This window comes from Impatiens glandulifera, chromosome 6 (genome assembly GCF_907164915.1).
Source record: "Impatiens glandulifera chromosome 6, dImpGla2.1, whole genome shotgun sequence".
NCBI classification, from domain to species: Eukaryota; Viridiplantae; Streptophyta; class Magnoliopsida; order Ericales; family Balsaminaceae; genus Impatiens; species Impatiens glandulifera.
Genome location: NC_061867.1, coordinates 21,552,028 through 21,624,116, shown reverse-complemented (window position 1 = coordinate 21,624,116; position 72,089 = coordinate 21,552,028). Strand labels below are relative to the sequence as shown.

Here is a 72,089-nt window from a genome sequence, read left to right as displayed (position 1 = left end):
TTTTGCAAAATATTACCAATAGGTTCTGTAAAATCTTTTGCAATTAATATATATTTTTTTACCTCCAATTTCAGTTCCAACGTATATAATTTGTAATTTATACCAAAAAAAAATATTTATAAACTTTACTTGTGATTTAATCGATAAGTTAACCATGAACATTTTATGTTAAAATCATTTTTGTTATGCCTAAGAATAAAAGAGATGGTTAGATATAACTCTCTTATTTTACTAATGTTTAATTTGTATCACAGATGATTTAATTTTAAAACCCATATATTTATAAATATGAATCTTGATCAAAAACATCATTCATTCAAGAATGGTTAGTGAATTTATTAGATTGAATGTTTATATGAAAATTTGGATATGTTGGAATATATAGTTTGTTATTTTCTTGATGAATTAAATAAATAATGAATAATATATATTTATTTTATCATTATTTTTTTATTGTTATGAATTCCTAGTGTAGGTTGACAATTCATATTAAGGAGATTTCTTCAATCATGATCTCATGAATCTTTTTGAGATGGTTAGATTATCTTTAACTTACAAACTCATTCTCAAATCTCAAATTCAAAATGTAGGGAGTGATCTATCAAACAATATTTAATCTCTAACTTAAAAACTATTTTTCAAACTTAAAAGAATATTTTTAAAATATTCCTTTTTACACAAAAATTTTCAATATTACTTATATATAATTATCAACTTTACAAATTAAACTCCAATATTTTTAGAACTCACACTCATTAGATAAAATTAATTATAAATCAATCATTTATACACATATTTGTAAATTACAATTTGATTTTTTTAGAAATCCATTTATTTAAATTAATTAAACATAATCAATTTAAAAGATAATTTATTTTAAAAAAGAGTCGTCAATTGATTTTTGAAAATCAATAAAAATAGACATACGTATACAAACGTATTCAATATAGTTTTGTTTTAATTCGTAGTTTAATAATACCCGGGAAAGGTCTTTGCGCTTATCTCCGTACCCATTTTTAAAAAACGGTCTCTACTTATAAAGTTAACTTTGTAAAATCGGTTGTATAAGATTTGTGTTTTAACCAAATATTCTTCTAGTCCTAAGAATGCGTAAGGTTTGTGCATTATTCAAAATATTAAAATAACAATATTTGAATGCTGGTACATGTTATTGATGATTGCTTATGGAGTAAATATTTAAAGAATATCAGTCATTTGAAAGTAATTAGTGTTTAGAAATAAACACCTAAACGAGCTTTGGTCAAAATATTTTATGGAAATATCTAAACAATATTTTAAATGCATTTTCTAATTTTTCAAAAATTTTAGAAAATGATTTAGAGTTTTAAAAGTATAAAAATAATTATGGATTTTGAGAAGGGAACCAAAAGGACCTTAGGACCGGATTCCTAAGCCTCAGCTTCGTTTTTATCGGTCGAGGTCAACAAATCTGGGTCGAGGAGCCTCTCGGTCAAGGCTCAGGATTTTCGGTTTAAGTAGCTAAGTCCCTCGGTCTTTGTGCTAAGGACTCTCAGTCCTTAGCTGATCTTACCAGTCTAGGTGTATAAACCTATTGATCTTGGGTTAGTATAGAGCTATGTTTCTCGGTCGAGATATATAAACTTCTTGGTCTTGGGCTAACTCTATGCTAAATCCCTCGGTCCTGGGCTCGGGAGCTCTCGGTCCCACGATCAGACCTTTCGGTCCTAGAGTTTGGGATTCTCGATCCTAGGGTTAGACCTCTCGTTCCAAAGGTTCAGGAGTCTTGGTCTCGGGTTTGGAATCCTCGGTCCTAGGTCGGACCTCTTTATCCTAGATCGGACCTCTCAGTCCTAAGTGAAAATCCTCGGTTAGATTTTTCGGTCCTAGCTTAAGAACATTGGTCGAATATGTCGGTCCTAGCTCAAGAATATTGGTCATATGTCTTGGTCCTAGGTACGAATTTTTCGGTCCTAGGTTTCGGTCCGGATTGAGGATCCTAGGTGGGATCTCTCGATCCTAGGCTAAAAAGACTCGGTTCTCAAGAACATCAAAGGTTCATTTTTTTATTCTTTTTTAGCTCAGATTCTTTGATCCAAGGATTTGAGTAGCTTCACAAAGCTCACAGGAATATGATGATCAATTTGTTCAAAACAGATTGTGATAAAAAAATCGGGTTTTTGATTTTAAAACTATTTGAAGTATAAGGAGCTATCAAATGGCTTCCTTATACAATATATACTTGATTATTACCAAAACAAGAACACTAACTATTCATTTTGACCAATTCAAAAACTCAAAATTTTCAATTATTTTTGAAAATTTTGATTTTGATAAAAAATGATCGAGATAAATCAAACATGATCCAAACAATTGCCCAACATCATTACAATCATGTTGGGAAGTTTTTTTGGGTGTGAATCAACAAAATTAACTCAAGAAAAAAACAAACCCATTTTTTTTATTTTGAAAATTCAAATTTGGGTTTTTGTTATTTAGATCGATTGATCGGTTCTATCCTATCCAGATAGTTTCTAAATGATCCTAATATAAATATCCAACCAAAAAACACCATAAACAAGCGTACAAGGTTATACAATTTGAAATATAAAAATTAAAATTCAAACTATAAATATGAATTATAGTGTGATTGGAACCTTACCAATGATTGGAGAATACTCTTTTATCCTTAAGGAAGCTTTTGGGATATTCAAATCCAAGCTTTAAGGTTTCAAACGGATTTTTGAATAATTTAGAAGCCTCGAGCTTCAATGGAAGATTTTTGGTAAATCGTTATTTGATAGTGGAGATTCGATTCTCTAGTTTGTGAACGACTCACGGGGTCTATTTATAACTTTCCACCGTCAGTGGAAGCTTCTAGTAACCTAAATTGGCCAAAAGCCATTAATGGCTTGTGGCAGTTCTTGGCTTAACTCACAGGAATATGGGTGAATCATCCGTATTTTGATATGGATAAATAATCAACATCGTAGGGTGATCATTTCAGGTTTTTAAATGAGCCAAAATGATTGACTAACGTGGGAGTTCCAAAAAGGAGAAATCGAAGACGGATCTTTGTCCTTATCCCTTCGGTGTCGCGTTGGAGATGAATGTGGCGCTCAAAATGACATCGTTTTGACATGTTTGAGCGTTCTGTTGGCGTTTCGTCCAGGCCCCATTGAATATGGGCGTTCCGTTAGCGTTTTGGCTAACGTGCGTTGGTCAATTTGCTGCCTCGAATGTGCACTTTTCCTCGGTTACAACCAGCTACGTAGAACGCTCTAGTGCGTTGGATAAGATCTAGCGTCCATCTGATGGACGCGACTCCTACTGTAATATTTTCTTTTGTTTTCGGCTACACCCGATTACAGATTTAATATTATTTTAAAACCTTTAGAGTTTGTTTGAAATTTTTTTTTTACCCTTTTGGCTTTATTTTGATCTCTTTTAAATACATAAAATATTAAATATGTCAAATATTTTTCCAATTAGGGTTAAATAAATAATTGTTTTACATAAAATGGATACAACAATTCATTTTAAATTATTTATCTTTTTCCTTATTTTTTTCTAAAATTATTTAGAAATAAATGAGTATAACATTTATCTCAAATCATCTTATTTTTATTATTTTGACATTTTTTAATTAATTAGAATTTTATTATTACAATAATTAGCCTAATTAATTATTTTAATTGATTTTGGTCATGAGGTTAATTATTTTATGTTTATTAATTACTTAAAAAATAAATCAAAATAATTATTTTAATATTATAAATTAGAGTGTAGATTTTTAGTGCTTACCATATAAATAAATTATATAAAATATAGAATATGTTGAGTATTTGAAAAGTGTATACGCAAAATTGTGTTTTTATGTGAGAAAATGAGAATAAATTCATTTTGGGTTTGGTTTAGGTGTGAATTGGAGGACAAAAACCCATTTTGGGGTCATGTTGCGGGCGGGTTGGATATCGTCTTATAAATTCATTTTTCTAATCAACAATTCATGCTAATGATATTTCTTTTATTATGTGTATGAATTGTAGAACAGGGTGTTTCAATTTATTTGGTTGGCACCTTTTGATTTTGTTGATGCCTTGCTATGTATGATGTGAATAATTAGACACAATCTAAAACATTTATGTAACATATTGTGGTTATCGAGTCTTCGAATTAATTTCGGTTAGAGCTGAGTAATGGGATTAGATCAACACGAACCGATACGAATCAACACGGTCAAAGAAGTTCTTAATACGAAACGAAACAATACGATATTATCTAACTCAGGTCGTGAGTTGGACACGACACAAGAACGATACAACATGATTATGAGTTTATACAATCGTAACACGGTCACTGATAGGATCAGCTTTATCAATAGAGACGGGGTCTGACGATTAATGAAGGCTTATGAAAAATGGCTTGAAAGAAATCTTGTTAGGGATTTAATTCATTTTCTATTCTACGCAAACCCTTGTAAACATTTGAAACAGAATCAAGTGCGGAAATGTTTACTTAGGTTTGAAGCTTAAGATGAAAAATGAGAAGATGACAGAAAAGAACAACATAGCAGTTTGTTTATGGATGTTCGGAGCAAACTCTCCTACGTCACCCCTTCTTCCAACCACCGGAAGAATTCAATATAATATGATTCGAATCAAATACAGTTTGCACACACTTAGCTCACTGTTGAACAAAACACACTCTTTTCAACTTATAAGATGAAGAATATCACTCAACTAACGGATGCTTTGATTCTAACTCTCTCTTGATTAACACACAATACAATCAGGAAAGCAACTCACAGTATGAATATTCAAATGCTTGATTTCTCATTAATTTCTATAAGCAAGATGATCAACTGAATTCACTCTCTACAAATCCATCCGGCCTCTTATCTGTTGTCCTTTAGAATCTTTAAATATGCACAGGTACCAACGGTCGAATCTTCAGAATGATACGTGGCACTCTTCCATTGGAACGCCTCCATAATACACAATAGATTCTGAATATAAGGATCGTGGCAGTACACAACAGGTAGTGCGCCGAATATTCCTCAGAGATTTACCTGCAAAACAAGTAGTGGGAAGGATATTCGCTTACGTGTCATTTGTTGATTGGTTGCATCGGGTTGTCGTACTGATCTTCACTAGAAAGTGGAGCAGGAGTAGCATACAGCTGTAGCACGTGGGTAGGCGGGTGCTAACTTCAAGCAACTTCTTAAGCAAGCTATTAGACGTATTTCAGTCAGACAACCTCGTCTAATGAAATCAAACGTCTCCGTCTAATAACAGAATCCATTAGAGCACCTGGTGTAATGGGATTAGACTTACGTATAATTACAATCACTTCAGACTAATCTGAAGGAGTTAGACTGCACGTCTAACTTTCACTTTCTATTAGACTACACGTCTAACTCCGCTGAGTTAGACTACACGTCTAATTCCGTTCCACTTCAGACTTGTCTGAAGGAGTTAGACTGCACGTCTAACTTTCACAATTCATTAGACTGCAAGTCTAACTCTGCTTAGTTAGATTGCACGTCTAATTCGAAATCCATTAGACTGCACGTCTAATTCTAAATCTATTAGACTGCACGTCTAACTCCGCTGAGTTAGACTGCACGTCTAATTCTGAATCTATTAGACTACACGTTTAACTCCGCTGATTTAGATTGCATGTCTAATTCTGAATCTATTCGACTGCACGTCTAACTCCGCTGAGTTAGACTGCACGTCTAATTCTGAATCCATTAGACTACACGTCTAACTCCACTGAGTTAGACTGCACGTCTAATTCCAAATCTATTAGACTACACGTCTAACTCCACTGAGTTAGACTACACGTCTAACTCTGAATCTATTAGACTGCACGTCTAACTCCGCTGAGTTAGACTGCACGTCTAATTCTAAATCCATTAGACTGCACGTCTAACTCCGCTGAGTTAGAATGCACGTCTAATTCTGAATCCATTAGACTGCACGTCTAACTCCGCTGAGTTAGACTGCATGTCTAATTACGGATTCATTAGACAGCACGTCTAACTCTACGTCTAATTACGGAGTCTATTAGATTGTACTTCTAACTCCACGAGTTAGACTGCACGTCTAATTCCTCCAGTTAAACTACACGTCTAACACCGCTTAGTTAGACTACACATCTAACTTTGCTAGTTAGACTGCACGTCTAACTTTGTGCATCTAATGCCAAATCGGTCTAATGAACCTCATTAGAACCAAGTCTTATGAAATCTAACTTCGATACACCTACATCAAAGACAGTTAGACGCATAAATAATCCATTCATCATTTCATTATCAAAATTCCAATAGTCAAACTATTTCAACACTTAGTCAAAATAATTTGACCCAACAATTTCCCCCTTTTTGATGATGATATTAAAATCCTGCACAGTTAACAAGTTAAGCATATTCATCATATAAATGCAAACAACCCCTGTTTACATGTAAAGATTTTTTTTTAAACACACAACATTCAGAATATATCATTCATAAGCACATAAATATGAGTATTTTCAGAAAAAACATATAGACATTGTTCCAAAAGTAACCAAAATAAGTTCATAACAAAACATTATCAAAAGATCTTCAAAAACTTCATCTTAAATAAAAATAAATTATATTCTAATCTTCTTCTTCTTCCTAATCATTTCTCTAGAAAGGATAGTCTTCAACCTAAGAAATCTCTAAGACTGCGGTTAGAGGAGGGTTGGAGACATCTCTTTTCCTTTTCTTGGACTTGAGCCTCTTCACCCTAAAAACATATTCAACAACCTTCTGATTGTTCAGAGTTTTGGAGGGAAGGTGAAAGCTTTTACCGGGTTCATCCAGAAGGAAGCAAATAAAAGCGCTAAGAGGACCGTCAAAACCAAAGATTGTCTTCCGGGCATAGACCATTCTAACAAGATTCCGAAGAGGAAACTTGTCTAGTTGACGGGCACACCCCTTGTGATAGCCACCATCATCTCGAAGACCTTAGTAAAATACTTGTAAGAAGATTCTTTAGAGAAGAGATTTTGAGATGATCTCGCTTAGAAGAGCAAACTCATCTTTTAGGATGTTTTTCTTTCCGTGAATATTCATTAGGGAGAATCAGATAAGACTTTCATCATTGTAAACATGATTTCAAGAGGAGAAGGTGAAAACTCATGAATACCTACGGTGGGAAGTTTGAAAAACATACCAAATGAATCTTCAGTGATACAAATCATTTGACCCATAACAATTCCAGCAATGATTCTGTCCTGATAGAAACTGGCTGTTTTGAAGAACTCACGAACCAACTGTTCGTGATAGAGATGATGAGGGGTGAGGAACTTTCGAAGCCCGGTGGCTTTCAATGACTCAAACATCTTGTGCATACCATGTGATTTCAACGTGGATACGGATTTGGAGTACACTTGAATAGATTTTGGAGAGAAGGAAGACATTTCGACTAGGTGAACAAGAACTAGACGATTCAAATTCTAGATAGAGAGAGACTCAGATTTGGAAATTCTCAACCATTTGAGCAATCCCACTTATTAAATATTAAAAACCTAGCGTGTAGTTAATATGCAATGATCATTCCTACTGTCAAAAAGATCAAATATCTATTTCCAAGAGACGCAGCATTTAATATTAATCATGAAAATGCACAGTTAATATTAAACGTACAGATTAAAGTTATCAGAAATATTAGTAATTTTTCATGTATTGATAGACACGTGTCTTCAATCCGTTTGAGAAATGACTGATTTTATTTTTGGCGGGAATAAGTACATGAACGGATACATAATTGACTGACAGTTGTCCAAATAGCCAGAAGATGAAAGGTTCAATTTACATACGTAGTTAGACGTTTATTCTCTTTTTCACATTTTTAACTTCTATTTGGAAATCCGTCTATTAGACGTATACGTCTAATTATGCAAGAACGCCACGTGCAGCACGCGTGCCTGGTTAGACGTGAGCATCCTCTTGCTCATGACGTAAAACCGTCTAACGTCTATTAGACGTATGCGTCTAACCGTGCAGGTTAAATAACCAAGACAAATATTCCAAAGGAAGATTAAACTGCTAGAGTAGACGTACGTCTAAGTAGCTGTGTTTCTCAAACCCTTAATCCTTAGGACGTATTAAGACCTCTGTCTTTCATGTCTGTTCAGTTACGTTTTGAACAATACGTTCCCCTTCAATTTATGCATGTAATCACATCAATGAAGATCAACAAGACCCAAAATATTTCTAAAATGAGAAAACTTAGCTTTAGGAAAAGGCTTTGTGAAGATATCTTCCGTTTGTTGATCTGTGGGAACATATTCAAGGTGAATTTGCTTTTGATTGACGTGTTCTCGAATGAAATGATGCCTGATTTTGATGTGTTTTGTCCGAGAGTGCAGAACTGGGTTATAGGTGATTGCGATAACACTAATGTTGTCGCAGAAAATTGGAGATTCTTCAGCCTCAATCTCATAGTCCCTGAGCTGTTGTTGAATCCACAAGAGCTGAGAGCAACAACTACTAGTTGCAAGATACTCTGCTTCAACTGTAGACGTGGCAACTGATGTCTGCTTCTTGCTTAACAATGAGATTAGACTGTCTCCAAGGAACTGGCAAGTTCCACTCGTGTTTTTTCTATCAATTTTGCACCCTGCATAATCTGCATTGAAATCTGCCACAACCTCCAATGGCAAACTAAATGTCTGTCCTGCTAGCAGTCACATATAGCAAGGATCCAATGAGTCCTCTATATGTTGTTACATCGACACTTTTACCACCTTCATCTTTATTCAGTTTACTAGATGAGCTCATTGGAATAGCTACAGCAGAGCTGTTCTCCATTCCAAACTTCTTTAGAAATTCTTTGTTGTATTTTTCCTAATTGATGAGGGTCCCATTTTCTAACTGACGGACTTGAAGCCCAAGGAAGAATGTCAATTCTCCTATCATGCTCATTTCAAATCTGTCTTGCATCAGCTTAGAAAACTTCTCACACAATTTGGGATTAGTTGAACCAAAAATAATGTTATCAACATATATTTGAACAAGTATAATGTGATAATCTTTAATGAATCTGAACGAGGTTTTATCCACAGTTCCAACAATAAAATCATGATCAAACAAAAATTCAGTTAAAGTGTTGTACCAAGCTCTAGAAGCTTGTTTCAGACCATACAATGCTTTATCAAGCTTATAAACATGATTAGGTAACACATGATCTACAAATCCAGAAGGTTGCTCAACATATACTTCTTCACTCAATTTCCCATTTAAAAATGCACTTTTCACATCCATTTGAAAAACCTTAAAGTTCTTAAATGATGCATATGCTAGGAAGATTCTAATTGCCTCAAGTCTTGCTACAGGTGCAAAAGACTAATTAAAGTCGATACCTTCCTCTTGTTTGTATCCTTGAGCAAATAAACGAGCTTTGTTTCTAATGACTAAACCATCTTTACTAAGCTTGTTTCTGAAGAACCATCTTGTTTCAATAACTGACTTATCAGTTGGTCTAGGAGTAATATGCCACACCTTATTTCTCACAAATTGGTTTAACTCCTCCTGCATAGCATTGATCCAATCTGGATCAACTACAACTTCACCAATTTTCTTGGGTTCAATCTGAGAAATAAATACAGAATTGGCCATTTCATCCAATAATTGACGTCTTGTCCTTCGAGGAGAGAAGGGATTTCCGATGATCAATTCTAGTGTGATTTCTGTTCTATCTAAAGTTGGATCCAAGAGGGTTGGTCATATGAACGGGTGACTCCACGACGTTTAAACTCTCAACATCTTGTTGAACAGGAGTTTGTACGTCTGGTTGAACCTCAACCGGATTAGCCAATGGATCAGACAAAGCAATCCTCTTGTCCAGAGTTTCTTCTTCACTCATAGACTCAAGACTTGTCGCTTTTAGTCTGTCAGCAAGATCAATGTGTTCAATGGATTTGCTCTCAACAGGCTCATCAAAAACTACATAGAGGGATTCCTCAATTGTCTGTGTTCTTTTATTGTATACTCTGTAAGCCTTGCTTACTAATGAATACTCCAACATGAATCTCTCATCTGCTTTAGCATCAAAAGCAGTCAGATAAATCTTTCCATTGTTATGCATAAAACATTTACACCCAAATATCTTAAAATAAGAAACTGTGAGAATTCTCCCATAATACAGTTCTTAGGGAGTTTTATCAAAACATTTGTTGATTATTGACCGATTTTGTGTATAGCAAGTAGTGCTTATGGCTTCCGCCCAGAACCTCTGAGATACGTCTGATTCAGCTAGCATAGATCTCGCTGCTTCCTTCAGAGTTCTCACTATTCTCTCAGCAATGCCGTTTTGCTGTGGAATTCTGGCGCTAAACAACTCGTGCCTAATTCCAGTCTCCTCGAGATAAGATGATAGATATCTGTTAGTGAACTCAGTTCCCTAATCACTTCTAATGCATGCAATATTCAAAGAATTCTGATTCTGAATTCCTTTAAATATTCTAATCAAGTTTTCAGCAGTTTTATCTTTTGATGGTAAAAATGCAACCCATGTAAATCGAGAGAAATCATCAATAACAATTAGGGCAAATCTCATTCCTCCTATATTTTTTACAGGAATTGGACCAAACAGATCCATACGTAAAAGTTCTAGGCAACGACTGGATTGTGATTTCCCTTTACTTTTGAACGATGATATGTCATGTTTACCTAACTGGCAAGCAGTGCATATCTTGTCCTTTGAAAACTGAAGTTTGGGCAAACCGATAACTAAATTGTTTGAACAAATGTTGTTGATGGTTTTAAATATAAATGGTTAAATCGTTTATGCCATAACCATTTCTGGTCATTCTTGGCAATCATGCACGTAGGATCAGAAGATTATTTTTGCCAATTCATTTTGTATGAGTTTCCTACTCTACTACCAGTTAATAAAGTATTCTCATCTTGGTCCTTAACTAGACATGCGTACGTGAGTTTGAAAATCAACTGACAAACCATTATCACATAACTGACTAATACTAATCAAGTTATAGCATAGATTGTCTACACGTAGTACATCTTTAATGATTAGGTTACCATGGATAATCTTACCCTTAACCATGGTCTTACCCTTCTTGTTGTCACTAAACGTAATCTTGGGTCTAGAGCAATCTGATATATCAATAAGAAGCCGTCTGTTTCCTGTCATATGCCTGGAACATCCGCTATCAAGATACCATACAGATTCCTCCAGCCCATCGTTTATTTGTACCTATACAAAACAGTATTTACAATCTTTTGGTATCCACATTCAATTGGGTCCTCGGTCAATCAGTCTCTTAGGAATCCATATTTGACATATTCTAATGGATTTCCCATTTTGTGTTGTGATTAATGCGTATGTTTTTGACTTAGCAGACGACTTTCTGCTAGCCACTGATCCCTTAGCTTTTGAAGACGACTTTCTTTTAAAACTCCTTGACTTTGAGTCAGGTTTTAGATTGCCAGACTTGCTAGCTGCTTCGAACTTATTTTTCATCCAGCTGACAGTCGGCGGAACATAAGTTATTTCATTTTTAAAAGCTACTTCTTCATGAATAGGATCAGATTCACTGTCAGTCAAACTTCCTTTAACAAAGCTTATTGGCTTAAGCTTGTCGTTAGCTGAGTTTGACGTTTTGCAGGACAAGTTAGGGTCATTGCTGTCAAATCGTAGACCGGATCTAGATCCAGTAGGTTTTAACATACTGATCTGATGTTTGACAGCATCTCCGGACCTTGTCCATGCCCTAACAACATAGTTTAACCTTTTGTTTTCAGATGAAAGAATTTGAATCTGTTCTTTGAGCATCTCATTCTCAGATGAGATCTCTACTAGGTTTTCATCAAAAGTATTTGATTCAGATTCTTTGTTAGAAGAAAAACAGTTAATTCATACTTTATTTTCATTTCATAAAAGGAGTCAGTTAACTTTTTATACTCAATGGTCATTTCATTGAGTGCATTGATTAACTCCTCGTTTGTAAATTATGGGGTAGAGACATCATTTACCTTGGATTGGTCATCTGCCATCAAGCATGTAACATCTTCAGTCTCTCTTTCAGCAGTGGACTCCTCTGAGTCGCTATCAGCCCATTTCGATTTGTTTTCAACACACATGAAAACTTTTTGATCCTTCTTTGCTTGAGCGTTTCTACCATAGATCTGAGTAAGCTTATCCCATATCTCTTTAGCAGAGGAACATGACTTGATTTCATAGAACACGTTCATGTTGATCGACTGATACAGAATGTTCCTAGCAACATTATCTAGGTTGTTGGTCATCTTGTCTTCAGTAATCCACTCACTTCTTAGCTTCGAAATCTTTATGGGGCCATCAGTAATAACGCTCCACATATCACAGTCAAGGGCAGCCAAGTGAACTTGCATTCTCATCATCTAGTATTCACAGTTGTCTCTTGACAGAATAGGAATTGCATTGATGATAGACATGATTCAGGATCTTTACGCTTGAGAATAGAATCAGAGCTCTGATACCAATTGATAGGATCGACTTTATCAATAGAGAAGGGGGTTTGGCGATTGATGAAGGCTTATGAAAAACTGTTTGAAAGAAATCTTGTTAGGGATTTAATTCACTTTCTATTCTATGCAAACCCTCGTAAACACTTGAAACAGAATCAAGCGCGGAAATGTTTACTTAGGTTTGAAGCTTATGATGAAAAATGAGAAGATGACCGAAAGGAACAACAAATCAGTTTGTTTATGGATGATCGGAGCAAACTCTCATACGTCACCCCTTCTTCCAACCACCGGAAGGATTCAGTATAATATGATTCGAATCAAATACAGTTTGCACACACTTAGCTCACTATTGAACAGAACACACTTTGTTCAACTTACAAGATGAAGAATATCACTCAGCTAACGGATTCTTTGATTTTAACTCTCTCTTGATTCACACACAGTACAATCAGGAAAGCAGCTCACAGTATGAATATTCAAACGCTTGATTTCTCAGTAATTTCTGTAAACAAGATGATCGACTGAATTCACTCTCTACAAATCCGTCCGGCCTCTTATCCGTTGTCCTTTAGAATCTTTAAATATGCACAGGTACCAACGGTCGAATCTTCAGAATGATATGTGGCACTCTTCCATTGGAACGCCTCCATAATACACAGCAGACTCTGAATATAAGGATCGTGGCCGTACACAACAGGTAGTGTGCCGAATATTCCTCAGAGATTTACCTGCAAAACAAGTAGTGGGAAGGATATTCGCTTACGTGTCATTTATTGATTGATTGCATCGGGTTGTCGTACTGATCTTCACTAGAAAGTGGAGCAGGAGTAGCGTACAGCTGTAGCACGTGGGTAGGCGGGTGTTAGCTTCAAGCAACTACTTAAGCAAGCTATTAGACGTATTTCAGTTAGACGACCTCGTCTAATAAAATCTAACGTCCCTGTCTAATAACAGAATCCATTACACCACCTGGTCTAATGGGATTAGACTTACGTCTAATTACAATCACTTCAGACTAATCTGAAGGAGTTAGACTGCACGTCTAACTCCGCTGAGTTAGACTGCACGTCTAATTCCGTTCCACGAGTTAGACTGCACGTCTAACTTTCACAATTCATTAGACTGTACGTCTAACTCCGCTGAGTTAGACTGCACGTCTAATTCTGAATCCATTAGACTGCACGTCTAATTCCGAATCTATTAGACTGCACGTCTAACTCCGTTGAGTTAGACTACACGTCTAATTCTGAATCTATTAGACTGCTCGTCTAATTCTGAATCCATTTGACTTCACGTCTAATTCCGAATCTATTAGAATGCATGTCTAACTCCGCTGAGTTAGACTGCACGTCTAATTCTGAATCTGTTAGACTGCACGTCTAAATCTGAATCCATTAGACTTCACGTCTAATTCCGCTGAGTTAGACTGCACGTCTAATTCTGAATCCATTAGACTGCACGTGTAATTCCGCTGAGTTAGACTGCACGCTAATTACGGATTAATTAGACTGCACGTCTAACTCTACTAGTTATAATGCATGTCTAATTACGGAGTCTATTAGATTGCACGTCTAATTCCACGAGTTAAACTGCACGTTTAATTCGTCCAGTTAAACTGCACGTCTAACACCGCTTAGTTAGACTACATGTTTAACTTCGCTAGTTAGACTGCACGTCTAACTCTGTGCATCTAATACCAAATCAGTCTAATGAACCTCATTAGAACCAAGTCTTATGAAATATGACTTCGATACACCTGCATCAAAGACAGTTAAACGCATAAATAATTCATTCATCATTTCATCATCAAAATTCCAATAGTCAAACTATTTTAACACTTAGTCAAAATAATTTGACCCAACAGTCACGATTTAATATGGAGACATACACGAGTATACACACGAAACGACATTAATAGAATTAGTTACCTGACCTAAGTTACTCAACTTTTATGAAAATTTATTTAAATTCTTATTCAATTAATAAATTATTTAATTTTATGAATGTAATACGTATAATTAAAACTAAACATACTAAAATAAAATATTAAAATAAAATATTAATTAATATAAAATAAATTAAAATATAATAAAATATAATAAAAATAAATAAATTATATGAATAAGAATGTGAGCCTTCTAATAATTCTCTCCGCTATTAATTTTATTTTTCTTTAATTTAAAATTATTTTTTAATTTTAATTATTATTAATACATTAAATACAAAAATATATAATAATAATAATAATTTAATTTTTATAATATAATAATATATATTTATAATTTATATCACATTTCCATTTGATTATAATATATTAATAATATTTATAAATATGTCAACTACAGTGTATTTTAATTTCTACCCACCTTTCATATTTTTCTCTAAAATTATTCGTCTTTCTCATTTTTTTTCTGAAACTACTCACCTTACATTAATCTTTTTAAATATATTTAAATTGTCATTTAATTAATAAATTATTATCAAATTTTATAAATTATTTTCTAATTTTCTTTTGATAATTATTTAAAAAATTTTAATAATTAATATTCAAATTATTATTTATAAAACTATATATTAAAATTTATATATACACATCTTAATCATATTAATTAGTTTTTTTAAATAACAATTTTCACACATTTAACTTATTAAATTAATTTAAATATCTATCAATTTTTTCTAATTTAGTTTTGAATTAAAAAAAAAATGAAAAAAAAAATTGAATCCAGTTCTCAAATTCTTATTCTTATCTTGGAACTACAGCCACACGAGATTTTGGAATAGATAACTAATAAAATGGAGAAAATTTGTCCAGCTAAATAAAGTAAATCATTCTATAAATGAAATTATGTCCATATTAAAAAACCATTTCCATCAATTAATAAATATTAAAGAATAAATTCAAATTAACCATATATTTTAAAGGTCCATATCAGAAATAATATTAGCAAAATATGATCAAATTAGAAATAGATAATAACTCTCAACATCATTCTGTATACAAGGAATCAAAACAAATTTCTTGATGTAAGTTAAAAGATCAGATTTTTTTTTTTTGTTTAGTTTGGGACCATTAATTTTTTTTTTTTGAATACTTTTCAGCTAACTATTTTGTATATACTTTTATTATTATTATTTTATTTTGATCTTCTTTTTATGTTATGTTTTTCTCGTTTTGTTTAAACAATTTTTATTCCAATTTTATTGATTAGTTTGAAAAGAAAAAATATTTATTCTATGACTTTTAAGATATATATATATATATGTAAGAAATTTAAAATAAATGTTCTTCTCTCTATTTATACATGAGTAACCTAATAAGTTCTCTATTTATACATGAGCAACCTAATAATTTCTAAAGTACAAATTAAGCAAGAGACTCCATCTTTGTGTTGAGTGCAAAATGAATATCATATCTTCACTGGATTCCCTTTTCTCTCCCAACAAATTTTATCATACTGAGAAGTCGCGGATCGGCTGCAATCAACAATTGCGGAGTATGCCAGTTGGTTTCTTCGTTGGCCACCAACTATCATGGCAAACCAAAGTTTCAAAGAACAGACATTGTTGGAACAAGCAGCTGACCAACTGCAGCATGAGTACCATATTGAACGAACTCAATGATGATCAAACCATAGTTAGACGAAGTGCTAACTATGCTCCAACCATTTGGAAATATGAATACATACAATCACTTAACAGCAATTATGTTGTAATATACATATATATTATATTAATCTATAAATGTATTTTATTTATATGAGTTATATAGTAATATAATATTATTCATGTTATAGGGAGAAGACTATGTGAAGAAAGCAGCAAAGCTGAAAGAAGAGGTGAAAATAATGATGCTAGAGAAGATGGAAACCCCATTCGAGAAATTGGAATTCATTGACACAATCGAGAGACTTGGAGTATCTTATCACTTTGATAAAGAGATAGAGAGTTGTTTGGATGCAATATACAATGAAACAAATTGGTCAAATGAAGTAGTTGATTTAAATGAAACATCTCTCAGATTCAGACTCTTCAGACAACATGGTTATAATGTTTCCCCCGGTTAGTAATTTATATAAATATATTTACAGCCTTCAAAGAAATGTCCAAAAAATGGTGGTCCTTAATATTATTTTAAAATATTTTAAGTTAAACTAAAATACATTTGATTTATCAAACTAAATACCTCTCAAGAAAGAGGTCAAATAAATAACTAAAAATATTATTCATCTGTACTAATTACCTATAAAAGATCAAATTGGTTCGACAATAAAATGTTAAAAATGACAGTAAAAGGTTTAAAGAATGTGTGGACTAATTACCTGGTTATATTTGCAGAGGATTTCAACTTATTTAAAGACAAAGATGAGAATTTCAAGGAGTCCTTGCACGAGGATACTAAGGGATTGTTGTCCTTGTATGAGGCCTCATTTCATGGCTTTGAGGAAGAGAGTATATTGGATGAGGCCGAAAAGTTTGCGAAGAAACATTTGTGTGAAAATCTAAACAAATTACAGAATCCATATTTGGCTATGCTGGTGAATCACGCTCTTGAGCTTCCCCTCCATTGGACAATGGAAAGATTCGAGGCGAGATGGTTCATTGATGCTTACGGAAAGAGAGAAGATTTCAATAAAGTCCTCCTTAATTTTGCTAAGTTGGATTTTAACATGGTGCAAGCTATACACCAAGAAGACCTTAAACATGTATCAAGGTGGTTAAGATCAACCCTTATTAGGGATAGTTCAGTCTTATAGATGCCTTATTATTGAAGATGATTAACCCCAAAATAAAAAGTAGCATATTATAATTTCTCATTTTCAATTACAATTTATCTCACATAGAATCATAAGTTTTTTCCTTCAAAAAATGTTAAAATATTTTAATTACTTAAATTTATAATGCAGATGGTGGGAGAACTTTGGATGGAGCAAGAAATTGCCTTTTGCGAGAGACAGAATTGTTGAATGTTACTTATGGTCCTTAGCAGAGGTGTACGATCCACGACCTGAGTTTCAATACTATAGAAGGATGGCCACAAGAGTCAACCAAGTAGCCACATGCCTTGATGATATTTATGATGTCTTTGGCACATTGGAAGAACTCGAGCTTCTAAATGATGCATTTCTCGGGTGAGATTTCATGTATCCTGTACATTTTAATAAACAAATACCATTAGAGCTAGCATAAGAAGTCATTTTTATAAACAAATATCAGAGTGGTTTAGTGGAAAGAGTCGACCTAAGTGACCAAAATATCACATATTCGATTCCCACTGGATCGCTTTGAATTAAAGCGGATGATCATTCTTGTGGGGTGTCATTATGACTCTCTATACTTCAAAAAAAAAACAAAGAAGTCAATTGTTGCAAAGACTATATTTGTATAACACATTAAGAGAATACTTTATCTATGTGTACACTCATACGACTTAATAGGTGGTTAACTGATAATATCTCTCGATATTTTGGTTAAACTAACTCTATGTGGTATATGCCATTTGATTTGGAAGGTGGAACGTTAATCTTGCAGTAACAATGCCAAATTATATGAAGATATGTTTCCTTGGCAATGTCAATTTGGTCAACGAATTGAGTTACGAGACTCTTAAGGAGATTAATGTTCATGCCCTCCCTTACCTTATTAAAGCGGTACTTTTATTTTTATTTCCATGGAAATTAAGTTCTACAATCTCTTCATGTTGTATCATAATTCTTATCTAATAACTTCTTATGATCATCAAGATCATTTTATCCATTTATTACACTTTTTGTATCTATATCTAATTCATTTTATATTTTGTTTTGATATAGTGGACAGATTTAAGTGGGTGTTACATGAAGGAAGCGAGGTGGTTCCATGGGAATTATGTTCCTTCCCTTGAGGAGTACTTGAATCATGGATGGATGTCTGCTGGAACAGCTGTAATGGCCATTCATGGGTATTTCCTCAGTACTTGTGCTTCTGATCCCATCACCGAAGAGGGATTGGAAGCACTTAAAAGCTATGATGATATTATCAAATGGACTTCTATGATTGCTCGCCTACTCAATGATTTGGGAACATCAAAGGCAAATCACTCTATAAACTTTTAGTTTGTTATTTAAGAGTACTAATCTCTAAATGTTCTTCATAATATATTTATATAAGTTCTTGTTTTCTGGGTTTATTTTTGGCTTGTAGAATGAATTGGAACGAGGTGATATACTCAAATCAGTGCAAATTCATATGCATGAAGTTGGTGTCTCAGAAGAAGAAGCTCAACAACATATTAAGAAACTTGTTAGAGAGTCATGGAAGAAGATAAATAGAGCTCGTGCAAGGCCCGATTGTCCATTTGGTAAGAAGTACGTGGATATAACAACAAATATTGCGAGGGCAGCTCATTATATGTATCAATACGGAGATGCGCATGGGAATAACATTGAAGGAAAAAACAAGGACCGTGTCGCATTGCTCCTCATAGAGCCAATTCAGCTTTCCTTTGAATGATGTGAAGTATTCAAATCTATATATATGAGAGTAATGTAATTTGTGATGAATATGTGTTGGTTGATGTTCATGTATTCATCTAATGATCAATAATATTGTGTAGTTTTAGTGAAGAGGCCACCAACATACCATGTCTATATTCGGAGAATTATAAATTTAAATCTCTTTATTTCTCATCATATTATATATATTCGCATAATATTTTCCTGTGGGAAAAGAAGTGGAGTTGATATAAATATTGTTCTTTCTAAAAGCTTAAGGTGAGGAGAAAACAAATTTTATTTTACTTTTAGCCACGCATAATACACATCGGCCATAATGACTCGCCCTAAATTGCAATTTGTCGTACCTTGACAAGTAGATGATATAAAACACCCGATCAGAACTGACATGAAACCAAACTTATTTTGTAAGGAAAAAATTGTAACACTTAAACTTTTCACTATTTAAAAAAAAAATGGCAACATTTGCATTCCAGTCACTACTAGTAATATGAGGAGCAAGAGAGACAAGAGATATTGTCGGTATTGTTAATTTATCGTCGCTAATAGCCAAGGTTAACATACCCGTCGTCAACCCACACTATTGGTTCCATGGCTAAAGTATAGCTACAGAACCAGAACCAAGTACAGTAGTATTGAGTGGTTACAGAAATACAGTTGTAATTTTGTGCTTATGAAGTGGCTACGGGATTTAATAACCGTTGCTAAAATTAGCTACATTAGTTTTCAAATTTCTCAAATAAGATTTCTTATTAGTGAAACTAAATCAATCATATTACTAAAAAAAAGTTACATAATATTTCTATTAAATACAAACATTATTTTTCAATCTTATAAAATAAAAATAAAATACATGACACTACAGTAATATAGCGACGAAATATGAACATCGCAAACTGTCTCTATTTCTTCCGTCGCAATTATTTAGTCCAGGTTACACTACTGTCGCCAATGGTATATCAATAGTAATAAATTACTATGGCTAAAAGTCTTCTCACAAAAATTAATATTCACCACTAAGATTATTTTTAGTTACTTTTTTCAGTACTATTTGTTTATAATACAATACATCCAAATTTTATAAAATTGAATAATAAAATTATACATTTAAACACAATTATTTAATTCAACTAAACATACATATTTGTTTAGAAAAAGTACTTAAAAAACTGAAACACTATTTGGGAGCCCTCAAATGGAAAAATCATTTCATCATGAAGTAGGAATGTTGGATGCAAAATCAACCAATAAAACAGTATAAAATATGAATATACAATCTTTAATAAATGGATAAAACTGTATAAATATGAATTCTAAATAAATTGTACAACTAAGAATTAAGAAAAAAATATTTTTTTTTTAAATATACTACTCTACAAATAGAAAATGACGATGAAAATTACATCACCATATTATGTATGTCATAGTCAATTCATTTAGAAAATGAATTCTCAGATAAAGACATCGTATAAAACTAACTAAAAAATAAAATAAATTTGCAAATGATATGTTATCTTTACATTAAAAAATTTCTTCTAGAAAGGATAGAAGGTGATACAACATATGCATATAAGAATGTGAACATGTACATGATGAGAACATGATGTAAGATAAAAAAAGTGAACCAATTATGTATAGGCATGGAAAAATGGAACCGACGGTTTGGGTATCCGAAGGAACCGAACCAATCGGTTCGAGTAATTTCTTTGATTTTCGGTTCCGGGGCAAACTCGGGGCAGAACCGATTGGTTCGGGTACCCAATGAATAAACCGAGTCCAGAGCCGAACCAACAAATAATTTACAGATCTACTTCCCTCTTCTACACTTTGGCCGTCTCCTTTGGTTCACTCCATCCGCCGCCCAAAGAACCCGTCTGGTATTCTGGTTCTCTTCGTCCGCCGCCCAAAGAATCAATCTGGAACTCTGGTAAGTATGGTTTCCTCCTCCACCCAAGACAAATATACATTGAAAACTCTATAACCATCTCTAATCCTGAAACCCATTTCAGACCTCCGACGACGACTATAGCTCTCTAGGTTTCAGGCCTCCGACGACGAATATAGCTATCTGGATTTCAGGACTCCGACGACGACTATAGCTATCTGGGCTTCAGGCATCCGTCGACGACTATAGCTATCTTTAATCCAAGTAAGTGCATGTATGAATCAACTAACATTTAAATGTAGGCAAGATTGAATCTTGATTTCTTATCAAATAATGTAGCCTCTGATGATTTGTCTATAGTGTATTCCCTTCTGTTTATGAAACTTGCTAGAGCTGATTCATTCACTTCATTTAAATTCTTCTCTAGATTTTTGTTGTGATGTTTGGTTGATGTTAGGAGATAAATATTATGGTAGTTTTTGATTAATCAAGGTCAAAGTTAAAAAAATTGATGTAATCACTTGCTGAAATTCGTTTTTGCTTTCTGCTGAAAAATCATGTTAGTTTGATAAGAAAATTGAGATCCCATGTTTGGATTTGATGTACTGTTGGAATGGTGTTTGGCATTGTGTACTGGATTAGGATTTCAGGCTGCATTTTGTATTATGTCTATCCCTATTTCAAACTTGTAACATGATAATGCTTTAATTATATATCATATGATGATTTGGTTTAGAATGATTGAAATATACAATTTTTCTGAAATTCTAGCTGTGCAGGTTTTGTGACCTTAGTTTTGTTGTTTTTGGCTTTGCTCAAATGTATTAAATATGTTTCAGATAAGGCTAGATAAGTTTGAAGGCATGTGTGATATCATAAGTCTCCAACCTGAAAATCACATTTCTCTTTGGTTTATTTAAGAACATGTTACTCTTCTTTGTTTGAGTTTTGTTGTGATGTTTATTTGAGTTTTGTTGTGATGTTTGGTTGATGTTAGGAGATAAATTTTTTAAATGCAGAAAATAATAAAGTCTGTAGTATATTGTTCTTCAATTGAAGTTGATGAAAACTTTGTGCTAATAAGAGATTAGAGAACTGTTAATAGCATATTTAATTTCATGATTTCTTTTTATAAAGTCGATTAAGGAGCTTTATCGCATTACAAATATTTACGTTTTACTTAAGATTGTGGTCAACATAGAGAAGTTATGTTACTGTTTATGGCTGCTTAAATGAGTTGATCTTGATACTAAATTATTTTATTGATGACAAAGTTAATTGTAGTGTCAAGTTTATGTAGGTAAAATTATTATGGCTGTTTATGTATCAAATTTTTGTAGAATAAAGAGTTATATTTGAAATAAATTTTATGAATAATCTAATTATAACACAATACTAATTTAGTTATGAAACTTTTCTTCTTAAATAGAAAAGTAGAGCCCTAGTTGGATTTACAAAGAAGAAATGAAGAACAATGAAAAAATGAAAAAATGTGATTATGTATTTTCTTGAATGAATTGTTAATTACAACTTATTTACTCAAGTAGTAGTATTAGAGATAACATCCCATTAGAATACAAGTATTCAAATTTCCCATTGGAAGGAGGTTGTCATTTATTTTATCTAATAATTGTTTGCATCATAAGCAAGTTCTCTACATTAGGAAATGAAGTATTTTAAGTGGATATACATTAGGAAATGTATTTATAGCCAAAGTTCATGAAAATTCATTCTAAACTTTGTGAGTTTGAGTGTAAGAGAGTAGAACGGAATCACTTGTATTTATGATTTTAAAATGCATCCAAACTTGTTTTTGTTTGCTGTACTTGTAGGCTTGTCAGTTTAAATTAGTATTATTTTTTTTGAATAATTAGAGTTATGATCAAGATTGTCCACTTGACGTTTTTTTCTATTTAATTTGTTTTAGTCAAATGAGTCAAACTGAAGAAACTATAAGGACAGCCACTACGGAAGAGTTCTTAAATTGTTTTGATAACACAATAGAATTCGTTAGGGAACACTTGAATCATGTTGAAAATGAAAGAGAAGAGATTAGTGAAAATGCTACTCCAAAATAATAATATAGAAGTACAATTTAGGAGCATTTCACTAAGGAAAGTATTGATGGGATTTCTAAAGCCAAATGTAATTATTGTGGTAAATATTTGGGTGTTTCTTCAATCAATAGAACTTCTCATCTATTTAAACATCATGGAAGATTCAAGAAAGTGCAAAAGGTAGATTTGTTGAAGGAAAAACAAGTTGTTAAGACTGATTCATTTACTGATGAAGAATTTCGAAGACATGTTGTAATGATGATCCTTTTCCACGACTATCCACTTTCTATGGTAGAACACATCAACTTTAGAGATTTACTTGAATATGTTCGTCAAAAACCAATGCGCTTTCCATCAAGAAACACCACCAAAAAAGACGTGTTAAAGATTTATGAGGTTGAAAAGGAGAGAGTGAAGCTTTTGCTAGAAATAAATGAATCAGGAATCGCTATCACCACTAACATGTGGACTTGCACATACCAACAGAAAGGGTATATAGTTGTGACATCACATTTTATTGACGATGTGGTGGAATGTTCTTAATTTGGTATTAGATGATATGATGGAATGTTGTCCTAAAGCCAAATACTTCTTTGGAGTGGTGCAACGCATCTATACATTGTTCTCTTCCGATACAAAGAGATGATTTTTTTTAAGGATAAGGTGTCTGGTTTGACTGTTAAGCCATTGTCACATATCCGCTGGAAAAGTCATTTTGAGAGTGTAAAAGCTATAAAAGAGCAAAATGTACATATAATCGATGCGTTACTTGACTTGGCGGAAGTTGCTGAAGATTCTAAAATAAAAGGTGATGTTGAGATCTTAAAATTATATGATATTGAGAGTTTTGAGTTCTTGCTTGGAATTGTAATATGGTATAACTTGTTACATGCAATAAATGTTGTGAGTAAGTTTATCCAATATGATGATATTGATATTGACATTGCAATCAATCTCTTACAAGGACTTGATCAATTTCTTGATAAGTTTAAAGAAGAGGGATTTTCTAGTGCCATGAATGAAGCTATACAAATGGAAAGTGAAATTGAGATTTAACTTAAGTTTCGAGAAAAATGCATCATTCGAAGAAAAAAATAATTTGATGAAAGTGGCAATGATGATGTGAAATAATCTGGTGAAGAGTCTTTTAGAGTTGAATATTTTTTGTTTATAATTGATTAAGCTCGATCTTTGCTTCAAGTTCGGTTTGAACAATTCAAACAATATCAAGAAATATTTTGGTTTTTATTGAATTTGAAGAAGTTAAAACGTGAGCCTTTAACTAGTTTGATGAAGTCTTGTATGGAGATTCAACAATTTTTGAGTCACGATGGACGTTCAGACATTAATGGTAATGAATTGTATTCAGAGTTGCTGGTAGTGAGATGCTATTTAACAAATGAAAAAATAGTAATTGATATTCTACAATGTCTAGAAAAATTGAATGGTTTATTATGAAATACTTACATTACCTATAAGATTTTGTTAACCATACTAGTTACAGTTGTATTGACAGAAAGAAATTTCTCGAAGTTGAAGTTAATCAAGAATTATCTTAGATCAACAATGTCACAAGATAGACTAAATGAGCTAGCAATGTTGTCGATTGAGAAAAAAAATACTCCGTCAATTAGATTATAAAGATTTGATCAATATTTCTGTCTCTAAAATAGTTAGACGAGTGATGTTTATTTAGTTATTTCAAATATTGTTAACTTCTTGTCTTTTTTATTAACGTGGTATATTATTTCTGGTTTATATACATTTTGCACACATAACTTTACGGCAACAAAATGACCAATTTTTTATATTTTTCTTCAGGCCTTATCGAACACAAATACAGTTCTTCTTATAACCTGATATTGAATATGGTAGTAAATACCTTATAAAATTGGTTGTACATATACTAATTGTTGTGTTAAATTATTTTGACTAACGATATTTTGATGATGAACTTGTGTAAAACTTAAATAAGAATGATGTTAAACCTTCTAATTGTTTTTGTGCATGTGCTTAAAAAATATGCTAAGTAAGACTTAGTTTAAATCAGGCTAATTAGACGCACTGCTAGATACGTAGTTAGACGTGCAATCTAACAGACAGACTAACTAGATGCGCTGCTAGATACATAGTTAGACGTATAGTCTAACAGACACGTAGTTAGACGTGCAGTCTAACAGGCACATAGTTAGACGTGCAATCTAACAGACACGTAGTTAGACGTGCAGTCTAACAGACACGTAGTTAGACGTGCAGTCTAACAGACACGTAGTTAGACGTGCAGTCTAACAGACACGTAGTTAAACGTGCAGTCTAACAGACACGTAGTTAGACGTGTATTCTAACTCCATTAGACTTGGTGGTCTAATGGATCCTGCTATTAGACGTAGGGCGTCTAACTTCCTTAGACTTGGCAGTCTAACGAAGCACGTCTAATGCCTCGCTTCATCAGTTGCTTGAAGTTAACATCCGTCTACCCACGATCAACTAGCTGTACGCTACTCCTGCTCCACTCATCCATGCAGAACAGTACGACAGCCAGTTGCATCCAATGAATGAATTCCACATAAGTAAATATTATTTACACTACTTGTTCCTTACAGGATAGGTCTAGAAGAATATCCGACGCACTACCAGTTCATTACGGCCACGATCCTTGTACACAGAGCTTGTTGTACTCTTATACTATGAAGGCGTTCTAATGGGTGCTTGCCACGTTTCCAAACAGAAAATTCAACTGTTAGTACATGTCTTCTATTTAAAGATCCTCAAGGACAACAGACGAACTTCCTGACATATATTCTATCTTACAAATTACTTGCTTGCTTACTGAGTTTATACATTATATTCAAAGAGAGAAAGATAGAATCAAAACATTGTCTACCTGAGTGATATTCTTAAACATTCTCTAAGTTGAACAGAGGTTGTTCTGTTCAATAGTTAGATAGTCAGAAAATTGTATTTGATTCAAAAAAGTATAGTGAATCCTTCCGGTGGTTGGAAGAAGGGTGACGTAGGAGAGTTTGCTCCAAACATTCATAAACAACTCGTTGTGTCAATTACATTTTGTTTTCTTCTTTTTCTCGGTTTTTAGCTTCAAACCTGAGCAAACGTTTCCGCACTTGAATCGCTTCAAAAGTTTGTAAGGGTTTGTGAAAAATAGAAAGTGATATTAATCTCTAACAAGATTTTTATCAAAACGTTTTCCAGAAGTTGCCATAAAGAGTTAAACCCCGTCTCTATTTGTGTCACCGATCCTATCACTAATGTTTCATGTTCAATGAGTGAACTGATAAAATTTTCAATTGTGACTCATGATCTACTTCACTAGTTTAAAAAATTTGTTTTTTTCTTCCATCAAAATAAAAAAACTCTACAACACCAAATTTTTGTAAATAATAATATTATTAAAACTTTACAGTAACAAATCTTATAGAAATTAGATTCAATGTACCAAATTTGTCGTTGTCCAATTATGGGAGCTTGCATTCTGGAATGAAGCATTAGAAAAGTCACTCAAATATAAGGTAGAAATATTCAAACTAAGTCATCTTGTAGACGTGACTAAAATAAGAAAATATGTAACTAATCATAAAACAAATTGAACTCCAGAAAAGTTAATGGAATTAAATATAAGTATTGAGAATAGATTTAAAATATTACAAATATGGTATATTAATAATACAAAATCTTAGTACATGGAAATAATATATTCAACAAAAGGAAACTATATCTTTTGGTGTATAATTTTGATATTAGAAAATAAGATTATTACAAAAGAAAATTAGATATTTTGTTATGGAAATTCAATTAGGAAATATGGTAAGAATATTTTAGAAGCTCTCTTTGAGAGATTTGGACAAGATATTAATATTGACATAATTAAGGCTTATTTAAAGATACAATCAGACACTTTAGAAAGGCAAGTCTTTGCCTTGAGAACATCGCTTTCTTGTGAGTTGTGTGTGAGGTTTCATTATGAGAGAATTATTGTAATCCTTCTATAACAAACTTGTTAATAAAGTTGAAAACCTTTTGTGTGCTTCGAAAATCGATATAGGTCTATTTTGGCTGAAACACTATAAATATTGTGTATGCTTTCTTTAGTTGCTTTCTTTCATTTTCGCAATTGTTCGGTGTTGTTGTTTTTTTACATTAAGGGATACTATATCTTTTTGTATCCCAATAAGTGGTATCAGAGCGAGGCTGTTCGAGAGGAGAAGAAGCTGGAGAACTTGGATGATCCTTCGAGAGTTCTTGACAAGTTCTATGGATGTTTCCAAAAGATGTTCAAGTTTTAGTTCTTGTTGGTATGAATGACTTCCAATTTTGAAGTGGAAGAAGTACGAGTTATTTGATGTCCAAGGAACAAACCAAGAGAGAAGATTGTAAACAAGAAGACAAAGGGGAAGACATATTTGTAAGAGGTAAACAACATCATGAGAAAGAAGGAATATCAATAAGAGTTTTAAGTCTATGTTGAAGACTGAAGAAAAAGTGAAGTACTTCCGGTGTTAAGAGGAAGGACACTTGAAAAAAAGACTGTCTAAACTAAAGAAGCATAATAGAAATTGTTATTTTTAAAAGGAAAGAGATGGACTATTGCTGGTGAGCAATATATTTTAGTTGTTATAGAAGGAGTAAATAAAAACGATGTGTATTCTGTATGAGGTAACTCACAAGTCTACTTAGTTATTATCTCCGAGGTCACTCAATATACATCAAAGTTTTGGCATCTGAGACTTGGCTTCAATGGATTTCAATAATTGGGTAAGATATGAGTTCCATATAAAAGAACTTTAACTCATGGTAATGTATGGGAAGCTAGATCCAAAAAAAAAACAAATTTTCTTTATTGTATTTTAGAGAATTTCAAAGGGTATATAGAGTTTGGATAGAAGAAGGTGGAGATAATGTTATGCTAGATCAAGATGTGAAGTTTGACAAAGCTGGAGCACACACAATCACGACACAAGTGGTGATTTAAGAGTAATCACAACTCGAGGTTGAGATATGTCATCAATGAGGCACACTACCAAGGGAGAATTTTTATGGGACCAATGAGATTTCTTCAAATATTGGGAAGAATGATAACTTTGGTGAAGAGGTATCATTGTCCATGGATGAAAGAAAGAATTGTACACAACAAGTCTTATCAAAAAGGCATTTATTGATGACAACATAGTCAACATGTTGACAAGGAAATTTGGTGAAGAGGTATCATTGTCTATGTTGAAGACTGAAGAAAAAGTGAAGTACTTCCGGTGTTAAGAGGAAGGACACTTGAAAAAAAGACTGACTAAACTAAATAAGCATAATAGAAATTGTTATGTTTAAAAGGAAAGAGATGAACTATTGCTGGTGAGCAATATACTTTAGATGTTATGGAAGGAGTAAATAAAAACGATGTGTATTCTGTATAAGGTAACTCACAAATCTGTTTAGTTATTATCTCTGAGGTCACTCAATATACATCAAAGTTTTGCTTCAAAGGATTTCAATAATTGGGTAAGATATGAGTTCTTGATAAAAGAACTTTAACTCATGGTAATGTAAGGGAAGCTAGATTCAACAACAAAACAAATTTTCTTTATTGTATTTCAGAGAATGTCAATGGGTATAGAGTTTGGATAGAAGAAGGTGGATATAATGTTATTCTAGATCAAGATGTGATGTTTGACAAAGCTGGAGAACACACAATGAAGACACAAGTGGTGATTTAAGAGTAATCACAACTCGAGGTTGAGATATGTCATCAATAATGCACACTACCAAGGGAGAAGTTTTACGGGACCATTGAGATTTATTCAAATATTGGGGAGAATGATAACTTTGGTGAAGATGTATCATTGTCCATGGATGAAAGAAATTATGGTACACAACAAGTCTTATCAAAAAGGCATTTATTGATGACAACATAGTCAACATGTTGACAAGGAAATCCTTCGGGCCTAATTGAAAGATTGCATTGAGTTAAATAGTGATTAAGGATTGACATATTATTAGTTAACATGCAATATGAATGAAAGACCAAGAAGAGGAAGACTATTGAAAGATACTTATAAATTTAGGTGGAGACATCATTAAGTAACTTTCAAATGAACGAAGAAGAAATCATATTATTATCTTTTAATGTTAGAAGATGAATATAAGACCTTGAGTGAGATTCTTAGTCATAAAACAAGGGGCTAGATGAGAGGCTTGGTCAATTCAAAGGTGATGATTTGGGTACTTTTCTATTCTATCTTAATGGTCAATGCATTGTGGATCGTATTTAAGATTAATGAGATGATTGATTTTTTATCTTATTGAGAAGAGAATTGAGACCTTGAATGAGATTCCTAGTCATGAAAAGGGTTTAGATGAGAGGCTTGGTCAATTCAAAGGAGATTGAGATCATTGAATTGTCATATGATGCGAGAAGATGAATGATACCTTGAATGTGATTCCTATACATGAAAAAGGGGCTAGACGAGAGGCTCGATCAATTCAAATGGAAGGACATTCGTGATTTCTTTCTAAGAAACTATGAAGCATGGTGAAAATAATTGAAAACAGTTAGAGAAGTATGCGGTTCAAGTTGGTTGAGTGTGTAAAGTTCAAGGCAAGATGGGTAAAATGTTTTGCTATATATTGAGCTTGAGTTAAGAGATGTCGCTAAATACATAATTATTTTTTTTGAAGTAGACGATGAAAATTCATCTTGGGTTATCTCAACTTTCAATCAATATCTAACTTTGAGGAAGTAGACGATGGATGATCGTATAAGGTGTCCTCGATTTTTGACAAATATTTGATTTTGAAAAGGTAGACGATGGAAGTTCTCTTGGTTCTTCTCGGCTTTCTATTGATATCTTATTTTGATGAGTAGGCGATGGAGTTCGTTCTGGGTGTTCTTAGTTTTGACATATATCTAATTTTTAAAAGGTATAAGACAGAGAGTGGGAGATGAATCAAGACGAAAGTAGGTGTTAGGAAGAAAATATATGTTTCTTCAACTATTTTCTCTTCACTCCCTAGATACATATGATTAGGTATTTCCACAATTTATGAAGATATATTTCGTATATATGTACTTCATAATGATGTTGTTCTTGAGGATTTAGGTAATCAAACAGATTAAAAAATTTAAGGACAAGAACAAGTCAAAGAGAGGGAGACGAATCAAGACGAAGGTAGGTGTTAGGAAGAAAATCTATGTTTCTTCAACTACTTTCTCTTCACTCCATAGATACCTATGTTTAGGTATTTCCACCATCGGTGAAGATACATTTTATATGTATGTACCATCTTTTATGATGATGATGTTTTTGAAGGTTTATGTACTCTATTAGATTGTAAATCTTAATTTGCAAAAACATTGGGTATCTAGTTATATGTGATATAGTGGATGACTTAAGCGGCCTAAAATTCTTATGGTTTTACTCTTATCGAAGGTGTTTATCATGTTAAAGTTCAATGCGGGGTTGTACATTGAGAGGAGCAGATTCCAGCAAAGAGAAGTTGTTACCAACAATATGACAATATTGCTTATATGTTGGCGGTTCTTGGATTCGGGTGCTTTGGGACTTTGCTTGTAGACAAAGCAAATGATAGAAGACAAGACGGAGATAACTTTTAAATCAAGGTGGTGTGTTGAGAATAGATTTACAATATTACAAATATGGTATTTTAATGGTACACAATCTTTGTAAAAGGAAAGGGTATATCCAACAAAAGGAAACTATATCTTTTGGTGTATAATCTTGACATTAAGAGATATGATTATCACAAAACAAAATTAGATATTTTGTTATGGAAATACAATTAAGAAATATAGTAAGAATATTTTGGAAGCTCTTTGAGAAATTTGAACAAGATATTGATATTGACCTAATTGAGTTTATTTAAAGGTGTAGTCGGACACTTTAGAAAGTCTAGTCTTTTCCTTGAGAGCATCGCTTCCTTCTGAGTTGTGTGTGAGCTTTCATTATAAGAGAATCATTGTAATACTCTTATAACAATCTTGTTAATAAAGTTGAAAGTTTTTTATTCTTCAAAAATGGATGTAGGTCTGTTTTGGCCGAACCACTATAAATATTGTGTATGTGTTCTTTAATTACTTTATTTCATTTTCGTAATTGTTCGGTGTTATTTTTGTTTTTGCATTAAGAAATACTTTATCTTTTGGTATCCTAACAATAAGATGAATGGAAATTAAAATCTAGCAAAGAATAATTTGAATAAAAAAATTATTCACAGATATTTTATCCAAAAGAATGCGAAATCAAAATCTAGTATTGGAGATAATAACCTATTTATTTTTTAGGTTATCTCCTTCTCTATGTCACAATAATTCCGGAAGTCCATCTCTTCATCCACCAAGTCGCAGCTAGTCCAACAGTGACCATCAAATTTAGTTTAGGTTTATTTGTTTAGCCAACCGTATGGTTTAGCTCGATGAATTAATTTTTGTTTATATATTAATTAATATGATGCTGGAATAGAAAGATATGTTAATTCCGTTGTTTCTTCCATCACTAGCATAAATAAATTACAAATATTAGTGAAAATATAAGATAGCTTGTCACTTTTGTCCTTACATGTATGTTTGTTTCAAGTAACTTCTTATATAAATATATTATATCATATGTTTGTCAAAAGTACAACAAATTGCAATATTCGAGCGACACACTATCATCGGACGTTTATTTTACATTGCTAAAAGTAAAGTATAATATTTTTTCCAGGAACCTTAAGATAGAAAAAACAATGTTAATTCAACTCTTTAGTTACCACAAGAAGAACAATGACATGACAATATTTTATAATATGATAAATAGATTCTTTTACCTTTAAAATATTGACTAATAAAGCGAGTTAATATTGTTATTTGTGGCCTCTTCAATCTAAATAACCACACAATATTGATATTAGATGAATACATCAACCAACACATATTCATCATAAATTACATTACTCTCATATAGATTTTAATATTTCCCATCATTCGAAGGAAAGTTGAATTGGCTCAATGAGGAGCAATGTGACACGATCCTTGTTTTTCCCTTTAATATTATGCCCATGCGCATCTCCATATTGATACATGTAATGAGCTGCCCTCGCAATATTTGTTGCTATATCCACATACTTCCTACTAAAAGGGTTATCTGACCTTGCACGAGCTGCATTTATCTTCTTCCATGCTTTTCTAACGAGTTTTTTAATATGTTGTTGAGCTTCTTCCTCTGATACGCTAGTTTCATGCATATGAATTTGTACTGATTTGAGTATGTCACCTCGTTTCAATTCATTCTACAAGCCATAAATGAAACCGGGAAAGAAAACATACATAAATATATTAAGAAAAACACTTAGAGATACTCTTAATTATCAAACTAAAAGTTGATAGAATGATTTGCCTTTGAAGTTGCCAAATCATTGACTAGACGAACGATCATGGAAGGCCATTTGATGATATCATCATAGTTTGTAACTGCTTTTAATCCCTCTTCAGTGATAGGATGAGAAGGACAAGCACTGAAGAAATACCCATGAATGGCCATTACAGCTGTTGCAGCAGACATCCATCCATTGTTCAGGTACTCTTCAAGAGAAGGCACATACCCACCATGGAACCACCTGGCTTCCTTTATGTAGCACCCACATAAATCTGTCCACTATATCGAAAAAAATTTGTAATCAATCTATACGATGATCATTAGAAGTTATCAAAATGAAATATGATATAAACGATAGAAGGATTATAGAACTTGTCGTTGGAAGAAACGATAAGTACCGCTTTTATTAGGTAAGGGAGGGCATGAATTCCAAACTCCTTAAGAGCTTCGTATCCTAATTCGTTGACCAAATTGATATTGCCTAGAAAACATATCTTCATATAGTCTGGCAACGTTACTGCAAGATTCACGTTCCACCTTCCAAATCAAATTGATATATGCACCATAGTTAACTTTCCCACATTTTAATAGATATTATGAGCTAATATGTTTCTATACATTTATGTGGAACGATAAGGATACTATATAGACTTATAGTTATAATATTTTTGAAAAAAGGCATTTGATAGACAAAGTATTGGTCGCAACAATAGGCCTCGTAAGCTGGCTGTGGTGGTATTTGTTTATTTAAATGAACAAGACGTGATAAATGAAATGAAATCTCACCCAAGATATGCATCATTTAGAAGCTCTAGTTCTTCCAAAGTGCCATAAACATCATAAATATCATCAATGCATGTGGTAACTTGGTAAATTCTTGTGGACATCCTTCTGTAGTATTGGAACTCAGGTCTTGGATCGTACACCTCTGCTAAAGACCATAGGTAACATTCAACCAATCTATCCCTAACAAAGGGTAATTTCTTGCTCCATCCAAAGTTCTCCCACCATCTGCATTATAAATTTAATTAATTTAGATTTTTTAACATTTGTTGGAGGGAAATCTTATGATGCTTTGTGAGGTAAATAAATGTTCTTGAAAATTATAAATTTAATATGCTACAGTTCTATTTTGCGACCAATAATCTTTAATAACACGCCAATAAGGGTTGATCTTAACCACCTTGATGCATGTTTGAGGTCTTCTTGGTGTATAGCTTGCACCATGTTGAAATCCAACTTAGCAAAATTGAGGAGGGCTTTATTGACATCTTTTCGGTTTTCATAGGCATCAATGAACCACCTCGCCTCGAATCTTTCCATTGCCCAATGTAGGGGAAGCTCAAGAGCGTGATTCACCAGCATAGCCAAATATGGATTCTTTATTTTGTTTAGATTTTCTTTTAAGTGTTTGGTAGCAAAAATTTCAACCTCATCAAATATACTCTCTTCCTCGAAACCGAGAAATGAGGCCTCGTACAATGCTAACAATCCTTTGGTATCATCACACAAAGACTCTTTGAAATTCCCATATTTGTCTTTAAATATGTTGAAAACATCTGCAAATGTAACCAATTAATTAAATCACACATACATAAGATTATCAAATAAGAGGTTATTTGGTACATGGAAAAGTGATAGAGATTAATCCCATCGTCATTATTGATAAACAATGTTACAATATATACTAGTCAAAAGACTCTTAATAAGGTAAACCACTAATCTAGGAATCTAAACAAGGTAACCCACTAATCTAGGAATCTAAACAAGGTAACAAGATATATACAATATACTAATACACCCCCGCAGTCGAAACGGGAGATTCTCGGACGCTGAGACTGTCTCTGAAATCTTCAAATAGTATGCGCGGAAGTCCTTTGGTGAATATGTCAGCGATTTGAAAACGAGAAGGCATATGAAGAATGCGAACTTTACCTCTATCTACTTTTTCCCTTACAAAGTGTATGTCCATTTCGATGTGTTTGGTACGTTGATGTTGGACCGGATTTTGGGAGAGATAAATCGCACTTATGTTGTCGCAGTAGACCAGTGTGGCTTTGTCCAATGAGATACGAAGTTCTAACAATAAATTGCGAAGCCAACAGGATTCGGAGACAACATTGGCAACTCCTCTATATTCAGCTTCAGCACTAGAACGAGAAAGTGTGGATTGCCGTTTTGACGACCAAGACAGAAGATTATCGCCTAGGAAGACGCAATAGCCAGATGTAGAGCGACGGGTATCTGGACATCCTCCCCAGTCTGCATCAGTATATGAAACGAGTGTAGACAGTGAGGATTTGTAAAGATGAAGGCCATAGTGCTTTGTACCCTGTAAGTATCGAATGATTCTGTGTAAGGCAGCCAAGTGAGCCTCTTTCGGATCATGCATGTGGAGGCAAATTTGCTGGACTGCATATGAAATATCAGGACGTGTGAAAGTAAGATACTGTAGTGCTCCGGCTAAACTTCTGTAATGAGTGGGGTCAGAGACTGGTGGACTAGTTGATTTTCCAAGTTTGCCATTTGTATCGACCGGCGTTTGTGTTGATTTGCAAGTAGACATTCCAGCACGATCAATAATTTCTTCAGCATATTTCTTCTGACTAAGACAAAGTCCATCCTTAGTATACGATACAGCAACTCCCAAGAAATAGCTTAATTTACCTAAATCCTTCATAGCAAATTCTGCGCCTAAGCTTTTCATGAGAGTCTGACGTAACTGATCAGACGAAGCCGTAATGATAATGTCATCAACATACAAGAGTAGATAGGCAATTTCGGACCCATGTTGATAGATAAAAAGCGAATGATCAGTCGTGCTGTGTGTAAAACCGATTGTAGAGACAAAATCTGCAAACCTTTGATACCAAGCACGAGGAGCTTGTTTTAAGCCGTATAAAGATTTGCGCAATAAACAAACATGGTCGGGAAAGATTTTGTCTCTAAAACCGAAAGGCTGATGCATGTAAACTGTTTCGTTGAGATTACCATGTAAAAATGCATTCTTGACGTCCATTTGGTGAATGGACCAAGACTTCGATAAAGCAATGCTCAGAACAGTTCGTATGGTGGCTGGTTTGACAACAGGACTAAAGGTTTCTTCACAATTGATTCCAATCTGCTGAGACCTGCCATCACCAACAAGACGGGCTTTATGCCTCTCAAAAGAGCCGTCAGAGTTAGTTTTATGCTTAAAAATCCACATGCATCGTATAATATCAACACCCTGAGGACGCGGAACCAAGTCCCAAGTCTTATTACTAATTAAAGCGTTAAACTCATCGTCCATGGCGGCTTTCCAATTCGGGTCTGATAAAGCTAACTTTGGGTTTTTGGGAATAGGCGATGGAGATGTGAGTGTGTTTAGGTTGAAAATGCGTTTTGGACAGACAATCCCATCCATTGCGCGGGTTCGTATTGTCCGTGTTGGATTGATGATGGTTGGTGAATGATTTGGACGGTTTGGTCTTGTGGACGGGCTGGTCGTGTTTGGGTTTGGGCCTGGTGAAGTGGTGATGGGTGATGGTGGGTTTGGTGGAGTGTGTTGAGTTGATAATGGGCTCGGTAATGGAGTGTTGTTTGGTGGGGAAATGGACTCGGTGATGGGCGGGGTTTGGATGTGTATTGGGATGGTTATTGGTTCGGATTGAGATGGGTGAGTTGAGTTTGGGTTTTGGACAAGAGAAAAGGGAAATTTTGTTTCGTCAAAAATGACGTGACGAGAGATGATAAATCTTTTTGAGGCTGGGTCGTAGCATTTGTAGCCGCGATGATTAGAGGGGTATCCTAAAAAGACACAAGGGGTAGAGCGTTTATGAAGTTTGTGAATAGTGGTTGGAGGAAGAAGAGGATAGCAAAGACAACCGAAAATTTTTAGGTGAGAGTAAGAAGGAGTTCGGTTATATAGAAGTTGAGTGGGTGAGAAATTTCGAATTTGTTTATTTGGAAGAATATTTAGGAGATAAGTGGTCATTTCGAGGGCGTGATGCCAAAAATTTAACGGGAGAGAAGCATGAGTAAGCAATGTTCGAATCATGTTATTTATGGTGCGTATTTTTCTTTCTGCTTTACCATTTTGAGGAGAAGTATAGGGGCAAGAGAGGCGAAATTGTAGACCATTTTTGTCACAAAATGTACGAAATTGACTGTTGTTATATTCAGTTCCGTTGTCACATTGGATTGTTTTAATGGGCTTTTGAAATTGTGTTTGAATTTGATTTTGAAGTGTAGAGAAGACGGAGAATACTTGGGATTTGTTTCCAATTGGAAAAGTCCAAAGGAAATTTGTGTAATCATCAAGAAACAGAATATAGTATTTATGTCCATTTGTACTTAGCACAGGCGACGTCCACAAATCACTATGAATAATATCGAATGGGGAAGTAGTATAAGAGACAGAATTGGTAAATGGTAACTTAACTTGTTTACCAAAGATGCAAGACTCACAGAGTTTAGACCCTAAAACGGGCTTACAAGAAATAGAATTTGATTTATTGAGAGAATGCAAAATATCGACACCGGGGTGTCCTAATCTATTATGCCATAAATTTGACGAAATTGCAGTAAACGAAGAATTAGTTGGGGGTTTTTGGCTTTGGCTCGACAGAGAGAGTGGGTAGAGATCCCCCGAGCTATTGTTCCTCATGATAACCTTCCCCGTCTGGAAATCCTTTACAGAAAAACCAAGTGAGTCAAATTCTACAGAGACGTTGTTATCACGAGTAAACCGACGAATAGATATAAGATTTTTAATGAGTTTGGGAGCATGTAGAACATTGTTCAGAAGTAAGGGTGGTAAGGGTGGTTTTAAGTTAGTTTTACCAATACCGCGAATCGGGATTTCCTGTCCACTCCCAACAATGATATTTTTAACACAATTTAAATTAGAATAAGGCGAGAGACTACCTGAGTTGGGTGTCATGTGTGAAGTTGCTCCCGAATCCATGTACCAAGTATCGTCAGGCGGAGTAAGGGATAAAGTGTGCATCGCCTGATTGATATCGGTTGCAACGTAACTTTGGGGCTGCTGCTGGCTCGTCTCAGCCATGTAGGCCTGCTGTGGCCGAGAACCGAGTACGCCTGCTCCTGCTGTCCGAGTGTGTTGCTGCTGATAGCCAGAACCGCGCCAGGAGGCGCCTTGTTGCTGTTGACCAGATGCGTGCCAGGGGGCGCTTTGCTGCTGCGGCCAGATCTGTTGTGTCGGGTAGGGACAAGGGGGTGCTGTCCAGCCCGCAGGCGCCCACTGTGCCCATTGCTGTTGGCCAGGAGGTGCCCAGAATTGCTGCTGCTGGTGGTATGTGCGGCTGGTGTTGCGACCGCGTCCTCTGCCGCGCTGGCTGCGTCCTCGGCCCTGGCCGGCCTGTTCCTGCGCGCTAGAGGTGCCCTGCTGCTGCTGCTGGCCGGTAGCACGGGCTGATTGGCTAGAGTTGTTTCCGCGGCCTTGGCTACGATCGTCCGAGGCAATAAAAGAGGTGTTTGTGTGGACGAATTCATCCTTCCTTGTTTCAACAAGGAGCAAATCAGATCTAGCATCGTAGAAAGATGGGAGAGGCTTCTTTTGACCTATTATGGTGGCGATTGTTTCGTAGTTTTCATTCAAACCCCCAAGTAGACGCAACACCAGTCGATTTTCAGAAACGGGGCAATCAACATTAGCAAGTTGATCCGCAATCATCTTCAATTCAGTGCAATAAGCACTCATGTTTGGGAAATCATTGAGACGAATTTGAGAAAACCTATTTTCAAGATACATAGCGCGAGAACCTGTGTTATCTTGAAATATATTCGCTAAACGTTCCCAAGCCTGAGCAGCCGTCATACCAGGTTTTTGGATCGTGTTTAGTAGATCCTTGGATATTGTTCCAAATATCCATTGCTTGACAAGGGCGTCAAGGCGTTTCCACAGAAGAGAGTCGGTCTCGGAAGATGTTGAAGGTGTTTCGGAGGCGTTGGGAGTTTTTGGTTTGAGATGTTCGTAAACATTGTGAATCAAGCAGTGGTTTTCGAGAAGGTCTGCCCAAGAGAGATATTCCTCGCTACCCATCTCTAGGGTGATAGGAATTATGGAGCGGAGATTGTTAACAGAGAAAGCAGAGTGGTATTGAGAAACAGACATGGTGGTGGGCGTCTGACTTTGATTGGAGGAGGAGTCTGAATTAGTAGGTGGGACAGACATTAGAAGTTTGTGCGTGAGGCAGCAAGGTGGGAGGAAGAGAAAAAAAATTCGATTGATGATCTTGAGAGGATCTTTACTCTGATACCATGATAGAGATTAATCCCATCGTCATTATTGATAAACAATGTTACAATATATACTAGTCAAAAGACTCTTAATAAGGTAAACCACTAATCTAGGAATCTAAACAAGGTAACCCACTAATCTAGGAATCTAAACAAGGTAACAAGATATATACAATATACTAATAAAAAGTTTTCTTTCGATTTTTCGATTATGGATTATTCTTTAAAGGAGGGTAGCACCACCTTCACCTTCATTTCTAACATTTTATTGTGGAACTGTCTCCATTTTCAGACCAATGTGCATTTTTATAGTTATTTATTTTATCTCTTTCTGGAAAGGTATTTATTTTATGTATTTTAGTTGAACTCAAAAAGCTTTAAGTAGGTGGGTAACATTAGAATATTTTAAAATAATTTACTTCAAGATCACCATTTTTTTGAAATTTCCTGTAAGGCTGTAAATATATTTATATAAAGGTACTAACCCGGCGAAACATTATAACCATGTTGTCTGAAGAGCCTGAAACTGAGAGATGCTTCATTTAAATCAAATGTTTCACTCAACCAATCTGTTTCATTGTATATTGCATCCAAACAACCCTCTATCTCTTTCTCAAAGTGATAAGACACTCCAAGTCTCTTGACTGTGTCAATGAGCTCCAATTTCTGGAATGGCGTGTCCATCTTTTCTAACATCATTATTTTCACCTCTTCTTTCAGCTTTGATGCCTTCATCTCATAATCCTCTCCCTATAACATGTATGCATGCATATTCCATTAGGTACAATGCATAATGAAATCCACATAAAAATATACATGAAAATAAAGAGTTTATATGTGTGCTCGTAATTATAAGTTACCACATAATTGCTCTTAAGAGACTGTATGTATTCATATTTCCAAATGGTTGGACCATAGTTAGCACACCGTCTCACTAAGGCCTGGTCATCACCGGGTTCATTCTGGGTGGTACTCATACTGCAGTTGAACTGCCTGTTCAAACGATGTCGGTTCGTTGAAACTTCTGTTTGCCATGATAGTTGCTGGCCAACGAAGAAACCAACTGGTATATTCTGCAACTTTCGTTTCCCGAATTTCTCTTTAGTGTCATACATGTGGTAGGGTGAGGAAAAGGAATCCATTGAAGATATGCTCTTCATTTTAAATTCAATACAAAGATGGAGTATCTTGCATGTGTTCTTTAAATCTTATTAGGTTTCTCATCTATAAATAGAGAAACCTTCAACTAAAAGTTTCACACATATTGTTTTATGGAGGTTGTTTTTTGCTTGTGTACTTTAAAATTATTAGTTTACTCATTTATAATTTCAGAGAAACCTGTGACTTTTAAGTTTTACACACATTTCTTTTATGAAGTTTGTTTCTTGCTTGTGTAATTTAAAACTTGTTAGGTTGTTCATCTATAAATTGAGAAAACCTTTCACATAAAAATTGTACACATTTTTTATGGAGGTTTTTTTATTACTTGTGTTCTTTAAACTTATTAGGTTGTTCATCTACAAATTGAGAAAAACTTAGACATAAAAGTTTTACACATTTTTTTATGGAGGTTGTTTCTTGCTTGTGTATTTTAAAACTTATTAGGTTGCTATCTATAAATTGAGATAACTCTTTAACTTCAAATTTGTAGACATATTTTTGTATGGAGGTTATTTCTTGGTTGTGTACTTTAAAACTTAATAGGTTCATCGTCATGAGAAAATCTTTCACATAAAAGTTTTACACATTTTTTTAAGGAGGTTGTGTATTGCTTGTGTACTTTAACACTAATTAAGTTCTTCATCTATAAATTGATAAAAACTTAGACTAAAAGCTTTACACATATATTTTTTTATGGAGGTTGTTTCTTGCTTGTGTATTTTAATACTTTTTAGGTAACTCATCTATAAATCGAGATAACTCTTTAACTCATCTATAAATCGAGGTAACTTTTTTACGGAGGTTTTTTCTTGCTTTTTGTACTTTAAAACTTAATAAGTTCCTCGTCACTTATTGATAGAAATTGAAACCAAATAGTAGTGGAGATCTCCTTTAAAATACAAACAAACAACGGCCACAAGAGTTAGTTTGAGGCAAACAATAGCCACCTCAAACAAAAACAAAACAAAGTAAGTTAAAATTTGAAAAACATAATAAACAGATTTAATTAAAAACAGATATTTGTTCACTCAGAATCCCTTCTATTTTCACCCAAATCGTATCAGCGTTAGTTTAATAATTATGAAAATTACAGTGATTCACTCTTCCAAAAATAGTCTATTATATGGCCAAACAATTTTGATGTTCTTGTCCTTGCTCGATGTGGTGGTTATTTGGAAGAATCTAAACGATGTCAAATTTATTCATATCCCTAATCCAAACTTCCCGATTCTAAAAAAAATGGATCAAGTTTTCATTTTACTTTTTACACATATAGATGCATCTCTGTTTGCCAAAGAATTCCTTTTCTGATAGCTTTGTTTCAACATTCTGTGCTTTATGGAAGGTCAGCCAACAAAAAATAATATTTGAGGCGGGATTAACTTGTTCCAGATACACTTCCATGGAAACATATGTTCAGACCCCGAAACAGACTGCGTGATTCTGCGTGTTTATGAGAAAAAAACAAAACAGAAACGCTGAAACGCTTAGAATGGGAAATTTGAGGAAATGGCAAAAGGCATTTACCGTGGAAAGTGCTTTTTAATGCGCTGGTGACACTTTTATTTTTTTTTGGACGAAAATGCTCCAGTTGCGTCACGCAACCCAGTTGCGTCACGAAATCGCGTCACGCAACCCAGTTGCGTCACGAAATCGCGTCACGCAACCTAAGTTGCGTCACGCAATCGCGAGAAGAAAAAAAAAAATCATCTCGCGATTCCGATTGCGTCACGCAACCTCCGACATGGGCAAAATCGTCCAAAAACAGTAAAATGGGTCACTAGAGCGTTTTTTTTAAGCGCTGCATTTTCCGCATTTAAGGCCTTTTTGAGGGCCATTTCCTCGAATTTCACCTTAGATCTTGAAATTTGTTTTACAATATATATACTTATTTTAATATTGTAAGCAAGTAGTGTGTTACCTTATCTAAGCTGTTGAAATATTAGCTCTCTACTACTTTAATATAAATGTAGTCACCTACCAACTTCAAATTTAGTTTGATAATAAAATAACTAAAATAACAAACAAGACATTATAATAAAATAGATTAATAGTTCATAATGACTTCATTCCCACTTGCAAATAGGGTTATAAATGTATCAAATACTTTTGATTCGATTCGATATTCGTATTCGAATTTTGATATTCGTATTCGTAATTTTGTGATTCGAATTCGAATAAAAATATTCGATTCGATTCGACTAATAAATGAATACGAATACAAAATCAAGATATTCGATTCGGTATTCGCTAATATTCGATTAAATATTCGATTATATATATATATATATATATATATATATATATATATACCGTTTTATTAATTTTAATTTTATAAATATTATTTATTCTAAAACCCTAGTACATATATACATTTCTTCGGTTGAAAACTTGAAACCCACATTTAGTCATTCTGCTGCTAATCACTCAAAACCTACCACCACCTCTATCTCATCTCTTCTCTTCTCTAGTCGACGTTACTTCGGTCGCCGTCGCCGCCTCCATGTAGTTCTCTTCTCCGCTCGTCGTCTTGTTGCAAACAACTTGATTTGCAAGCCATGAAGGATTCAAATATTGATTTACAAACTACTTTAATGAAATGTTCTTTTGATAACTATTGTTTATGTTATGTTACGCGGAAGTTTTAATTAATGTCTTGCATTGCATTGTATTGGGAGTTGAATATTGAAATCGTAATTTGAATATTATCATTTAATTTTTATTAGGTAATTTTATTGAATATTGTTATATATTATGTAAAAATATTAATTTTCGAATAAATTGTAAAAAATATGTTTTAAAAAAAATCGAATCAAATACTCGAATCGGATCGAATAATACGAATATCAATTTCAAATCTAATACGAATCACATTAATTATTCGAAAAAATTTCGAATACGAATACGAATATTCGAATAGTTTCACGAATACAAATCGAATACAATAATATTTGCTTCAATTCGATTCGTTTACAACCCATCAATTAATGCTGAGAACCTTCAAGTGGCTTATGAAGATAATACATATAGATAACAATAAAAATTTAACATGAGAATAGGATGAATATAAAGATCCTAAAAATTGAAACAATGGCAAAATAATTAATCTGAAATTGAAAAATGATATCTGACAGGTGTTTGTTGGATTGTTTTTATGAATCCACGTACTATTCTCGTCAAAACATTTAAAATCAAAGATGCACACATTGTGTTTTGTTTTATTGATATATGTAAGCACCCAAAGGTAGGGGTGTCGTGGACAAATTTTTTATTTTAAAAGATTAATTAAAAATAATTAATTTTAATCAAGTTTTAGGTAATTTTTATTCAATAATCAAAATGTCATAACTTCCTCCTCTCTCGAATCTCATAACAATATACGAGGAATCGAAATGATCGATTTGATTAAAAAAAACTATTTTAAAAAATTAATTTTAAATGGCTTACGTATTGATTTTAAGAGTCGCAACTTGATTTTTAAATTTACGTTTAGAAATGTAATTTTAAAGATTTTTTTTTAGCCTAATGTTTGATGACACTCAGAAAAGTTTTTGCGTTATATCCTCTATGCACTATATTTAATTTACAAAAATTTGTCTATTTTAAAAAATTTGATTTTACGTTTTATTTTTTCAAATCCTACGTATGTGTGTTGGGTTTGAGATTTTAAATTTAAAATATTTATTAAATGTTATATTGTGATTCATGTCAAAAATTGTGAAAATGGTGCCTAAAATATAAATTAAATGAGTTTGATTTAAAAATAAATCAAATTGAGTCTTTAATAGAATATATTTTTATAATTGTTCAATAATTATTTTAAAGGCATTTTTTATTTTTTTATATATATTTTTAAAATCGTTTAAAGCCTTTAAAATAAAAACAAAAACATTAAAACAAAATCAAATCAAATAGGCCTAAAGAGCCTAACCGGGCATGGCGTGGACCTCGGTTTGAAGAATGTGGTTTGTAAACGCACTAGGCCGGTCTTGGACGTGGTCTAGGACAAAGTCAAATAGTGCGGGCTTCGATCAATGTGGAGCGAGCGCACGTAGGTGAGAAGGCGATTCGTGGGTGGACCAAGCGAGGCATATGATGACTCAAGCATAGAGGAGCTGAGTTTTATCCAAGTCCAACTCTATCTTCAACCTCCATTAAGACCAAAACTACAAGTTTTAGTCTTTTGCTATGAGGCCCTAATCACATAACCACTAACATGTAGAGCTTTCTCTCCCCATTTGAAACATATTTACCATGTTCTTGAGTCGTCATTCTTCCGGTTAAGGCATCCTCGTAAACTCGACAGAAAACGAAAATAATGACTAGAAAAATCAATCTTATGATTTAGGCCTCTAATTCGAATTCTAACATTAAAAAAAGATTCATTAGAACTAAAACTAATTATTTAAGTTCAATTGCTACACGTTTTAGTCATTTTTAAAACTCAAACACAAAGTTTTTTTTAGGAAAATTGATATTTTAAGTGGGCATGCCTTGAATGCTTCAGGATTGATCTCAAAACGTTCTTAATATCATTTAGAACGTGTTAGCATGCGTTTTAGATTAAAATTCTCGAGCTAGAGTTTAATAACATCCACTATCTTTTAAAAAAAAATTAAATAAAATTTGACATTTTCTTACTTATAGTGAATTGTTCCAATTGAATTCAATAGAAGTTTACAAAGAGTCCCGGATCAATTTAAAATCAATAAATAGAGCAATCACGCGATATTGAAGAACACTCGAAGATTTAGGATGATCCAAAACTGAGTTTAGAAACTCTCACTCCAAAAAAATATTGTCGAATTGCGACATTTGGGTGCAATATTTTTAATATTTTTTTAATGCAAGTTTTTAAGAACTACAATCCAAATTGCAATAAAAAATTGTAATATCGCATATTTTGCAACTATATTTTCAACCAAAACGTATTTTTACGAAAAAATATAATCTAGAAAATATAAATTGAAAAATATATCACTATGTATACATGAAAATTTGACATACCACACAATTTATTAAAATATTTATAATTTTAAAATAATATTTTAAATTATTTAATTAAAAATAATCCAAAGGAGAAGTTAAAAGTAAATTAGGATTAATTATTTTGATAATTAAACCCAAATTAGAAAAATTAAATAAAAATCAAAAATAATTTTAGATTAAAATATTGTATTTATTTTACCCAAATTAATCTAAAAAAGATGGTGAAATAATTTAATTGTGATTTTAAACATAAATTATGTATAGTTTATGGCTTAAAATAATTAAATAAATACCCAAAAATAAAAAATTTGGACATAATTTTTTTTATGTTTCCAAAAATATTTCTGTGTATTAATTTGGTGAAGAAATACGCAAGAAAGGATTAAAAATTCGATTTCAAATTACCCTTTTATTATAAATATAAATTGATAATCATGTGTGGAAGAAATTATGTTTAAACTTTGCAATATGATCTGTGGCCATCAGATAAGCGCCTAGGCTTCATCCAACGCGCTAAGACGTTCCACGTACTCAACCGTTTGTAAACTAGGAAGCGCGCTCCTGGGTCCACATAGAAATAACTAACGGGACACTAACCCCATTAGCCTAGACGCCCCAACGACTGACATAACGCCAATGGAACGCAACGACACATTTCATTTAAAAGAAATGATGTCCTTTTGAGCGTGTTCATCGCCGAGACTGGACGAACACCGGAAAAACACAATGGACGTCGGCGACCTTCCAGAGGCCTAATCTTAGCCATCTTCCATCCTTATCGCTCCAAAATTTACCAAATTGCAAATCTCTCCCTCGCATGCAATTCCCCTAGCATATGAAGTTAAAACCTACATTAGAATTAGGCTGGCGAGGAAATAAAATAGAAACGAAGAAGAAGAGTTTTCAGAAGGAAAATTCAATATGATTTCGACTTCGAAACCGACCTAGCTTGAGTAAATACTCCCATCAAACAAACTCCAAAAATTGTGTTGGGGAAATTTAAAACAAAGTAAAGAAAAGATTTAAATAAGTGAGAATTAATTAACTTAAAATAGAAATAAACAAAAGCTTTGATCTGGAATTTTATCTTAACAAACATAATTTTGATGATGTTTAAATAGAATAAAGCTAAGTTGTCTAATTGTTTTGTGCAGGCGCATATATAAGACTATGCTACTTTAGACGTGGTCTAAAGTAGGCTATCTTAGACGTCAAACGCAGTTAGACGTGGTAGTTTAACTCCTTTAGACGAAGTCTAAAGGAAAACGAAGTTAGACGTGATAGTCTAACTCCTTTAGACGAGGTCTAAAGGAAAACACAGTTAGACGTGGTAGTCTAACTCCTTTAGACGAGGTCTAAAGGGATGTGTAGTTAGATGAGGAAGTCTAACTCCTTTAGACGATGTCTAAAGGGATGCGTAGTTAGACGAGTCCGTCTAACTCCTTTAGACAAGGTATAAAGGGATGCGCAGTTAGACGTGGAAGTCTAACTATTTAGATGAGGTCTAAAGGAATGCGTAGTTAGACGAGGGCGTCTAACTCCTTTAAACGAGGTCTAAAGGGATGCGTATTTAGACGAGGATGTCTACCTCCTTTAGACGAGGTGGCAAAAAGAAATGATCTAGTTGTGGTAAATATAATGGGTCGTGCTCTATTTCCTGTGCTTGAGGCAAGAAAGACAAATTTTAATCCTCTTGACAAGGATGGTCGTTCAGAACAGAATGCACTGAAACGACTCGACTTGATAATGAATGACTATTGCTCCACAATCATCCGATATGTTCATTGCACTGAGTCATCTCGGTCCAGTATCTTTCAAATCGTTGCAGACGACAACAGTTCTGACAACATTGATGACATGTCTCCTCGTCAAGGCGAGCCCCTGCAAATCATTAGAGCTGAACAATTTATCTCTAAAGATGAAGAGAAGACTTCTATCTATCTCACTGAGCTTGCCAACTTTTCTTTTGAAGAAAAGTGTCTGATGGCTCAGCATGATGTTGAACAGACCCCTGTGGTGGTTCAACTTGAAATCCATTTTTAAGAGGAGATAGTAGCATCTGAAGTTGTCCAGACGTTCATTCCTTAGAAGGAGACATCTGAAGTGGCTCCTCCTACGTTTGAAGCATAAAAATTTCCATTGATTGAGGGGGAACCTTCAAAGATAGTTGAACAGTCTCCAGGTTCACAGGCTAAGGGGAAACCCTTAAAATAAGCTCATTCAGAGAAGACTACATCTACTGAGGGGGGACAATCTAAATCTATTGAGTCCTCCACATCATCTGAAGAAACGCCATTAAAAGAAGAATTTCCTCCTCCATCTCCAACTGCTCATTCATTTTCACCCATAAAGAAAGTCGCATACATTGTGGATAACGTTGCTGATCTACCTCTTCACTCTGAAGATATTTCAGAGCGCGTTAATCAGGTATGTGTCGAGATCATAAATGAAGAAGAAAATTCTAGGGATGTATCAAAGGCTCCCTCTTCCCCTCCTAAAGACAAAGAACTAGAGCGTTCTTTACAAGTGAATGTACATGTGAATCCTATTCACACTGCTCCATCTTGCTCCCAACTCGTATCTTCAGCTGGTCATTCCTCCGAAGAAGCCTTTCCTAGAGGAGCAAACTTTTGAAAAGCAATTATGGATGAGCTGAGTTCCATGCAGCATAACATAATAGACATATCGTCCAAATTGGAACATCTTGAGAAGGGGTTTGCTTCAAGTAAAGAATATGTTTCTTCCATTTTTGCCACCCAAAAGGAAATTAAAAAAACTTTGAAACGAAATACATACAAAGTCAACATCCTTCATACTCAGTACAAGAAGCTAGAAAAGAACTTCTTTAAATGACAATCGGATCAACATGCTGAATCAAAGAATTTCATCATGGAGCTCCACCAAGAAACCAGATCCACAATTAAACTTATTCAGTCCCAAGTAATATAGATGTATAATTCGTGAAGAAAAGAAGAGGTTGAGCGATTAGAGTAGGCTGACACCGTTTCAAGGAAACTTCAAGAGGAAGAAGAAGCTGCAGCTGCTACTGAGAAAGAAGAGCTCTGATAGTTTCCAACCCTGATAATGTTAAATAGGGAAAGGAAGAAAAAGAGGGTGGTCAACTTCTTCTCGAGGAACTCAATCAAAATCCAAGCGAAAAACTACTGAAGGAGGCGGAGGCAGTTGTGCACCAGAAAGAAAAGGACAAGGTCGTGGAGGCGACAGAGGTAGTGGAAGTGGAGGTCGAGCGATCACTCGATTCCATAACATCTTAACTGGAGAATCAATTATTGAAAGTGACGTAGATCCTAGAGTAAAAAGGGAAGGACACTTAATCTTTCTTCTTTTGTTTCTCTTTGCTTGGTACTTTAAAACTATGTTTGAAAATTATGATGAATTACTTTGATTTTAATCTTATTTGATGAGGGTTTATTTTTCTTGATAAAGGTTGATTATTTTTAACATCATCAAAAATGGGGAAATTGTTGGGAAAATTTAAAACAAAGTAAAGAAAAGAGTTAATTAAGTGAAATAATTAACTTAAAATAGAAATAAACAAAAGCTTTGATCTGAAACTTTATCTTAACAAACATAATTTTGATGATGTTTAAATAGAATAAAGATAAGTTGTCTAATTGTTTTGTGAAGGTGCATATATAAGACTATGCTACTTTAGACGTGGTCTAAAGTAAGCTATCTTAGACGTCAAGCGCAGTTAGACGTGGTAGTCCAACTCCTTTAAACGAGGTCTAAAGGAAATCACAGTTAGACGTGGTAGACTAACTCCTTTAGACGAGTTCTAAAGGAAATCGCAATTAGACGTGGTATTCTAACTCGTTTAGACGTGGTCTAAAGGGATGCGTAGTTAGATGAGGACATCTAAATCCTTTAGAAAGGTCTAAAGGGATGCGTAGTTAGACGAGATCATCTAACTCTTTTAGACGAGGTCTAAAGGGATGCATAGTTATATGTGGTAGTCTAACTCCTTTAGACGAGGTGTAAAGGGATGCGTAGTTAGATGAGGACGTATAACTTTTTTCGACGAGGTCTAAAGGGATGCGCAGTTAGACAAGGTCGTCTAACTCCTTTAGACGAGATCTAAAGGGATGCGTAGTTAGACGTGGTCTTCTAACTCCTTTAGATGAGGTCTAAAGGGATGCGTAGTTAGACGAGGACGTCTAACTTCTTTAGACGAGGTCTAAAGGGATGCGTAGTTAGACAAGGTCGCCTAACTCCTTTAGATGAGGTCTAAAGAGATGCGTAGTTAGACGAGGTCGTCTAACTTCTTTAGACAAGGTGTAAAGGAGCATGTCTAATGCCTTGCTTTAGCAGCCGTCTAAAAAAATCATACATCTAACCACGATCAACTTGTTGTCTACTAATCCTGCTCCACTCACTTATGTGTAGTCTGACAAGCCAGCTAATTATATCAAATGAATGAACGCCACGTATGCAAATATCCTTCTAATTGTCTGTGCAGTACAAGACAATATCAGATGATATTCGGCGCACTACCAGTTCAGTATGGCCACGATCCATTTGCTCAGAGTCTTCTATTATCTAGTCCTATGTGCGGCCTCCCAATGGACACTTGCCATGTGTCCATTAAGAAGCATCGATCGTTGGTGTCCTTCTACTACAAATAGATGGTCAAGGACAACAGACGAATCCTTGGCACTACAGACCACTCTCTCTCGGTTACCTGATTTAGAATCTTACTCTTGTTCTTACTAAGTTCTTACATCTTTTAAGATCAAGAGAGAAATTGAATTACTATCTAGTTGTGAGAACATTTTAAGTTGACAGAGGTTGTTCTGTTCAAAAGAGAGTTAGCTAACTCAGTAAGTTGTATTTGATTCAAATTAATTAGTGAATATCCTTCCAGTTGTGGAAGAAGGGGTGACGTAGAAGTTTTATCTCCAAACATTCATAAAACTCCTTGTGTTCTTTACTTTCTGCCATTTATATTCGGTTGTTCAAAACTTCAAATCCGCACTTGAATTCGTTTCAAGAGTAAGGAGAATTTATGAAGAATAGAAACAGATATTAATCCCTCACAAGATTACTATCGAAGAATTTATCATAAGTTGTTAACAATAGTCAGACCCTAATATCTATTGGTAGCACCGATCCAAACAAATTGCAGCCTGTTTGAAGATTTCCATTGAAGCTACGTCGAATGAATTTTGAAGAAATCATTCCGGCGTTCCAAGCTTCGATCTAGATCTCTGAAAAGCTTCATAAAGATCATTGAGTGTTTTTCAATCAATGGTAAGCTTCCAGACCTTTTGTAATTCAAGTTGTGATTCAAAGTTAGAATTTTAAAATTTCGATTGGATTGATCTTATTTAGGGATCAATTTCGTGCTCACTATAGTTGAAATAAATCCCTAGGTGATTTCCATATTTTCTGTTTAAAGAGATTTCATCAATTCAACCCCAATAAAAAAACCTAAATTTGATTTGAAAATATGGAAAATTTGAAATTCATGTTCTTGAGTTTTTAAACTTTAATTTTGATTCAAATAGTTGCCTAACATTTATATAAACATGTTAGGATGTTTTTTAAATCTTAAAATACGTATCCCGATCATATTTTTGATCGAACTGAAAATTTGAAATACAAAGTTTTAATTCAGTTTTAAAATTTGTTACAGAGCTTACTTGATGTTCTTGTTTTGGTCATGTTCGATTGTAAATAGTATCTCGAAGCAGTTGGAAGAAGAATTAGGCCATGAGATGGCCTTATTTAAAAGATCCCAAAATTTACCTAAAAATCGTTTTGAAAATCAATTGTCATAGGGTTCGATTGATCAATTTTAGGATTAGGGTAATGATCCCTACAACAAATGGAGTTGATAGAAACTTACCGATGATGTTTTCATGATTTATATCAAAAGATACAAACCTGTAATTTTCATATCAAATGAAGAACATTCGGTATTCTTAGACCGAGTCCTATATGACCAAGGACAGAGAATCCTCGTTCATGACTAAGATCAATGACCAAAAAAATTGACATAGGACCGACACTAAGGACCGATATTCTTGAGTGAGGACCGAACTCTACAACTGGTATTCTTACAGAAGGACTGAGAAATATGACTGAGGGTTTTCACCTCGGACCGAGATGTCTTACTTGGGACCGAGACTCCCTGGACCCACAACCAATAAATCTAGATCTTGGACCGAGACTCCCATACCTAGGATCGAACAATCATAGTACTGGATCGAGCCTACCGAATCCTAGGACCAAACCCTCCAGTCCTCCGACCGAGTATCTCGAGCCCATCCAAATCTTCGGCCGGTAAAAACGGACCCATGCCCTAGGACATCGGTCCTAAGTCCTGTTTAGTTCCATTTTTCGAAACACATTATTATTTTGTAATTTACGAACCCCAATCCATTTTCAAATAATTCTAAGAGGTCAGAAAATGATTTATAAATATTTACGGGATATTTACTAAACAAAATTTTTGACTAATGCTCCGTTTGGAATTCGTTTTTAATTTTAATAGTTTTTTTTGATATTTTAAGGTCTTGTACTCAATCTCACTTAACCACAATCGCAGGTAGGAACTTCTAAATAATTTTGTACAATTATTTATGTAATAAAACATATCCTTGTTTAAGACCCCCGAACTACTAATTAAAAGGAAATAAATGTTAGAAATAAATCTTTTAATAGCCAGACTTTAAAAAAAATAAAATCACTTTCAACGGGCGCGGAGGACATAGCGCGAAAGCCCTTCCAAATCGTAAGCAAATAACGAACCCCTTATGGAAACTCTGGTATAAAGTATGTTTTTACTGATTTTTCTAAAATCATTTGGCGACTCTATTTTCAAATAAATAATCTTTTATTAAATTAATTATGTTTGATTAATTTAAGGAGGATTTTAAACAAATCTCCATATTATTTTTACATAATTGATTTTAAAATATGCCAAGTACTATCAAAATTTTAAAAAATTAAGTTTTATTTTAAAAATATTTCTGGCACGCAAACCAATGTTGAAACCATCGAACATCGAGCTACCACAGATCTCCCCGTATTTCCACGTGTCATTCGACACATGCTAAGCTATGGACCAAGAGATTTTCCCGGGAATTACAGCTTTTTGACGACCTACTGGAGAGTTTTAAATTATAAATAAAACTCTAGGTATATAAATTTATATTTATCACATTTCGAACCTTCATAATAGTCCACCTTTAGGTTTCATCACCCCAAATGGTACCTAGAATTTATCCTAATAATTTCTAGAAATCAAACGGGTATATCACTTGGGATTACGTGTAGAAGTACCAGATCGGAACTCTGTACTTCTACGAATTACGTGAAAAACGATTATACCGGTCTGTGATCGAGAGATGTTGCGATAGGTAAACATAGTAATCCGGAATCAACCCCCCTTCGCCTTTAATACTTCCTTTAGGAAGCGAACTTAGCGACGGTGGGAGAAGTTCCCAACCAAACTACGACCAAACCTTAGCACACAAAACCCGGTTACTTTGCCCAACTGTTGTTTCACGTCCTCAAACAACTGAACCTCGACAAGTCAACATGTACGTGCTTATTTATTATACATGCATACATCTATGATAAATATAATAAACATCTCTAAGCATATTTGTTTTTATCAAAATCAAACGGCATATTTGTCAAATTGATTTTACGATCGCAGAATGACCCTATTAGAGAACGAAGATATGTTCCATTGGAGCCACCATTTCCACGAGACGAAATGGTACTACCGAGGCTACAGACTAAATATCGCACTCAAATACACTCACTTTCAAATCCATCAAAATAACTTTATCATGGAAATGTAGCGAAAGTAGGATCCCGTACATAGGGCCTTCATCATAGGAGATCGCCAAATTTGTCCAACTATCAAAGAGTTCAAAGTAATCATGATGATTCATAATAAAACATCATAAGTACAATAGATCCAGGCTTTGAAAAAGCTTTCAACAACTCGTAAGAGTGTTCTCCAATGGTTAGTAAGCTTTCAGATCTTTATAATTGAAATTTGGGTTTTACCAAATTTAATCGGTTTGATATGTTCTAGGGATCTATTGGGATCTATTGTATGATTTATTTGTTTAGAATCAATCCCTGGATGTTATATTAACTTTCTGTTGAAAAATAATTGATCAGATCAAACTTAACTTAAAAAATAAAAATTGAAATTCTAGATTTTTTTTTAAATTCATGTTCTTGAGTTTTAATCTTGATTTTTTGATTCAAATAGCTGATAAACATGTTTGTAAACATGTTAGAATGATTTCCAGATCACTGTATTATCATCTTGATCATGTTTAATCAAACTGTAATTTTGAAAATTTTGAATTTGGATTTCATCTTCAAATATTGTTACATAGCTGCTATGATGTTCTTGTTTTGAATGTCCTCAACTATGTTTATCATTTAAAAGCGAATGGAACAAGAATTATGCCTTGAAATGGCCTAATTCAAAAGATCCTCAACTATGACCTAAAAATGGTTTTTAAAAATTTATCTTTGTAAAGATTGATTGATTGTGATTAGGGTTAGGGATTTTGTTCCCAATAATCATATGAATCATCTACAACTTATAAATCACGATTCCATGATATGTATCAAAAGTTATAGCTTCTACAATTCTTGATCAATTCTAGAAAACTCGATAACTGACGATCGAGTCCTGTAGGACCAGGATCAAGAAACTTCAGTCCGGACCGAGACCAATAACCAATTTTATTAAGTTAGAAACAAGACCGAGGATCGGTGTTCTTGAGAAAGATCGAGGAATCCAACCAAGGTTTCTAACCACGGATTGAGAAGTAAACCCTAAACCCTAAGTCCAAGACTGATAAACCCAGACCTAGGACTGAGCCCTCCGATCTCTTTACCCATGCTCCTAAGCCCTGGTCCAAACCACCCTAGTCTAGACCAAGCCCGTATGATCCCAAATCACCAAAACTGCACTAAGACCCTAAGACTCCAGTCCTAAGGCCTGTTTTGTTTCACTTTTCAAAATCCAAAATGATTTTTGTAATTTTGAAATCCCAATTCATTTTTAAATAATCCTAAAAGGTCAGAAAATTATATTTAAATATTTTCGGGATATTTCTTAAACCCCATATTTTGACTAAGGCCCTATTTGGAATTTATTTTTAAATTCTAACACAATTTTGATATTTTTTAGAATTTTTACTCAGTTTTATTTCAACGCAATTGTAAGTACATTTAAAATAATTTTGAATAAATTTTTACACAATTTAAACATATCTTTGTTTAGAACCCATAGACTACTAATTAAAGAAAATAAATTTTATAAATATATCTTATAATAGCCAGACTTTGTTTGTTTTAAATTTAACAACTGACCAGTACAAATAGATACTTCGAGTATCTGTTGAGGATGATACCGAAGTGACAAACTTTAGTATTTCCATATTCATACAAGTCTGAGGACAATCTTCAGGCTGTAGAAAATCGTCCGACAAGATCTTTCCACTCCAGGATAAATTAGAGGCGCAATCCTCCAGGTGCAGGCAACTGTCCAACCGAAAGTTGCCATTCTAAGTAAAAGATAAACCTAGCCGGTTTGACCTATACACTGGAAGCCTAGACCGCCAGGTGTGAAGCCTAGACCGCCAGGTCTGAATTACTAAACCTCTGCTCAACCAATCAGATTCAAGGAAATGAAATGTGACTGTTGGCACATTTTACATATAAAAAGAAGGAGCTGAAGAGGAGTAAATGCAGTTACAAAAAGGTTACCAGTTCTACCAGCCACAAGCTCTAGAAACAAGTCACAAAGGGTTACCAGTTCTACCAACTACAAGCTCTAAGATTTATTGCAAGTTCATCTCTCTACAAGATTTAGAGCTTAAGTGTCTATTTGAAGTGTGATTACAATTTCGGTTAAAATTGTACGGGTGTTAGCGAGCAGAAAATAAGTCTCGATCGGATTGTGTTTGTGTATTTCTTAGTGAATATCCTTCTCGCGGTTTCGAGAGAAAGGGTGACGTAGGAGTTTCATCTCTGAACATCCATAAAAACCTGTCTTGTTCTTTACTTTCTGCCGGTTTTACATTCTAACCGATCTGTACTAACCTATTCATACCGTTCTAACCGACTCAACATCACTTAAACCGACCTACTGAATCCCAAAACCGACCCAGCAAACTCCAAACCTACTTTATCCAAATCCGGTCCTATTCATCCTGTGTGTGTGCTGCTTCAACCTGAAACAAACCACTTCCGCACTTGAACTCGGTTCAAGGGTTTGTGACAGTTGTGTAGTATTGAAACCCCGGTGTTAATCTCTAACCGAATTAAACACCAACCATTGAGTGAAGACGCTAACCGGCCAGACCCCGGTCTCCCAGCCGCGACCTAGATCCTAACAATTGGTATCAGAGCCAGGTAGTTTCAATACTCAAGCAAGCATGTCATTTGATAGGCCACCAATGCTAGAAGGTGACGACTTTGCCAAATGGAAGGCACGCATGCACCTGCACTTAATCACCATAGATGACGAGATGCAGTTCATCCTGACTGAAGAACCGGTAAAGATTGATAAAGACAGAAAAGACTGGACAGCTGAAGACAGGAGAAGAAACAATCTGGACAACCATGCCAGAAACCGCATCACTAACGGTTTGGACAGGAAGCAAGGTCAGAGATTACAAAACCGCAAAGGAAATATGGGAAGCAGTGATTCAAATTCATGAGGGAAATGAAAGAACCAAGGAAAACAAGATAATGGTGGCTACCCAGAAGTTTGAAAACATCAAGATGAGACCGGGAGAAACAATGAGAGAATACAGTAACCGGTTCACAGATGTGATAAACGAGCTATCAACTCTTGGTAAGAAGTATGACAACAAGGAAGTCATCATGAAAGCGCTAAGATCTCTTCCAAGTGCATGGGACATAAAGACAATGGTGATGAGGGAACCAAACTGTCTAAGCAAGATGAAGATACACGACGTATTCGAAGATCTTAAGGCATATGAGTTTGAAATGAGATCAAGGACTGAAGATGAAGTCTCAGCCTCAACTTCAACCAGAGCATTGGTCACATCCACAGAACCGGTTGCTCCTGCACCAATCAGAACCGCTGAACAGTTCACCGAGGATGACATTGCAATGCATGCACATAAATTTGGCAGATTCATGAAGAGAAGCCAACCGACAAACAACAACAATTATAACTACGGTGATAAATCTAATATTAGATGTTATAACTGCAATTGTTTGGGACATTTCAGGTGGGAATGTAGAAAACCTAGGAGGGATGACCGGAAATCGGACGATCAGAATCACCGAAATAACTATCAACAAACCGGTGAAGAAAGTGAAGTTCAGAAAGCACTGATAGCCGATGACGGAGGAAGCTTATGGGCTCACAGTGACAGTGATGATGAACTCACATGCCTCATGGAAAATGAGGAACAAGATATGAAGAAACGGCTAGGAAACTCCGAGTGGTACTTAGATAGCGGTTGCTCCAGACACATGACTGGAAACAACAATCTTCTAACCGACATTAAAATAGAAACCGATGCAATGATTACTTTCAATGATAACTCAAAAGGTAGAACTGTGAGCAAGGGTAAGATTGTCCATGGTAATTTAACAATTGATAATGTACTCTTAGTTGAAAACCTACATTTTAAACTGTTAAGCATTAGTCAAATGTGTGATGCTGGATACACTGTAGAATTCCTTAAACATGCATGCTTAGTTAAAAATTCTCAAAGTATCATACTGCTAACCGGAAATAGATTAGGAAATGTTTACAAGGTAGATTGGAAAAATAAAGTAGAATACCATGTTTGCATGGTGGCTAAAACCGATCAAACCTGGCTGTGGCATAAAAGGTTAAACCACTTAAACTTGAAAACCTTAAACTATATCCGCGTTAAAAAGCTAGTTGAAGGAATTCTTGATATAGTATTCAATAAGGATAAAGTCTGTTCAGCATGTCAAATGGGTAAACAAACAAAGTGAACCTTCAAGAGTAAAGGACACATTCAATCTAACCAATGTTTAGATCTCCTTCACATGGACCTATTCGGACCGATTAGGGTCGTCAGCCTAGGAGGTATGCTTTATACTATGGTAGTTGTTGATGATTACTCTAGGTATACATGGGTAATATTCTTGGCATCCAAACGTGAAACCGCCTCAAATTTAATTACACTGCTTAAACGGTTACAAAACGAAAAATCAACACGCATCAATAGCATTAGGAGTGATAGACAAACCGAATTTACAAATAGTACTCTAAATGCATTTCTTGATGAATCCGGTATTAGACACGAGTTGTCTAGTGCTAGGACTTTTCTACAGAACGGTCTGGCCGAGAGAAGAAACCGAACTCTCAAGGAAGCCGCAAGGTCCATGATAGCCGATTCGGGTGTTGCCTAGAAATTCTGGGCTGAGGCTATCAATACTGCATTTCACACACAAAACCGGTCTCTAATTAACAAGTTCCACAACAAAACACCGTATGAAGTATATTTTGATAGGATTCCCAACCTTAAGTACCTTAAGATTTTCGGTTGTAAATGTTACATTCACATAAATGGCAAAACTTACCTATCTGCTTTTGATGCAAAATCCGATATTGGGATCATGTTAGGTTACTCAGCAGTTAGTAAAACTTATAGAGTATACAATACTAGAACTTTAACCGTGGAGGAATCACTTCATGTCGTCTTCGATGAATCGGTTGAAAGTAACACTACATCATCCTTTGATCTACACAACAGATTGGAAAACAACAATATCCATTCTGATAGTGAAAACGAGATTCCGGTTTTCAGACGGTTTGTCCATGACGAAATGGGTAATGATGAAACCCAGCCGGATCAAGCTGTCACACGGTAGGAAGCTAACACCTCGGTTCAAATTGAGGAAATCGGTCGGTCTGACACTCTTGTTCAGCCTACCGATATGTCTAGCCTTGATCAAGTAAACGGTGATTTCGTAGACGCTTCTGAACCGAATCTCAAAAGGAACACAAATCATCCTCCTGAGCTAATTATAAGTGATCCTTCAAAACCTGTTCGAACTAGGCGACAAATCATGGAGGTATACTTTAATTCCGATTTCATATCCCAGATTGAGCCGAAAAGAGTGGATGAAGCATTGTCAGATCCGGATTGGATCTTGGGAATGCAAGAAGAGTTAAACTAGTTTGAGAGTAATAAAGTCTGGTACCTAGTACCTAGACCGAAAGATCAACCGGTCATAGGAACAAGATAGGTATTTAGAAATAAACTCAATGAAGACGGTTTGGTCACGAGAAACAAAGCCAGATTAGTGGCACAAGGATACAAATAGGAAGAAGACATTGATTTTGAAGAATCATTTGCCCCTGTAGCTAGGATTGAAGCCATTAGGATTTTTCTAGCCTTTGTTGCTTTCAAAAACTTTAAAGTTTTTCAAATGGATGTCAAAAGTGCATTTTTGAATGGTGAACTACGTGAGGAAATATATGTTGAACAACCACCCGGTTTCAAAAATGCTGTCCTGCCTAATCATTATACCGCTTAAACAAAGCACTATACGGTTTAGAACAAGCTCCTAGAGCTTGGTATGATACGCTAACCGCATTTCTGTTAAAACATGATTTTACCATCGGTTCGGTGGATAAAACCCTATTCAAATTTGAGAAAAAGGAACACATCCTACTTGTTCAAATATATGTAGATGATATCATCTTCGGCTCAACCGATCCTAAGTTATGCGATAAATTCTCAACATTGATGACTAACAAATTTGAGATGAGTATGATGGGAGAATTAAGTTTCTTCCTAGGTCTTTAGGTTAAGCAACTCGAAGGAGGAACTTTCATCAGTCAACCCAAATACACAAAGGAAATTCTTTAGGATAGCATATAATGAATTCGCCGAGGCTCACAAGAAGTCCAAAGCGGTTGTTTCCCCATCCGGTCCGGCTACAAGAAAAAGGAAGGCTCCGGCCAAGAGGGCGGCAATTTCAAAACTACTGGACGGAGTTACTGAAACGGTTTTCAACCCTCCAAGCAACCCGGTCTCATATGAAGATGAAGATCTCGAGGGAGAAGAAGTACCGCTAAACAAAAGACCGCGAGGTCTTGACGTAGCTCCAATTAGATCTTTTGCTCCACAGGCTTCCCCGTTCATTGGCACTTCAGGCGGTCAAGGATCTTCCTCTAGGCATGTTTCACCGGTCAAGGGACAAACAACTGAGGAAATGCTGGACAAATTCCTGCCTCCCAGGAAAAAAAAATAGAGGCTTTTTTACTTATATTTCCTATGTTTACTTTAGTTTAACTTTATATATATCAAGTATTTTTACCTTAGTATATTTTTATATATATATCAAGTATTTTTGGAAACCGACCTACATTTGCATTCTTACATGATTTTGAATATTTTAAATAAAATAATCAAAAAGGGAGAAATTGATAAGATAAAATATAAAAATTTTCCAAAAATGTTTCTCAAAATTTTCCTAAAATTTTTCGAAAAATTCTTCTAAGTTAGTTTCCAAAAATCCGGCCAAATAAACTCTTAAAAAACAACCGGCCTACATTTGCATTTTTACATGGTTTTGAATATTTTAAATAAATAATTAAAATGAGAGAAATTGTTAGATAAAATTAGATCGGTTAAATAAAACTTAACAAAAACAAATTTCTTGTGCAGGAACAATTAAAGAATTCAACCGGTCAAGTTACTCAACCGGTCAAGGTACTCAACCGGTCAAGCAACCCAACCGAACAAAAACCTGACCGAACAAGAAGATAAGACCGGTCAAATCAGAAGGCCAGAACCGTTGAACATTCGGTCAATCTGAAGTTATGGAAAAACCGGAAGTCATCCGGTTAACATAAACAACCGATCAGTACAAATAGATACTTCGAGTATCTGTTGAGGATGATACCGAAGGGACAGACTTTAGTATTGCCATATTCATACAAGTCTGAGGACAATCTGCAGGCTGCAGAAAATCGTCCGACAATATCTTTCCACTCCAAGATAAATCAGAGGCACAATCCTCCAGGTGCAGGCAATTGTTCAACCGACAGTTGTCATTCTAAGTAAAAGACAAACCTAGCCTGTTTGACCTATACACTGGAAGCCTAGACCGCCAGGTCTGAAGCCTAGACCGTCAGGTCTGAATCACTGAACCTCTGTTCAACCAATCAGATTCAAGGAAATGAAATGTGACCGTTGGCACATTTCACCTATACAAAGAAGAAGCTGAAGAAGAGTAAATGCAGTTACAAAAAGGTTACCAGTTCTACCAACCACAAGCTCTAGAAACAAGTCACAAACGGTTACCAATTCTACCAACTACAAGCTCTATGATTTATTGCAAGTTCATCTCTCTACAAGATTTAGAGCTTAAGTGTCTATTTGAAGTGTGATTACAATTTCGGTTAAAATTGTACGGGTGTTATCGAGAAGAAAGTAAGTCTCGATCGGATTGTGTTTGTGTATTCCTTAGTGAATATCCTTCTCGCGGTTTCGAGAGGAAGGGGTGACGTAGGAGTTTCATCTCCGAACATCCATAAAAACCTATCTTGTTCTTTACTTTCTGCCGGTTTTACATTCTAACCGATCTGTACTAACCTATTCATACCGTTCTAACCGACTCAACATCACTTAAACCGACCTACTGAATCCCAAAACCGACCCAACAAACTCCAAACCTACTTTATCCAAATCCGGTCTTATTCATCCTGTGTGTGTGCTGCTTCAACCTGAAACAAACCACTTCTGCACTTGAACTCGGTTCAAGGGTTTTTGTGACAGTTTGTGTAGTATTGAAACCCCGGTGTTAATCTCTAACCGGATTAAACACCAACTGTTGAATGAAGGCGCTAACCGGCCAGACCCCGGTCCCCCAGCCGCGACCTAGATCCTAACAGTACACGTACACCGTTTTATTAATTTTTCTAAAATCATTTGACAACTTTGTTTTTCAAATAAATAATCTTTTAAATTAGTTATGTTTGATTAATTTAAACCGGGTTTGGCCAAGTTGTTATTAGGCCACTTGATTATTAAAATTTGAAAAAAGTAAATTATATTTATATATTTAATTTTGAAACTCCAAGGAATTTTCAAAAATATTTTAAAATAATATTTTATTTTAAAAATAAAGATTGTTTGAAACACAAACCAATGTTTAAACGCATCGAAACTCGAGTCACCCCACGATATTCCCCGTATTGCCACGTGTCGTCCAGACACGTCCTAAGCTCCAGGGGAGCGATTCCTGGAGGTTACAGCGACCATTCCCTTAATCCATCATCGCCTCGACATATACCATCATCATTTTAATCTCTATATTACCCCCTTATAAAATTAGTATGAGTTCAGACTCAAGTTTGAAATGTGGAGAATTTAACCACTAAATCATTAGTTATTATTGAAATTAATTTATAATGTTGTATATTTATAAATATATATATATATATATATATATATATATATATATATATATATATATATATATTGTATATAAACTCATATAAGGAGACAAATAATCAAATAAATTAATTTTTTATTTATTTAAATATATCACAAATTAATAAATAGGTTTGTAAGTACTAAAAATCTATACACCCAATTTATAAATTTTAAAATAATTATTTTGAATAAATAAGTTCAAAATAAATAAAAACTAAGGCCAAAACCTAAATAAATAATTAATTGTATTAATTATTCTTATAATTTAATACTAAATTAATTAAAGATAATCGGCAAAGAAAATAAATAAAATAATTTAGGATAAATGTGTTATGCATTTTGTCTTAAATTATTTTTAGAAAAATCAAACGGGATTAAAATAAATAATTTAGGATGATGTTATATACATTATATCCCAAAAAATTATTTATTTAACCCGAAAATATAAAAAAAAAACAAAATAATTGATAAAATAAATGTCATATTTATTTTAAGTATTTTGTATATTTTAAGAGATTTGAAAATAAAACCAAAATAGTGACAGAAAAATAAATTTCTTATAAAGCCTTAAGGTTAAATAAAAAAAATAAAAAATATAATCAAGAGTGCAGCCAAAACCCGGAGGAATCACGTCAGCGGGAGTCAAAGTCATCAGATAGATGCTGGATTTTCATTCAACGCTTAGGAGTTGCATGCGTCTCCCTCCCGCTGTAACGGAGCAAAGGCGCGCTCGCAAAGCACATGATCAGTTAACGCGTGCTCCAGCGTTATTAGTGAAACGCGACAGAACGCCCATCCATAGACGGAACACTAATAGAGTGTCCCACATTCTAAATTATGCCCAAAAGACGTCGTTTTACACCTCCTTTGTCTTCTTCCTCACGACGATGAACATGATAAAAACTAATCATATCTTTGATTTGACATAGATGGAACTTCGCTGATATTCTCCCAAATTGGCTAATTCAAAAGCTGATATGATCATCTTACCACGATAATCATATCACCTGCGATCATAGGCTTCATCATGACCTGATCAGGCAAGGTTTATCAAGAATAGCCACAATGTCATTGATGACATTTGACTAAATCCGATCCACTTGCTTCACAAACTAACCACCTTAAAATTGGATCCAGGCATCCCCAAAGTTTCTCTAAGGTCTAAGGAGTGTTCTTCAATCCTTGGTATGTTTACAATCATATTTTAATTCGATCATCCAATTTGAAATTGAAATTTTTATTTTTAGTTTTCATAAGTTTATAGTTTTGCTCACTTTGCTAAATATGGGGAACAAACCTCACTCTTTTGCATCGACTTCAACGAGTTCTCTTCTCTTTAAAGGCTCGTTGACGAATTTAGTCTTGGTTTAGGAGAAGATTGACTTCTCCATTTGTAGCATTTCCTTCCACCCTTTCGATATATTTTTACTTGTGATAACATCACAGAAGCTTGTATGGAGCATTGTACACATCCATTTGTCGAACAACTCGATTTTCACAGACGCCTTCTCTTCGACGTTCTCAATGATAAGATCAAGTGTCTAAGAGGCTTTAGATAATAGTTTAGGAGTTTCATTAGCTATGTCTTTTCCCTTCCCTTCGACTTTGGTAGGTTTATGATCGGGAATAGGCTCTCTGAAAGAAATACTTGGAGCTCCTCGGGCTGCTCTAAGCAAAGAAAACAAATATATGTTCTTTGAAAAATCATTTTCAGGAAGAACAACAGTAGGGTCAGCAACCATCTGAACGGGTGCTTCTTCAATAATGGTAGCAGCAGACGAGGGCACAACCTCCTACTCTACTTTAGGCACAATAACATCAATAACACCGGCAACACCAGCTGCCACTAGCTCATCAAGGAAGACAAAAGTGTCTCCCCCTAATTGTCTCATCAGTTGGTCCAACAGAATGTTCCACTACGGGAACCTCAATAACGGGCACTACGACCAAAGGAGGGGATGGAGTTACCTTAGAGGACGTCTGAACAACAATAGACGCCTCTATCTGAACAGTTAGAAGAACCTCCATTTGAACAGTCACAATGATTTCTGTGGAACCAACAGCAATGGAATATGCTTCAACCAATTTCTTTCTTTGACTAGCCAAAACCTTTGCTAATGGCGATGGCGAGACCATGAACCGAGGAACAACAACAATGGGGTTCCTCAGTTCTATCCCTTCTTGGAGCGGAATCGACTTCGGCATTGTCTTCTTTGGAAGCCCTCTTCTAGATAGAAAAGCTAGAGGCATATTCCATTGTCGACGACTTCATTCTCTTCATAGGGGTCCTACAATTGGAAGTCGTAGTGCGCTTAGATAGAGTGGTCGACTGACCACTCATCTGTTGATCCAAAGAGTCTGACTTTGATTCCTTGACGAGTTTCATACGCATCAGAAAGCTCCTCACGATGGTAATCGTTATTATTCTATAAGGGTTAACAGGCGCACCCTTGCCTATAGGAACTTGCAGATGCTCCAAAAGCTATCTAAGTTGAACTGAAAATCCTACACTCTACTTACTCAATGGAGAAACCATCTAGTAGAGAGTCGAGAAAAGAACAGATGCCCAATTAACAAGCATCCTTTTAGTTATGGCCACCATGTAGTCGAAACGATATTGGGTGTATGAGTCAAAATACCCCGCTCTCCCTTGAAGCGATTTCGCCACAATGTCATTCATGATGTAGAAAGGATTCTTGAAGAGATTCTTATTCTCGTTGATATTCATTGAACCGCCAATATTCGAGAACAGGGTTTGCATCTTAGAGATGATCTAAATTGGAATCACAATGTCAAATGTGTGACCTTCCGATAGAAGCCCAAAGAAATTAGTAAAAGAGGTTTCAGAAATGGATATTTCGACGCCCGTAACCGTCGCCACAATAAGATCACCAAAAAGCTTTCTGGAGGCAAAGAACTCGTGCACCGCTAAGTCATCAGAATGAAAGGACCACCAAGGAACCTTCTGAGGTCAGATGCCTACAAGGATTTGAACATAGCGACGATATCCGGCAGTTCATACTCATAAACTGACTCGAAATATACTTGTATGGTGTGTTGAGAAAATGGAATAGTCTTCTTAGTCATCTTTAGAATTTGAAAAGAAACAAATAATACGATTAGGTTTTCTAGAGAAAAAGCAAAGAACAATTGATTCTAGGGTTTTAGATAATTTCAAAGATAGCTTGAAAAAAATGTTGGCGTGCAAATCGCCCTTAAATAGATTTGAAAAGCCACATGTCCCAAAGGACATCATTAAACAAGACCATCATAAAAATTAAAATTAAAAAGTTTTTCACAAGTCATCATTTAAAAGACGTTACTTAAATTAAAAGTGGTTTTCAAGACTCGTCATTAAACGACATCATTTAAATTAACATAAAAGCTATCATTAATTTAAAGTCGTGTGGTAATGAACCGTCATATATATTTGTCTTATTTTTAACATAAAAGACACGTGTCTTTATGTTATTCGATATTTGGAAATATTTAAAAGATATTTAAATTTTTTCATAAATATTTTTCCCTCCAAATATTTTGAAATAAGACTGTTTTACTGTTTGAGTGGGAAAGTAAAACGACAACGCATAACAATAGGACAACTATCCCATATGTCTGAAGATGAGGTGTCTGAAGAGTGCTCGTGTTTGTACGTGTATTTGTGTTGTCCGCATACCTTGCGTTTAAGCTTAGTAGGTCGTCTGTTCGGACGACGTTTGCTTACGCAAGTCTACCGACGTATCAACAGGCCTCTGCCTCACATTTAGACGTCTAACCATACTTAAATTGTAAGCTGCTTAAGCACAACACGTCTAAAATACTTTCTCTTCGGAAAACTAATCTGATCAGACCGATTTGAGACATTTGTCTTAATACGTCTGTCCAGATTACTTAATAACAAATTTTCTCCTCAATTTGTGCATACTTAATTAAATTAAATTAATTTAATTTAGGTCTAAAAGACCCAAAACATTTCTAAAGTAAGAAAAATTAATCTCGGAGAGTGTCTTCGTGAACACGTCTACCACTTGTTGATCTGTTGGAACATATTCCAGCCGAATATGCTTCTAGTTTACATGCTCCCAGATGAAATGGTGTCGAATGTCGATATGCTTGGTTCTGGAATGAAACAAAGGGTTGTATATTATGACAATTACGTTGGTGTTGTCGTAGAAAATCGGAGACTCGTCTTCTTGGATGTCGTAATCCCTCAGTTGCTGTTGAACCCATAAAAGTTGAGAGCAATAACTGCCTGCAGCAAGGTACTTAGCCTCTATCGTAGACGTGGCGACGGACGTCCGTTTCTTGCTGAACCAAGAGATTAGACCCTTTGGTGCTCTTCCGATCGATTTAGCAAACTGCATAATCTATATTAGAATAGTTAATTAAATTGAAACTGGAATCCTTCGGATACCACAGTCCCATATTTTGAGTTCTCTTTAAATACTTCAAAATACTCTTAGCAGCAATATAGTGAGATTGTTTAAGGTTAGCCTAAAATCTTCCGCAGACGTTGACATCAAATAGGATGTATGGACGGCTGATTGTTAGGTAGAGCAAGGAACCAGTGATTCCTCTATAAGTAGTGATATCGACACTCTGGCTATCTTCATCATTGTCAAGCTTTCTAGAATAAATCATTGGAGTAGAGGCAGTTGAGCAGATCTTCATACCGAACTTCTTTAGCAGATTCCTAGTGTATTTGACTCGATTGATGAATATGTCATCTTCAAGTTGACGAACTTGAAGACCTAGGAAGAACCTCAATTCTTCAATCATACTCATCTCAAATTTGTCCTACATCAACTTAGAGAATTTCTTACATAATTTGGGGTTAGTTGACCCAAATATGATATCATCACATAAATTTGGACAAGCAAAATATGAGAATCTTGAACAAATCTAAACAGAATTTTATCTACCGTCTCAATGATAAAATCATGATCAAATAATAACTTTATTAAAGCGCCATACCAAGCTCTAGAATCTTATTTAAGACCATATAAAGCATTGTGAAGTTTAAAAACATGATTAGGCTAAGATTGATCTTGAAAGCCAAAAGGTTGTTCAACATATACATCCTCATTAAGAATTCTATTTAAAAATGCACTTTTTACATCCATTTGATAAACTTTAAAATTCATAAAAGATGCATAAGTTAATAAAATTTTGATTGCTACAAGTCTAGCGACAGGAGCGAATGAATCCTAAAAGTCAATTCCTTCCTCCTACCTATAGTCTTGAGCTACCAATTGGACTTTGTTTCTCACAACCAAACCATCTTCACTAAGCTTATTTCGAAAACCCATCTAGTTCCAATAACCGATTGATCATTCGATCATGGAGTCAGATGTCACACTTTATTTCTTTCAAATTGTTTCATCTCCTCTTGCATTGCATTGATCCAATCGGGATCAAACAAAGCTTCATTGATTTTATTTGGCTCCATTTGAGAAATAAAGGCGGAGTTTGCAAATTCATCCAATAATTGGTTTCTGGTCCTGAGAGGAGCATTAGAATTACCAATTATTAATTTAGGTGGATGCTTTCTATTCCATTTGAATCTTAGTCCTAAAGAATCGGGCCTCTAGTCAGATGGCCCCGCGACGTCCAGAATGTCAACCGACTGCTGACTTATAGTCTAGTCGTCTAGTTGAACATCAACCGGATCAGCCGTCTGATCAGATGAGTTGATCATGTTGACCGAAAATTCATCATCACTATCAGATTGGAGAGTAGCTTCTTCCAACCTGTTAGCAACTTCAATGGATTTCATCAGAACTGCTTTCAACAGATTCATCAAAGACGATATGATAAGATTATTCAACAATTAGAGTTCTATTATTATACACTCTATAAGCTTTACTAACTAAAGAATGTCTAACATAATTCCAATATCTTCCTTAGCATCAAACGCAGCCAAATGATTTTTCTCATTGTTGTGAATAAAACACTTACATCCAAATATTATAAAATATGAAACTTTAGGAACTCTTCCATAAAATAATTCGTAAGGTATTTTATTAAAACGTTTATTAATTATTGACTTATTTTGAGTGTAGCATGTTGTGTCAATGACCTCTGCCCAAAGTCTTTGAGAGACACCTGTTTCAGCAAGCATAGATCTCGCTACTTCCTTTAGTGTGATGTTCCTCCTTTCAGCAAAACCATTTTTCTGTGAAGTTCTAGCACTAGACAACTCGTGTCTAATACTAGACTCCTCAAGGTAAAAAGACAGACTTCCGTTGGTGAACTCGGTTCCTGGTCACTTCAAATATTTATAATACTTAAAGATTTTGTATTTTGAAGTTTTCTGATGATCGTAATCAAATTTTCAACAGTTTGATCCTTAAAATACAATAACTTAATAAAAAATATTACAATTATCTTCTTTGAAACTTTTTATTATCTTAATGAATATATAATTGATAGCATCTCGTATTACATTATGGCTATACTTAAAAAGTTATGTTGCCTCAAGTGACTCGACATTACTGATCCTATCATAAAAGGGAAATATGTCCAACCGATTTAACATTATTGATAACCACATATTCTTATTTTGAACATTAAGCAAACTAACAAGTCATATCGATCATCTCCTATCCTAACTTTGAGTGTTTTGCTCAATCCGTGACTCGTCATATTATTGACCAGCTTTTACCCTCACATTGTGAATTTTTATCCATCTGACTCGTCATTATTAACCAACATCTACCTTCACTTTGAACATTATACACTAATTAACTCATCATTATCGATCACATTACACCATCATTTTGAGCATTTTGATCCAATTCAAACCATCATTCCCATTTTAATAAATCATCGCACCCACATATACAATCATAATTTTAATCTTTATAACACCCTAAAAAAACATACTAGTTGGGACTCAAACCCTACTCACAAGTTTGAAATGTGAATATTTTAATCACTGCACCACTTGTGATTGTTGATTTCAATTTATAATTTTGTATATGTATATATATTTGTATATAAACTCATAAAAGAGAGACAAATAATCAAACAAATCCATCCGCGACTCATTATATTATAGACCACCTTCTACCCTCACATTGGATATTTTGCTCCATCTGATTCGTCATTATCCACCAACACCTACCCTCAATTTAAAAATTATACACTAACCAACACATCATTATCGAACACATTACACCTTAATTTTGGGCGCTTTGATCCAATTCGAACAATCATTCCCATTTTAATCTATATAATACTCCTCTAAAATTTGACCATTCCTTAATCCATCATCGCACTCATATATACCATCGTCATTTTAATCTCTATATATAGATAAACTAATAAAAGGGAGATAAATAATCAAATAAATTCATCCGTAACTCGTTATCTCCATTCGATTCGTCATTATCGACTAACACGCTATTTTGGGCATTTTGTTCCAATTCAAACCATCATTTCTATTTTAATCTTCGTAACACCCCTTTCAAATCCGAACATTCCCTTAATTTAGTATCGCACCCACATATACTATCATAACTTTAATCTTTATAATACCCTATCTAAAATCGTACCAATTGGGACTCGAACCTTGATCTCAAGTTTGAAATTTGAACATTTTAACCACTAAATTACTTATGATTGTTAAATTTAATTTATGATTATATATATATGGGAGAAAAATAATAATAAAAAATTATTTAAATATATTACAAATTAATTAATAGGTTTAACAAAATTTTATAAAAAATTAATACAAAATTTTAAATTATATAAACACAATAGCGTCTATTTATCAAATTTTATATTTAATTTAAAATATAAATTATTATTAACTTAGTTAATTAAAATGTGAACTTATATGGTTAAGAATGTTGTACTCTCATCAAATTTTATATTAAATTTAAAATATAAAGCTATATTAATTTAGTTAGTTAAAATAATTATTTAGGATTTACCATTTCAAATTTATGGGCGGAATAAACTCATGACCCGACTTAACTATTCATTTAATATCTCGTATATATTAAAATTAAACACATATTTTTATCCAAAAAATTATACATTTTTTGAAAATTAAGCAATAATATATATATATATAGTGACGCACATATTAATGTTTGTTACGTGACAATTGTTAGATTTTAACCTTTTATGTCTGTTGGTAGTGCTAAGACTAATAATGCTATTGATTAATGATATAGTTGGAATAATGCATGTGGTTGAAGACGATTACGTATTCAACTTTGCCCGAGGATTGAAAAATTGACAGTTTTTGTTAACTCTTTTCTAAGGCACAATTAAAAACTCTTGAAATAGACATCTTACTTGAAATTGTAAGACTTTTTTATTATAATTATTATTATAATAATTATTATTATTATTATTATTATTATATATATATATATATAATAATAATATATATATATATAATAATAATAATAATAATAATAATAATTATAATAATAATTATAATAAAAAAGTCTTACAATTTCAAGTAAGATGTCCATTTCAAGAGTTTTTAATTGTGCCTTAGAAAAGACTTAACAAAAACTGTCAATTTTTCAATCCTCGGGCAAAGTTGAATATGTAATCGTCTTCAACCACATGCATTATTCCAACTATATCTATTGATTAATGATATAGTTGGAATAATGCACGTGGTTGAAGACGATTACGTATTCAACTTTGCCCGAGGATTGAAAAATTGACAATTTTTGTTAAGTCTTTTCTAAGGCACAATTAAAAACTCTTGAAATGGACATCTTACTTGAAATTGTAAGACTTTTTTATTATAATTATTATTATTATTATTATTATTATTATTATTATTATTATATATATATATATATATATAAAAGGATATTAATATAATAATCCTTTTCAAAAACCTATAATTGAATATAAAATTAGTTAAAAATAATAATAGGTAAATAAAATGTAAGAAATTAAAAATTATATTTATAAAATTAATTATATTTATTTATATTAATATATATCTTTTATAATTTATAAAATATTATTTCATTTTTTTTTTGTTAAAATAGACTCAAATAAAATAAAAAAATCAAAATTATTTATAATATTGTAAAATCTTATTTGTTTAAATTTAAAATTGTAAAAGTTTAATTAATTTAAGATTTTACTTGAATGTGAGTGTTTAGATAGTGTAAAATCATAAAATTATAAAATTTCAAGTAAATTCGAGATTTTAACTAGAGTTATCAATTTATTTTGAAAAAAAAATGATTATTTATATACAAATATTTTGATTTTAAAAGAACACTAAATAATTCTTACTAATAAATCATGTCAGCCTGATTCCCGAGTATATTTTATTATATTGATGCTATATTGAATCTTTGAATAACTCTATAGTATATATCAAGAAGTCTTAGATCTAGTTAATTACAGCATGATTGTTTTCTTAATTTCTTATTTTAATTTTTAATACTAATTTAGTTTTCTATATAATCATATTATTTGATTTTTTATTTAATATTTATATTTGACTCTTTATATTTTTATATTTTGAATTAAATATTCATTTTAATTATTGAAAGTGTAAATTAAATATTTAACTAAACATAATTACATTTTAAATTAAATAATTTATTTTTTAACTTTTAACAATTATTATTTTTTATTATATAATTTATAAATTTTAAGCATAAAATTATTAAATTAATTTAAAGTTACTTTCAATTTTATTTTTGTAGTGTATTATCAAATTCAATTTTTTAATTAATAATACATATCAACTTTTTTTTATGTATATTCTCAAGTCAGATTATTAATACATAATGTTAAATTTTTCTATAGATAATTTCTCATAGAATTAAAATTTAAATAAGTCTATCATGTTAGATTTTTTTAAGTTGGGTAGGTGTGTGTTTAATATATTTTACCAATTATTATTTATAATTTTATTTTATTAAACGTCAAAAGCTAGTATTATCCTCTTAAATAATTACTCTTAACAATTGAATTATCTCATTTATGTATAGTTCATAATAATTTTTATTTCTATTTAATGTATTTGATTTTAATATATATATATATATATTTGATTTGAATGTTTATGTAATGTATTTATTTTATTATATAATATTTGAATTAAAATTTATTTTATTTTATTTTAATATTATATGCTCCATTTAAATTATAAAACATAAATTTTAATTAAAAATAATTATTTAAATATAATTAAACTTATAAAATTAATTATAATTTGTGAAAAAAATATAACAAATATTTAGACAAAAAAGGAAAATGTAAAAAGAAAATAGAGGAAGGAATTTTTTAATTATTATTCTTTTTTATGTTAGTAAGAGGGAATAGATTTGGAGACTTTAAAACAAAAGAATGAATCTAATTTAGTGAAATTAAATCAAAGAACTCGTTATGATATTATTTTTATTTTATTTTTTTAGCAAATAAAAGTATATATTTAAGAAAGTGGATCTTGGAAAAAATTTAATTTGTGAAGGTCTTAATTTCTTGGTAATTGTGCGTTGAAGATATGGTGTTTGAGAATTTAATGAAGATGTAGAATTTTAAGTATGATACTATATATCCTTAAATGGTCCATTTTTGTTTTTTGGAAAATTTAGTGGTAGTCAATAAAGGATACTATATATCCTTAAATGGTCCATTTTTGTTTTTTGGAAAATTTAGTATTGGTAGCCAATAAAGGATACTATATATCCATAAATGGTCCATTTTTGTTTTTTTGTAAAAATTAGTATTGGTAGTCAATAAAGGACGCATAATAATACATTAGATATGAAATATAATAATCTTAAAAAAAAAAATAGGCCTTCTATTATATAATAAAAGAATTGTAAAACGACACGTCTCTAGACATACCTTGTCATTTAAATCTAGTAAGATATGCTTGGTGGGTGTGAGTTTAGAAGGATATTTTATTTGTTTAGTAAATTAAGAT

General features: G+C 33.8%; 2 protein-coding genes across 2 annotated transcripts; one reads left to right on the top strand and one right to left on the bottom strand.

The window, feature by feature from the left end:
* Nucleotides 1-15,884: 15,884 nt before the first annotated feature.
* LOC124943345 (terpene synthase 10-like) lies at nucleotides 15,885-18,973 on the top strand. The gene is made up of 7 exons (XM_047483863.1): nucleotides 15,885-16,193; nucleotides 16,279-16,543; nucleotides 16,820-17,195; nucleotides 17,389-17,613; nucleotides 17,994-18,132; nucleotides 18,295-18,552; nucleotides 18,665-18,973. Exons 1-7 carry the CDS (start codon nucleotides 15,885-15,887, stop codon nucleotides 18,971-18,973), a joined length of 1,881 nt encoding a protein of 626 aa, XP_047339819.1.
* A 12,929-nt stretch (nucleotides 18,974-31,902) lies between these two features.
* On the bottom strand, nucleotides 31,903-39,655 carry LOC124943344 (terpene synthase 10-like). Its single transcript, XM_047483862.1, has 7 exons — nucleotides 39,401-39,655; nucleotides 39,026-39,290; nucleotides 33,421-33,856; nucleotides 33,084-33,308; nucleotides 32,696-32,834; nucleotides 32,319-32,576; nucleotides 31,903-32,211 (listed from the first exon to the last, which is right to left on the bottom strand). Exons 1-7 carry the CDS (start codon nucleotides 39,653-39,655, stop codon nucleotides 31,903-31,905), a joined length of 1,887 nt encoding a protein of 628 aa, XP_047339818.1.
* Nucleotides 39,656-72,089: the final 32,434 nt, after the last annotated feature.

What these genes read in the sequence shown, in the direction of transcription:
- LOC124943344 (XM_047483862.1), bottom strand. Translation starts at nt 39,655, where the DNA reads ATGTATGACACTAAAGAGAAATTCGGGAAACGAAAGTTGCAGAATATA. An exon ending in CTAAATGATGCATATCTTGG is followed by an intron (nt 32,835 to 33,083) that starts GTGAGATTTCAT and finishes TTGATTTGGAAG; the next exon opens with GTGGAACGTGAATCTTGCAG. An exon ending in ATGATTTGGCAACTTCAAAG is followed by an intron (nt 32,212 to 32,318) that starts GCAAATCATTCT and finishes TATGGCTTGTAG; the next exon opens with AATGAATTGAAACGAGGTGA.
- LOC124943345 (XM_047483863.1), top strand. Translation starts at nt 15,885, where the DNA reads ATGAATATCATATCTTCACTGGATTCCCTTTTCTCTCCCAACAAATTT. An exon ending in CACTTAACAGCAATTATGTT is followed by an intron (nt 16,194 to 16,278) that starts GTAATATACATA and finishes TTCATGTTATAG; the next exon opens with GGAGAAGACTATGTGAAGAA. An exon ending in TGGTTATAATGTTTCCCCCG is followed by an intron (nt 16,544 to 16,819) that starts GTTAGTAATTTA and finishes TTATATTTGCAG; the next exon opens with AGGATTTCAACTTATTTAAA.